The sequence below is a fragment of the Lactuca saligna genome, chromosome 2 (assembly GCF_052625555.1).
Source record: "Lactuca saligna cultivar CGN05327 chromosome 2, ASM5262555v1, whole genome shotgun sequence".
NCBI lineage: Eukaryota > Viridiplantae > Streptophyta > Magnoliopsida > Asterales > Asteraceae > Lactuca > Lactuca saligna.
This window is the reverse complement of record NC_136418.1, coordinates 139,421,603-139,493,691: the sequence shown is the minus strand read 5'-3', so window position 1 is coordinate 139,493,691 and position 72,089 is coordinate 139,421,603. Positions and strand designations below refer to the sequence as shown.

General features: G+C 37.1%; 6 protein-coding genes across 7 annotated transcripts in view; 1 reads left to right on the top strand and 5 right to left on the bottom strand.

Moving 5' to 3' along the window:
* The window catches only part of LOC145029134 (cation/H(+) antiporter 1-like), a 3,287-nt gene extending 2,124 nt beyond the window's left edge, over nucleotides 1–1,163 (bottom strand). Inside the window, exons 1-2 of the mRNA XM_078977748.1 lie at nucleotides 843–1,163; nucleotides 1–680 (exon numbers count right to left, since the gene is read on the bottom strand). The exon at nucleotides 1–680 is cut by the window's left edge and continues 319 nt beyond it. Of these exons, the coding sequence (XP_078833874.1) occupies nucleotides 1–680; nucleotides 843–1,127 (965 nt within the window). The 5' untranslated portion in view covers nucleotides 1,128–1,163. The remainder of the gene's footprint in view (nucleotides 681–842) is intronic.
* Nucleotides 1,164–30,754: 29,591 nt separating this feature from the next.
* On the top strand, nucleotides 30,755–33,501 carry LOC145031803 (protein S-acyltransferase 10-like). Of its 2 annotated transcripts, none has more exons than XM_078980434.1 (11): nucleotides 30,755–30,995; nucleotides 31,111–31,225; nucleotides 31,509–31,583; nucleotides 31,700–31,768; nucleotides 31,871–32,014; nucleotides 32,148–32,181; nucleotides 32,278–32,387; nucleotides 32,585–32,671; nucleotides 32,757–32,840; nucleotides 32,921–32,986; nucleotides 33,214–33,501. In XM_078980434.1, the coding sequence occupies exons 1-11, from the start codon at nucleotides 30,911–30,913 to the stop codon at nucleotides 33,353–33,355; spliced, it is 1,011 nt and encodes a 336-aa protein (XP_078836560.1). In that variant the 5' UTR covers nucleotides 30,755–30,910; the 3' UTR covers nucleotides 33,356–33,501. The 2 variants fall into 2 exon arrangements, with proteins under 2 accessions (XP_078836560.1, XP_078836561.1); XM_078980435.1 differs by having other exon boundaries at nucleotides 33,168–33,461.
* Nucleotides 33,502–33,772: 271 nt separating this feature from the next.
* LOC145031802 (Regulator of Vps4 activity in the MVB pathway protein) lies at nucleotides 33,773–36,019 on the bottom strand. The gene is made up of 7 exons (XM_078980433.1): nucleotides 35,843–36,019; nucleotides 35,628–35,760; nucleotides 35,233–35,336; nucleotides 34,969–35,140; nucleotides 34,743–34,883; nucleotides 34,569–34,660; nucleotides 33,773–34,464 (listed from the first exon to the last, which is right to left on the bottom strand). The coding sequence occupies exons 1-7, from the start codon at nucleotides 35,932–35,934 to the stop codon at nucleotides 33,864–33,866; spliced, it is 1,335 nt and encodes a 444-aa protein (XP_078836559.1). The 5' UTR covers nucleotides 35,935–36,019; the 3' UTR covers nucleotides 33,773–33,863.
* Nucleotides 36,020–46,403: 10,384 nt separating this feature from the next.
* LOC145031801 (uncharacterized) lies at nucleotides 46,404–54,772 on the bottom strand. Its single transcript, XM_078980432.1, has 12 exons — nucleotides 54,709–54,772; nucleotides 54,489–54,618; nucleotides 54,332–54,394; nucleotides 54,178–54,240; nucleotides 54,006–54,083; nucleotides 53,850–53,897; nucleotides 53,275–53,349; nucleotides 53,055–53,165; nucleotides 48,842–49,342; nucleotides 48,252–48,383; nucleotides 47,475–47,959; nucleotides 46,404–47,155 (listed from the first exon to the last, which is right to left on the bottom strand). Exons 2-12 carry the CDS (start codon nucleotides 54,616–54,618, stop codon nucleotides 46,505–46,507), a joined length of 2,337 nt encoding a protein of 778 aa, XP_078836558.1. The 5' UTR covers nucleotides 54,709–54,772; the 3' UTR covers nucleotides 46,404–46,504.
* Nucleotides 54,773–56,058: 1,286 nt separating this feature from the next.
* On the bottom strand, nucleotides 56,059–59,043 carry LOC145031799 (uncharacterized). Its single transcript, XM_078980431.1, has 5 exons — nucleotides 58,760–59,043; nucleotides 58,087–58,584; nucleotides 57,847–57,975; nucleotides 56,904–57,520; nucleotides 56,059–56,806 (listed from the first exon to the last, which is right to left on the bottom strand). Exons 1-4 carry the CDS (start codon nucleotides 58,890–58,892, stop codon nucleotides 56,922–56,924), a joined length of 1,359 nt encoding a protein of 452 aa, XP_078836557.1. The 5' UTR covers nucleotides 58,893–59,043; the 3' UTR covers nucleotides 56,059–56,806; nucleotides 56,904–56,921.
* LOC145030160 (ankyrin repeat-containing protein ITN1-like) lies at nucleotides 56,105–56,794 on the bottom strand. The gene has a single exon (XM_078978570.1). The coding sequence runs from the start codon at nucleotides 56,792–56,794 to the stop codon at nucleotides 56,105–56,107; it is 690 nt and encodes a 229-aa protein (XP_078834696.1).
* Nucleotides 59,044–72,089: the final 13,046 nt, after the last annotated feature.

Below are 72,089 nucleotides of genomic sequence, written 5' to 3'. Positions count from 1 at the left end.
ATGAGGAAACAAGCAATTAAGCTGCTAAATCCCATAGTTTCAAAAGTCATGGCTGCAACAAGAACGACTGAACAAATCAACATTACTTCAACAGCTTGAAGGTTTTTATGGTTCCTGTTTCTACGATTCAACCAGTTAACTAAATGTGTGGTGAAAATGATAATACCCACAAGAAGTAACAGTGAACAAAACGCCATTAATGCCCATCCGTTAACTGTTCGTTTATGTTTCTCACCGGAGATTATAACCAAAATAAACACAGCGTACATGTCACCGATTAAGGAAGAAGATATAGCGAGTCTGCCAATATCAGATGTTGCAAACTTCAAATCAGCTGCTAATCGGAAAACAATGGGGGACGCTGTGTTGGCTAAGATCACAGTGATGACTAGAGCTAAAGTGAAACGTGATCCACGGGATCCTGTTTCTTCATACACGAAGAAGGAGATGGCTGCTGCAAATATTGAACACATTAAGCAACCACCACAGGCGATGATGCTTGCTGGACGTATGTTTCGCATTAGATAAGGAATATCCATTTCGAGGCCCATGAGAAACATGATGCTAATTCTACAGTATAATGCCATGCTTTCGTAGAAATCAACAGCGAAATTCTGGAAGAAGAAGACATGGATTGTTGGTGATCTCGATAAACCTGATGGACCTAGCACGAATCCCGCCTGTGGTACCAACAAAAAATTTGTAAATACAATCAGCATACATGAATTCATGCTTTCCCTTTTGCAATTGGAAATGGAACAAATTAATGATAAAAAAAATTAGAAACAAAAGATGCAATTTGACAGACGAAGGATGTGAGATGGAGGATGTGACATACTTACGAGGATCTGAGCAAGTGGGGCAGGTTGGCCCAAGGGTTTGAGGAAAATCTGAAAAACATGAGAGAGAACAAGAATAGCGGAGACCTGTGTGGTCATCGTCAAGGCTGGGTTCATCGTATCGTTTTCAGGGCATAATATCTCCGTTGTATCTTCCATGATTGCTAGATTGAAGCTTCTATTTACCTTTTTTTTTCTTACGGAAAATATGAAGAAGCGAAGGGGAAATGATTTGCAGATGTTGTTGAAGAAAATTTTGGAAGGGAAGCGAAGGGGGAGATAGATCATCCTACAAATTTGCCAAATTTCCGTTCTTGGTGTGGTGTCATTGAAAGAGAGAACGTTATTAATATAAAATGAAAAACATAGACAAAATGGTTCTAAGTTTGCATTTATTTTATTTTTTTATTTGTTTTGGAAAATCAATTAGAAAAAAACATTATAAATGGTCCTTGTGGTTTCCCCATATCTGAAGTTTAGTTCTTGTGGTTTAAAACCATCATAGATGATCCCTGTGTTTTCAAAACTTATGATGATTGGTCCTTACTGCTAACTCCGTTAAGTTTCGTATGTTAACTGAAGGGCATTTTCTTTATTTCATTACCATAGTGACCATTTTTTATGTTTTCTCTTATTTAAAGAAAATGAAAAAATAATAATAATATGCAAAGGAGGCCTCTCTCTCTCTCTCTCTCTCTCTCTCTCTCTCTCTCTCTCTCTCTCTCTCTCTCTCTCTCTCTCCCCACCAATCATTTCATCTTTTTTGGTGAACTCACCCACATCTACACCCAAATCTAGATTTATAAATAAAAAAAATGATCTGGTGTAAATCAGTAGAGCCTATACTTACAAAAAAAAAAAGATTGCATATATGTTCCATCTTCAAAATCGTGTTAATCCACATCCAATATCCAAACAAACCTTCATCCCCACCAAAAAACCATCCCACGAGAGAGACATGAGGTTTTAAAAGGGTAGTTGCCCCTCTCTTTCCAATACGCAATCCAATATCAGATCATGTAGAGCTCATAATTTTATCCCTTATTATTCGCTAATAATCATAGTCCTTGAGGAATGAACTTAGAAAAAGAAGATTAACTGTCATTCCTTTATTAAATTGTAGATGGGTGTCTGGATAATGATGTCCGTGTTGCTTTTTGGTACTTGTTTCTTGAGGCGGTGATGATACTGTTCTGGATCCAACTTTTTTGAGCTTGAGCTTCGGCGTTGGGTGAAACTCGGTTCGTAACTTGGCGGGGCAACACCAATAATAATGTAGCCATGGGGGTGTTTGATCCCATTTCTCCGATTCCAAATTTACAGATATGAGCCTCTCATTCAAAATGAAACCATGTTCTCGAACTATAAAATGCAAAACAAAGGTAAGATCTGTATTTCATAACTTATAAAAATTCCACTCGGAAAAGATGAGGCAATGAAACATCCCAAAAATACGAGCCAAAAATTTTGTTTTTAAAATCGTTTATCAAACATAAATATCATTGCCATAAAATAAAACCGTAAAACAAGTATCTTAAAACTCAAAAAATCTGATAACAAATAACAATTTCATAATGAAAATCAGAGTAAACTCCCAGGCTGATCATCAGTGGTGTATGTAATGCCATCAGCTCGAGCCCTTCCCTTTATTCGCTGAAGTACCTGAAACCAAAACTGAAACTGTAAGCACAAAGCTTAGTGAGCTCCCCCAAACTACCACATACCATAAAAATACATATAACAAACAACATAACTCTGGGACTACTCCCACTGCAACGGGACGAATCCCGGCATCGGCTTACCCAGCATCGGACTCCTGTCCGACATCGGGCTCACCTCGGCATCCGACCGCATCGTGCATTGGGCTCACCCCGGTATCGGGCTTACCCCAACACATACACAACAAAACATATATCATAACACATAACATAATCACATAATCTGCATCGGGCTTGCCCCGACATCGGGCCAAAGTCCGGAACACATACACATAACAGAAAAATATGCATGAATCACAAAGACATCAAGCATACACAACTACTTCTCGGGACCGCCCTGGCATCGGACCAACGTCCTGAAACATATAAACTATATCGGGGTAACCTCGACATACTCTACTACTTAAATGGACCGGCATTAGTGCCTTAGACCCGTTCCTACTGGAGGTAAACTCACCTCTCAATTTGGCTGCTGAAAACTCGAGTGAGGTAATCTCCGCTTGATGCTCCCACGTCTCCCGGGCCGACTCTATATAACAATACATAGTGAGAACACTAAGGATACTACTAAGGGTAAATTGACCAAATTACCATTGCTCTAACTTTGGACTCTCTCTTCCAAGGTCCAAATCCAACTAATCCTCCTAAGTCCACCAATGACCCACTAAAGGCCCACTAATGTCCTAATTTTCTAAATTGGGCCTAACTCCTCATATGGGCCCTACCTAGGCCTAAACATGCCCTTGGTCCATATTCTGACTTCCGATGGACTTACTGAGGCCTAATCGCTAACAAGTCTAATGATTGGCCCAAACCGAGGCCCAAAATGCAAAAGCCAAAATTTGATGAGTACGCGGGGCGTACTCATCTGTACGCAGTGCATACTTGCCGCACAGCTTGTACGCTGCGCGTACTGGCTGGTATGCCCAGCGTAGTACCCTGTTAAGCTCATTTCCACATTAAGCACTTAATACTTAGTCTCAGAAGCTACAACTGCAGATCCAAGTCCCTTTCATCATTATAATCCATAAATTCAATCACTTGGTGGTTTGCAACCCACTAAATGAGCCCAATCATGAAATACTGACAACTAACTCTGTAGAAATGGTTTGATCTAATGCATGGCCTCATAATAGCCTCAAAGCTTGCAACTTTACAGCTAAAGGAACTCATTGAGCCTCAAGGGTGGCAACCTTAGGATCAAATTCGAAGTTGCATGATCAAGATCCACACTTTGGACCTAAAGAGGTCCAAAACTTCCAAAACCTTAGATCTAGGCTTTGAGAAAGAAAGTTAAGAGCTTTATACCTCTTTTAGATGCCAAAGGATGAGTTTAATCCAGATCTTTGAGCTCAAGTCACTCAAAGGCTTCTCCTCCAACCTCTTCTTTTATTCTTCAAAGCTTTCCTTCACCAAAATGAGCTCACAAGGGTCAAACACACACAACAATGGAGTATGGGTCGCAATAAGGGTTTTCTGAGGATGAGGGGACTGGTAAGAAGCCAGGGGGAGGTTATAATGGGGTATTTATACGACTTAAAACCTAAAAATTAGGGTTTGCTATCTGCTCACGTACGCTACACGTACTCCTGGTATGCTGTGCGTACGTGTGTGTGTCGCCTGCATCCAATGCCTACCACTACGCCCCACGTACACCCAGGCTACACCCAACGTATGTCTTATGGGCAACCCAAATCTTTGGCCCAAAATCTTAAGTCTAAACAAAAAGTCCTTCTTATCTATCCTAGGCCCAACCGTAAATTAAGAAAAATTAATTAATTAATACCTCGAGAGTTGATTGTTACAGACAATTTCAGATGGGACGATGAATATTAGTTCTAAGGATGGTTTCCCTTTCCCCTCTTCGTTTAAATCGAAGTCTAGTTTTGACTTTTTCTGTTAAAGATTGTTTTTCTAGGCCGGTGATTCTCTTCATAAACCAGAAACCCTTCAGATACTTTGAAACATCCAAAAAATACAAGTTAAAATTTTCGTTTTCATACTCATATTAACCACAAATATCATTTCCATAATGTAAAACCATAAAACATGTATCTTGAAAACTCATAAAATATGATAAACATATAACAGTCTCATAACAAATATCATAGAAACTCCCAAGATAATCAACGATGTTGTGTGTCATGCCATCAGCTCGAGCCCTTCCCTTTACAAGCTGAAGTACCTGAAACAAAAACTGAAACTGTAAGCATAAAGCTTAGTGAGCTCCCCCAAACTACAACATACCATACAAAGCACATATAACAAATAACATAATTCTAGGACTCTTCCCAACTGCATCGGGACATATCCCGGCATCGACTTACCTAACATCGGACTCCTGTCCGACATCGGGCTCACCCCGACATCCAATCGCATTGAGCATCGGGCTCACCCCGGCACATACTCAACATAACACATATTATAAAAACGTAACATAATTACGTAAACTGCATCGAGCTTGCCCCAACATCAGATCGAAGTCCAGAAAATATAACACATAAACTAGCATACATCGGGCTCGCCCTAAATAAATAATACATGGCATAATGACTAGCATACATCGGGCTTGCCCCGGCATCAGGCTTACCCCAGAGCACATGACATATAACATAAACACATATATTGCATCGGGCTTGCCCGGCATCATACTGGAGTCCGAAACATATAACACATAAAACATAAACATGCATGAATAAAAAAGACATCAAGCATACATAACTACTTCTCGGGACCGCCCCGGCATCAGACCGAAGTCCAAAAACATATAAACTGCATAGGGATGACCCCGACATCGGGGACATACTCTACTACTTAAACGGGCCGGCCTTGGTGCCGTAGACCCATTCCTACTGGAGGAAAACTCACCTCGCAAGACTGACTGCAGAATCCTACAAATAACCCCTTGCTGCTAGATGGAAGATCCCGAACTGCTGAACCTTCGACTCCACGAACTACCAATTCCTAAAATAATACTTAGACTACAATACCCTCCAAAGTCAAACCGGTTCAAACTTGATCAAAGGTCAAAGTCAACACTCCAAGTTGATATAACTTGCCGAGTGACTCGTTCAACTCGTCGAGTACAAACACCCGTAACACTGAAGTCCTAAACCCACTCGTCGAGTCAGCCCCTGTCTCTCTGAGTTCCCTGGCTAAGAGACTTGCGGTTCATCAAATCAACTCATCGAGTCAACTCGTAGACTTATCGAGTTCTAGCTTGAACAGAAACGGGACAATACACTTCGACTCGTCTATTCCCTCTGTGGACTCGTCGAGTCCCTCAGTCTGATTGGGCCATCTTAACAGATTAAGTCCCCACACTTTAGATCCAAACCCGAAACTTCGTCTACATGCTGGAAGTGATCTCATGAGGGTAAAGTTTGCAACTTTACCCACTCCTAACCCTTCTTAATGGGTTTAGACAAAACCCTAGCTCATAAGACATAACTCTATTGTCCAAAAACCCTTATTACTCCAATCCAAAGCAAGAGGACTGAGATCAAGATCTTAAATACCAAAAGAATATGTAAAGTCTCATACTTTTCTTCCTTACATGGATTTTAAGGCTCCAAAAGGCCATAATAACTCTTGAAGCTTGCATGGGGCTTTCTAAGGGCATAAAGCTTGCACCTTTTTGACTTAATCACTCTTAGGGACTCCAGATATGAAAGGATCCTTGCTTGGGACATCCTTGTCCCATAAATCAAGCTCCATGGACCAAAACTCTCATCAAGTGGACACAATGAGATCTAAAAAGCTATAAGTCAAAATAAGGACTAGATTACCAGAAAATGATGGAAATATGGTGTATCTTCTGGATCTACTTCTTCCTTCTTGAACCTCCAACCTCCTTCTTGTTCTTTTAAGCTTCAAGAATACTCAAGATCTTCCAAAAATGGCTTACAAACTGATGGGAGGCACTAGGGTTTCGAGGTGTATGCTTTCGATAGTGGAGGCTGATAATGAGGCTGGTGGAATAGGAATGAGATGCTTAAATAGGGTACCAAGTCTGAATTTAGGGTTTCCCAAACCCATACCAACTCGTCGAGTCAGCCCTTTGACTCGTCAAGTAGATCACTTAACCTGCTACCCAATTCACGCTTTTACTCGTCGAGTCAACCCACCTACTCGACGATTTGTCTTCTAGTTTTTGGGTCTTTCCTTTCCTTTTTTAGGTCTTCTAAATCTGGGGTGTTACAACTCTTCCCCACTTAAACTAGACTTCGTCCTCGAAGTTCTCCACTTCTACTACTCTGTAACCTCTCACCGCATACCTATATGATACGTACTTCGCCTGCGCGTCCAATCCTCAGAGGGCTGCTTCCTTTGGCCTTCTGTATGGTCATTCGGCCAAACTAATCATCGAAGACAATAATCTCGAGTGCACTCTAATCACTAATAATCCTGAGCACACGAATATTACTTGACTGACAATCCTTTTGGTACTCCCCGAGTACTTATGTCGAACATCCTAGGGGTTCACACCTTTCCCTACGCGTTCGTTAGCCTTCCCAAGGCGGCTCTTCCAAAAACAACAACCTTTCCTTTCTCTGTGAAGGATCTACCCTTTGTTGAATCTACATTTCCAGTCACTCCTAATGCTGGCCAATTTGCTGATACCCACTGAATAATCTTGCCTTCTGAATCCCGACACTGAAAACCCCTGCCAACGAATGGATCAGATAATCTTTCAAGTAAAAGACTCATCCCTGCAACGGTTAGACTCCAACGAGAGTTGCGCAATAGAGTCCAACCTTTCACTCTGAGATTATTTAACCCTGCTGAGAGTGGCGTAGCACTTCTAGGTTAACTAAATGCTCCTCGTGCAAAAAATTTCTTATCACTGCATCTGTATGAAGATCCTGCTACCTCTCATCCGCCTTCCGGATGATCCGGGGCCACCCTGGTCTCAACTAAACTACCATCCTCTTGGTTACCGGACTCCCACCGGTTATTAAACCCAACTCGAACTCTCAGTCACTCCCAGCGACTTCCAAAGACACTTCATCTATCTAAAACTGCTCTATCTATCTTCCATAGGGACGGAACCTCCCATGTCCTAACTTATCTGTCCACTATCTGAAATACTGGATTTCACTCGATTATTAAACCACTGATCACTCTCTTAGTCGCTCCCAGAGACTCTCGTAGTAGACTTCAGCTACTAAAACTACTTTATCCACATTGCTACTCATGGCTCTATAGATCCTAGAATCCTCGATCTTGTATCTTGACCCTAAGGTCTCTACCAGGTCCCACCTGCGCTGCTATAATCACATGGACCTCGTCCATGGGTATCACCCAAACTATATCTTGGAGTGGCCTCCCCCACATGTCTCACCTTTCTAGGGCTATGAAGGACCAACTCCATCCAGAAACTCAACAAACTATCCTTCCTCAATCTCTATCCAGCTAACTAGGAGATACGGGCCCTCACCCCCACTCCTCTAGCTAAACTGCTAATGAATGCTACGGATATCCTATAGTCTTACAACACCTTCCCATACTGTCTAACTACTGGCTATTAGCCTAAAAACATCCAATAATAAGCACGCCACAGTCTAACATCCTGATTAACTTGCGTGCTATCGAGAAAAACATCAAGCTGGTTTCCCAAACTAGTCCTCTACTACTGTGAATACATGAAATCCATGTTGGAATGTTTCTCAAACTCCCGACTTCCCCGCTGCTCTACCCCAAACGGCTACCTCGTCTGCTTCCCTTCTCAGCAAGTATGCGAATGCATCCAAGTTGCGATCCTTCCTCAGCTCCTGACTACCGGGATCGCACTCCCTCACTTCGATTCAACTAGATCCCCACAGCTCATAGCTTAAAAGGGATTCCAAATCCTTTTCTCCATATAATGATCGATCTGCCAACAACCAAGGCTCACCAATGCTAGTGCTCCAATACTAACCAATACCGAATCTGAACCATTCTTGAAGACCAACAGAACACTTCCCGAGCCCCTCTCACACTTGCTACAATGACTGCATCCTGAGATCCTACTCTAAAGGGAAACATCTTCGAACTAATATTCTAACATCATGGCATGCAGATAGCATATAACTTAATCATGAGAATGAAACATAATATTCTGAAATACACCTACTAACATTGATGCAGTACCATAACAATAAAATCATAAACAAAAGTTGAATTGAAATACATACCAGCGATCTATTTTGGCTCGATCTTGACTTCCTGCGGGACCATGGGCGTTGGAACTTGAACTCCCTCTTTCAGCTAAAGTATCTGTGATGAAGCCTAAACTGCCTTAAACACTACGTGGGGGCAACTTGCCCTGATATGTCCAGGCAGATGACAACGAAGGCACAAATCTACCTCCAATGTGCATTCCTGACGATTGTGACCCTTCCACCGTCACATGCCGCACTAAGATCTGATGCGAACATTCTCATGTGTCCCTTCATCCCTTACACACCCTCCATGACCACTCTGGTCTCTTATGTCAGCTATGGCAGTGTCCGACTGCTCCGCTAGTTGAGCCTGACTAGAAGTCTGCTTCCTCTTTCCTAACTGCACATCTAACCCAATCTCTTGCTCCTGAGTTACTCCGACTACCCCATCAACCGTTTGAATAGTAGCTATCTGACCTTGAAACCTGGTAGTTACCCTATAAGTAACACGCTCAATAATGTCGGGTAACTCCTCGCGTACAGCTTGCGAAACCTCCATAGCGATCCAATCATGTAGTGAACCCTCTTGGAGACAAGGTGTGTAACCCACCTTCGATTCCTGATGACAAGAGTTAATAACGAGACCCTCCCTACCGAGGGATCCTAGATGTCTATAAACACTGGGCCCTAGAGGATCCCCTAACTTCCCCGCAGCAATCTCGGCTCGGAAGGCCTCGAGGCGGCTATCCAAAAGCTCCAAAATCCCTTCCTTGACTGAACTGAAGATAAGAGGAGTCGGATCGAATATACTGCATGTAATCTTTGCTGAAATAAATTCTCTCATCTGCTCCCTGAGCTACGCGGCTCCTGATCCCTCATTGTCACCTGAACTGCCCATTGGCCTACCCCGTAGCATCACCATACTGCATGAGTCATAACATAACTATCATCAAAATACTCATCACTACTGAGGGATCACACACTCACTACAAGTTCCCCGGTTTTATCTTATCCCTTCTCGACTCAAGTACAGATCATCTGCTTTCAATAGTACGGGCCCATACTACCTTCCACATATATCTGTACTTTCCTCGAGAATTGCCCCGACTCCACCAAGTCCCTTTCACTACTACTATTGCTCCCAGCACTACTCTCATCCTAGGTTTTCCCTAGGGTAACCTCCAACTCACTCTCCACCATCAGTTGCATATGAAGTCCCTGACTTCTTCCCCTAACCAGCTCGTGAATACTATTACATATTACTCAGACTAGATAATTCTTCAAATGAGAGATCCTACTCTACAACAGCTAGACTCAAACGAGAACTGTGAAATAGAGCTAGACCTAACCTTATGAAACTATTTAGTCCTTGTAATATTTAACTTAACATATTCGTTTACTAGTTAGTGAAAGACAACTAGAACTCCTAAAAGCACAAAGCAAGCAACATTCGGGCACTGAGTACACATAATCAAGCATATACTACTCAGGCTATCATCATAACTACTCTATACTAGCATGCAGTTCTCACAAATCTGAATCACATATGACAGGTGCATAAGGCATCCTTCCTAAATCCTTAGTCCTAATCTAGCATGTTCATCTAATAAAGCTGATAATCATAACATTGCATAAACTTGTATGGGTAATTTCGGAGTACTTACTTGAGCTCGGCTGATTGCATGGACCACACCCTTTTCTCTTGTCAAAATTCTTTTCTTTCTAATAATTCTTTTTGCTTTTCTAAAACTCTTATCTTTTTCTCAAAACTCTTTTTATAAAATTTGATTTTTTTTTTGAAAATTTTCATACCAATTCCTTAGTTTGAGTTCAGACACACCAAAAGTGTGCCCGAATCCCTCGAACCAAGGCTCTGATACCAACTTGAAAAATCCAAAAAATACAAGTTATAAATTTCGTTTTCAAACTCATTTATCAAATATAAATGTCATTGCCATAGTGTAAAACCATAAAACATGTATCTCGAAAACTCATAAAATCTAATAAGCATATAACAGTCTCATAACAAATATTAGACAAACTCCAAGGCTAATCAACGGTGGTGTGTGTCATGCCATCAGCTCGAGTCCTTCCCTTTACTAGCTGAAGTACCTGAAACCAAAACTGAAAACTGGAAGCACGAAGCTTAGTGAGCTCCCCCAAACTACCACATCCCATATGTAACTCCCGTAGACCCAGACTCGTCAAAATAGAGGCAATAAGTGTCGAAAACGACTTTTTGACAAAAGACTATTTAAAATAAACAATCTTAACCAAGTTTTATTATATGTTACAGGGTTTCCATACATATAAAGACCGCCAAAATCCGAGTTATAACGAAGAAGTTGTGACCCGTCGAAGTTTCGCGACGGAACCGGCACGATGCTGGAAAGTGTAAATAGTGAATTTACGATAGAGCGAGATTTAGCCTTAACGATCTAAATGGAAGTCGTAGAATACGTAAAACCGAGAGCTTCCATAAAAAGAACACCCAAATTTGACTTCGTATGAGGAAGTTATGATTTTTCGAAGTTTCGGATTAGTAATGTACAGCCCGAAAAATCGAATATTAGATCGAGCGGTTTTTAGCCGATACGACCTAAACGAGAATCGAATATCTCGTTAAGAATAGCATAACGACAAAAAGATGGGCAAAATCGGATGAAGAAGTTATGAATTTTTAACGGATCAATCCTGTCCCGGCTTGTTAATAATATAACTTTTAAAATAAAGTCAAAATTAGCCAACGGAGTCTAAATGAAAGTTGTAGAGTACGTTCCCACCTTCACGTGGATATAAATAACGTCAAAACGGAGGTCATATGCGAGAGTTATGATTTTTAGAAGTCGGAGTAGACAATCACAAATCTGGTGTGAAGTTGATGACGTGGCAGCATCTGGACCGTCGCTTGCTGATCACGCCTCACTTCGGATTTGCGACACGTCGCCCTTCGCTACACCCTGCATCCGAGGCCAAGTACGCCCTGCGTACGTTCGCTTCTTATCGCCTCTTTTAAATCTGGTGTGAGATTTAAAAGAGATGTAGATCACTAGTGTAAATGAATGTAAGTTCTGTTTATGCTTATGTTTCTGTATTGACGATGACATCCCAAATGTTTTAAAAGTGAATAAAAATATATTTCTTTAGAAATTCTTTGATAACGCTATTATCATGTTTTTCTAGGAACAAATTCCGTAACATTTTTTATTAAAAGAGATACTCTGATTTTTTTATAAAGCATAAACAAAATCGGTCTTTTCTAGCCGTAAAAATGGGGATGTCACACCATAAAAAGCACATATAATAAATAACATAATTCTTCGACTCTTCCCATTTGCATCGGGACATATCTCGGCATCGGCTTACCCGACATCGGACTCCTGTCCAACATCGGGCTCACCCTGGCATCTGACCGCATCGGGCATCGGGCTCACCCCGACATCAGGCTTACCCTGGAACATACTCAACATAATACATATATTATAAACCCGTAACATAATCAAGTAAACGTTATCGGGCTTTCCCCGAAATCAGACCGAAGTCCAGAACATATAACACATAAACTAGCATACATCAGGCTCGCACTGAATACATAATACATGGCATAATGACTAGCATACATCGGGCTTGCCTCGACATCAGGCTTACCCCGGAACACATAACATATAACATAAACACATATATTGCATCAGGCTTGCCCGGGATCATACTGGAGTCCGGAACATATAACACATAACACATAAACATGCATGAATCACAAAGACGTCAAGCATACATAACTACTTCTCGGGACCGCCCCGACATCGAACCAAATTCCGAAAACATATAAACTGCATCGGGCTGACCCCGGCATTGGGCTTGCCCCAACATACACTATTACTTAAACGGGACGGCCTTGGTGGCTTAGACCCATTCCTACTGGAGGAAAACTCACCTCACAAACCTGACTACAGAATCCTACAAATAACCCCTTGATGCTAGCTAGAAGATCCCGAACTGCTGAACCTTCGACTCCACGAACTACCAATACCTAAAATAATACTTAGACCACAATACCCTCAAAAGTCAAACCAGGTCAAACTTCGTCAAAGGTCAAAGTCAACACTCCAAGTTGACTTAACTCGCCGAGGGACTCATTCAACTCGTCGAGTACAAACACCCATAACACTGAAATCTCGAACCCACTCGCCGAGTCAGCCCCTGACTCTCTGAGTTCCCTGGCTAAGAGACTTGCGGTTCATCAAATCATCTCATCGAGTCAACTCGCAGATTCATCGAGTTCTAGCTTGAACAGAAACGGGACAATACACTTCGACTCGTCTATTCCCTCTGTGGACCCACCGAGTCCCTCAGTCTGATTGGGCCATCTTAACAGATTAAGCCCCTACACTTCAGATCCAAACCCCAAACTTCGTCTACATGCTGGAAGTGATCTCATGAGGGTAAAGTTTCCAACTTTACCCACTTTTAATCCTTCTTAATGGGTTTAGACAAATCCCTAACTCATAAGACATAGCTCTATGGTCCAAAAACCCTTATTACTCCAATCCAAAGCAGGAGGACTGAGATCAAGATCTTAAATACCAAAAGAATATGTAAAGTCTCATACTTTTCTTCCTTACATGGATTTTAAGGCTTCAAAAGGCCATAATAACTCTTGAAGCTTGCATGGGGATTTCTAAGGGCATAAAGTTTGCACCTTTATGCCTTAACCACTCTTAGGGACTCCAAATCTGAAAGGATCCTTACTTGGGATATCCTTGTCTTATAGATCAACCTCCATGGACCAAAACTTTCATAAAGTGGACATAAAGAGATCTAAGAATCTATAAGTCAAGATGAAGACATGATTACCCAAAAATTATGGAAATAGGGTGTATCTTCTCGATCTATTTCTTCCTTCTTGAACCTCCAATATCCTTCTGGTTCTTCTAAGCTTCAATAATACTCAAGATCTTACAAAAATAGCTTACAAACTCATGGGAGGCACTAGGGTTTCGAGGTGTATACTCTGGATAGTGGAGGCTGATAATGAGTCTGGTGGAATAGGAATGAGATGCTTAAATAGGGCACCAAGTTTGAATTTAGGGTTTCCCAAACCCATACCAACTCACTGAGTCATTCCTCTGGTTCGTCAAGTAGGTTACTTAACCCGCGACCCAATTGATGCCTTTACTCATCGATTCAACCCACCTACTCGACGAGTCGTCTTCTGGTTTTGAGGTATTTCATTTCCTTTTCTAGGTCTTCTGAATCTGGGTTGTTACATACTTCGCTTGATCTTGTTATTATAAGTATTATTATTATAAATACCAAGTAACTAAAGGTTTTATAAATTCTCAATCTTAGTTACTCAGAAAAAATGTGAATTTGATGCTAATCCATGAAATTGCACATTGCACCTTATTGGTCAGTTAGTGGAGCGTGTGTGGTTAACTGACACACTAATGTGGACTAATAAAGGATAACAATGGGTATCTCGTAGTTTTTCAAAGATCAATGGAGCATGTGTGGTTAACCGACACATTGATTAGCTGATAAATGACTTCGAGAGTACCAAGCTTATTTGCATGGTTATTCACACATTGTTTGTGATCCTCGGTATCCCAATCACTAACTTGATGGGCATAATCGAGATTAAACATGTCATTGAAAAGTTCAATGGATCTCAAAAGATCTAGGAGTTTCATTTAAAACCTAATTTGTTTATAATTTTGTTTTCGTGGTGGAATTGGTAAATCGTTATTTACCTACCAATAAATAGTTTGTAATTGGATTACGACATCCCTTTTCCTAATTGTAGAATATTGTGTTGGCCACCCTTAATATTTCACAAGGTTCTAAAAATCGTTCGGCGGTCAACTGATAATAAGCGATTAATCAGACTCGGCGTGGATTAATCGGCAATTAATCAGAGACCCTAATTTATTAATAAAATTATTTGAAATATCAATATTTCCTAAAAAATTAAGTATTTGGAAATTTTAAATTTAAAAATTTTGAAAATTTAAAAATTTTATTATAATATTTTAAAATTTAAAAGCTTAAAAATTTAAAATTTTAAAATTTTGTTGTAATATTTGAAAATTATTATTTTTTTAATTTTTTAAATATTTCCCGCCGATAACCGCTAAGGACCGCCAAGGCTGCTAAGGACCGTCAAGCCCGAGTTTGACCGATTTTGATCAATTTCCGCCAATCACCCTTATCGTAATCGGTTCGAGACCGCCAAGCGATGAATCCCTGATTAATCAGCCGCCAAGGCCGATTTCTGCAACACTGATATTCTATTTTGGGTGTTATATTAAGGATTAAATCAACTAACTTGAATTTTTCCCTTATAGATGTCTAGTTCTGTCAACTATGGTCTTCCCGAATCTTTTGGAAAATGCTTTCCTCGTGAAGACGATGTTCCACGTTTTGATCAATGAACTAAAAATCATACTTCAGTTCCTCCAATTGCTCCAATTATTCTCCCTAACCCACATGTTCGTCGACTTGAAAAGTTCAAGGCCACTCAAGTCCTATTGGCAAGCAAACACGAAGATGGAAAGTATGTATTTGATCACGTCTTAGAGATGAAGTTGCATATTGACAGGCTAGGAATGTTGGGTGTCAATGTCTTGAGGAAGTTAGTTGTTGAATTGGTATTTCACTTTTTTCCTAAGTCATATAGCGGGTTCATTAAGGACTACTATATGGGAGAACATGACATGACCCTTATCGATCTTACTTATTTGCTAATTGCTGTTGAATCAGAAATGATTTGGCGCACTGGTAAAGAAAATTTGATTGAAATATCTACTTCCCAAACTTCCATGGACATTGATAATGGCAACATTGGAAGCCCAAAAAAGCTTTCTTTTCTCAATGGAAAGGGATTGGCCAAGGTCAAACTGTTTCACCAAATGGTAAAGAGAAAGGATAATCCCGAGATTGTCCCGTGTACCATTCCCAAAGAGTCCATATGTTTCTATTGCCAAGAGAAGGGGCATTGGATGCGAAGTTTCCCTAACTACCTGAGAAGTCTAAGAGATGGTAAAGTCAAAATGTGTGACTGTACTTCAGGTAAGTCCACTATCTAACTATATTAAGTTCCTATTTGTAGATTCTTAATACATGATGTGAAAAGATTTCATTTTGATTTTTTGTAGGATCGAAGAAAAAAAAAGAAGCTTAAAAGAATAAGTAAAGGCTAATTCTGATATGAAGAAATGGATTTCGATCGAATGGTTCAAAGATCAGAATTTCGAAGCTGCTACTTAGAGTCATGATAGATTGCTTAGGAATATATTTAGAAACATAGTTCTCATTTGTATTTGCATTGTAAGGATAAGTTTTTTCCACAAATTTTATAAAAAAAGAAAATTATAATTTTATCTTCTTTTATGTATCCTTGCAATGGAATTTGTGAAGATTGTTGTTTCTATGTGTTTCCATTAATAGTAATGTTGAAAATGGTTTGATGCTTAGATATATCAATTGTGGTAGTGTCTTAATTTTCTAAGTAAGGAAAGATTCACATTGCCCAAGTTTCAATTAGATAGAAACTTGGAATCATATGGTTTGAATTATGTGATGTATGAAAATCTTAGTACTTGGGAAAATTAGGACTAATTCCTTGTTTACATAAGTATGTAAGTCAAGTGAAAGAAGAAAGGATCTAGTACACATTGATGTGAACTGATCAGATCCACCACAATGGACGATAAATTCTATTCGTCATGATTTACTGAAAGCTCAGTAAATATGATTATGCTTACAATATTAAATATAGTTATGAATCATTAGAAAAGTTTAAATGTATAGCAGAATGAATAAGAAGAATCAATTAGGTAGAAAGATAAAAGTTTCCCAAATTTGAAAGAAAAAGAGAATACTTTAATATCGTGTTTATGATCATCTTAATGATTATGACAACCATATCACAATTGATCATCTAAGGACACCTTAGTGTACTTTTATGGCTACGAAGAGGAATAAGGAATTGTTGAAATAGTTAAATAAAAAAGGTGAATCATACTTCATTCCAAAATCTAGTCTTAGAGTCATTCTCCAAGATTGTGCCTTGAGGGACATATCTTAAGTAGGTTTAGAACACATCATGAAATGTGGGGTAAGAAAAAGTTCTTGCTTATGCACATTTGAAATTTGTAGTTTTGATGTTTTGGATAAAACAAAGACCAATTAAGACCAATTATATGAAGTGTTATTCTTGATAAGAATCTACACTCTTGTATATTTATTTGTCAAGGAATATTTATGGGCAGAGAATCTTATATGTCAAAAGGTTAGTGGGAGTGTTACAGATCTTGAAAAGCTTCAAGAACTAATCAAGAATAAACCTATTGTTTATCACTAGCACACAACTTGAGGTTTGTAACCTATCATGTTGACACATTCTTGTTTCTTTGCTCATTCCAATTAAAGTTGACTATGCATGTGAGTTCTATGAGTTCTCAATTGATTGCATAAGGCAAAGCACCTGGATCAGTGAAAGTTCATTGATCAATAAGGGTGATCTGCTGAACAACTTGGAAGATATGGTAGGCCATTATGTTGCCAAGTGGCAAGAAATTAAGATTGAGTAAGTTCAGTCCATATGAGTTTGATTTTGTGATAGACCTTGTCTTATGATAGTGGTTGGAAATGACAAATTCACATGGCTAGGAACACATACACCATAAAATCTAAGTGGCAAAGGTTTCTCTCCATTTCATGAAAATGATTATGAGGAAATGCTTTCACTAAATAGATTTTAAAGGATTAGAGTTAGTAGTTGTGATAATTGCATTCCCGAATTTGAATATGATTACGACATCCCTATTTATAGTTCGAATTGTGAGAAATGACAATTAGTTTGAAAATTTGAGACTTATTGACTATAAGTATCTGCAAGGTTCAAACACACACTTCTGTTATTTAATCTGAAAGGTGTATGAGCTTGAGAAGTCTGGAAAAAAATTATCAAAGCACCAAGTATCAGAAATCTGAACTTTGGTAAGGAAATCAATAAGTATTAATTTCCAAAAGTCCAGCTAATTTCTGGGTTCATGTCAAGGCTAGTGGGAGCATAATTATTGTGCTAAAGTAAGCAAAATTGTTATGCTAGAAAAAGTATAATTGTTAAGCTAGTGGGAGCGCAACTATTATACTAAGTATTGCAAGGTTGTAATACTATCTATACGAAACAAAGGTTACAAATTTGCAAATGTACAAGTTTGGATATTGTTTCGCTATAGTAAGTCATTGGGAGAAAATACTCGTACTTCATTTCAAATAAAAAAACTTAGATTGAAAATTTTAATTTAGTCAAGGATATATGTGAATGTTATGCTGAAATGATTCAACATAAAGAAATTCTATATGTGGAAATATTATAGCGAGCGACTCGTAAAGTATCATGCCTTTATGTAAGACAATATGAATCGTGTCTTATATGCTTTGGTTATAGGATCGATTACATATGTTATAATATTAATCTGTTTTAATTTTCTGCCTATGGCATTAAGAGGGAAAAAGGAAATAGAAGGAAATATGACTAGAATGGTTAAGCAATTGTCAAGGACAATCTGAGGCTTGCTAAGGATTGGTTGCTTATGAACAGTTGGAAGTATAGTATTGGAAAGACCATATTGACATGTTCTGAGAAGAGGTAAATGTTGTTCAGAAGTGTGAGTCCCAAATCTACTTGTGTATCAATTAGATCCACTTGATGGTGCGGAATCCCAATCAAACGGATGATGCCAGATCAAAATACAAGAGAAGAAGAAGAAGAAGAAGAAGAAGAATATGAATCTTGTTTGAATTGATTAGAATGAAGTAACCTTACACAAGATTCACGCACTTACACACACTTAAGCTCCTTTCTCTCTCTCTCTCTCTTGGTCGTGAACTCTCTTCTGTTCATCAACCACTCCTCATCCCCCCCCCCCCACACACACACATATATATATATATATATATATACACACACACATGGGGAACATGTGCCATAAATGGGTTCACGGTCGTGAACCAGTTCACGATCGTAAACGCTCATTGGGTCGTAACCATTTTTCAGTCCTAGACGAAAAATTACAATTACCTAGAAAAGCAAAGTATAAACCATACTTTAGACCCAACAATCTCCCCCTTGGTTTATAGCTTTCTTTTCTAATTCACCCAACAAATTCCCCCTAAAAAGGTAGCATGTTTTTCTTGTCAATCTTCATTTGGAGTTTGGCTTCAGCTTTAATCTTTGATATATTCACGACTTCAAGATGAACATATGAATCTTCAATAAATGACTTCATCTCAAGCAGTTGGGCTTTTCTTCAGAATTTTACATTGAACGCACATTGAGTGAGGAGGCTTCTTGTACTGATTCTTGAAAGATAGCGCAATCAGCTTGAGAATCTTCAGAGAGAATATCAGAGAGAATGAATCTTTTGGATCACTTCAGCAGGTACAAAGATAGTGGCGAATTGATTGAGGAGGCTTCAATGCAATTTGTCACATAATCTTCAAGTGCAACTTCACCTTGCTTCTGGGGTGGTTGAAAAATTGAATGTTGAAAGAATAATCTTCATTTCTTGCTCCTTCGAATGAGAATTCTTCGATGATTATGGATGAAGCATTGGCTTAGAAAATCTCGATACAGTCTCCATGAGTCTCATCTACACTTCAATTCACTTCTCAAGACAAAACAAAACTAAAAGAAAACTTAGAACACAATATTTTTTGGATTTTTTTCTTTTTTGAAAGAGATAAAACAAAAACAAAAATATTTTTGGATTTTTGATTTTTTTGAACAAGAAATAAAACATAAATAACACTATTTTTGGATTTTTTATTTTTCTGATTTTTTTGTTTGATTTTTAAAATTTTAATTCTCCTCCAAAATTTATGCATAAAGGAAAACTATAACAGATTTAATAAAAACAAAAATATTTGGGATCAAAGTTGTGAGATAGTCTTAACTTTGTTTATCGGTATCCTCACCTTCATGAATAGATCTGCTCAATTTTCGGTATTGTGGTCCACTTAAACACGAAGGATATCGACAAACTTTTCTAAATAAACCATTTAGCTGACGACGACCACGGGTATCGTTGTCCACTTAAATTAAGCAGCAAGATCTACAAACAACCTCTAAATGGTTTAATTTTAGTTGCACTAGAATGTGTTCCCCACTTCCTGATATACCCTGGTTATCAAGAACTTCCAAAGAACTCATTACATTAGGTGAGTAAACAACTATTAAGGAGGAAGTCAGATTTAGAAATAGGTGCATATGTTGTGTCCCAGGTCGGATCTCTTTCAATCACGCAGAGGGGACAACATATGACTAACATAGATAGAGAGATTGAGAGGTAGAATGTTGCATATGATGTGTCCCAGGTCAGATCTTCTGATCATGCAGAGGGGACAGCATATGGCTAATAGATAGAAAGAATTCCATAGATAAGGAGGTACGTAGAATTAGAGTTGTGTATGTTGCAATCCAGGTCAGATCTCTTCCAATCATGCAGAGGAAGCAACATATGACTGATAGATAGAAAGCAAGAAAATAATTTCTACAAACCTACTTTATCAGAACCCCCTAGTCACCCTATCAGAACCAGAATTAAGGACATAAGTCCGTACATCAAGGAAAAGTTAAGTCACAGTTCTAGATGCGTATTAATTTAGTGTATCCCATGGGTTCCCATGTTTATCTCACTATTCAATCTACCCGAGCATCGTATGGTCAGTCCAAACAATCCTATCTAAATCCATACTATCAAATCCTTCGAACCTACCAGTACATTGAACATAGAGTCTAGACAATTCAGATTTAGTTCCTTACACATGTTTTAGACTGCTCGTTATCACTTTCTTCATATCACTTCCCAATAACGCCTTATAAAGAAAGACATATAAAAAAAAAATTGTTTTCAAAATGAATCAGTTTAAGATAAACTCAGGAGTATAGAGAAGAAAACTCAAACCGTAAGTCACCGATTGAATTTACATCCAGAAGGTATGAGAACACTATGCATAGTCTCGGAATAGATCCAAAATTTTTTCACATTGTTAAGCTCAAAACCCCATGTGTGATCCATTCCTTTCTTCCTTTCCCGCAAAGGACACATACTCTTAAAAAAAGTTATGATTGTTGCACTATTGAGAGATGCCTCCTATCATGTGCCTGGAACAACCACTATCAACAAACCGAAGTCTGGTGATATGCCTCCATAGTTGCTCCGACAAAGAGCAGGATCAGTTGGTCTTTAGAACCCAATACATTTTGAAACTGGGTTGACCTTTTTCATATATGCAAGGAACTCTCTCCTATGACATGTCCTGTTTATCACAAATAGAAGATGAAGAAATATTAGAATCTTTAAGACATTTATGAGATTGAACCTTTGGTACTCATATGTAGTTAGGTTTAACACATTTCTTGTTCGATCTGATGGGTGCCTCAATACTTTATTTTGAATAGGAAGTCAATCGTTGAGATGAATTTGATCTGATTGATCTTGATTTCGTTGGAGCATCTCTTGGAATGGACTTCTTAGCTGACATTCCCTTCTTGCCCTTAGGAGTTGATTTCTTGGCCTTGGGAGTTGAACTCTTGCCCTTCGTGGCATTCTAGTCACCATTGTTTGAACGTGGCCTCGAAGGGTTTCTTTTGGAATTTCTCCCTCTTGGCGCGTTCTACCACCCTTGTGCATAGTAGGGAATGTATGTGCGATTTGGACAGTTTCAGGCAATGTGTCCAAGTGTTCCACAGTGAAAACATGTCTTTTTCTTCACTGGGAAGTTATTACTTCCTGCCCCTGGTGGCATGCCCTTGCCACGTTTCTGGTTGTTCACACAAGCACACTTGCAAGTCAAAGTCAAAATTCAAGGTTAAAAGTCAAAAATTAAAAACTAAAATTTTGGGTTGAAAATGGAATTTTAAAATAAAAGGAATTGATTGTTGGGCTGAAAGTGTAAAAAATGCGAAAATAAGATCGAAGATATGATATTTGAGATAAATCATGAAGGCTTGTAATGTGTGTTAAGCTAGATCATCTGGAAGTCGTGTTGGTTATTGAGGCGAGGCACCCGGGTTCGATCCTTGCAACCCTCAAAATCCTTTTGATTATTTTATGCTACTGCGAAGACTATATCATTAAAAAGAGGGAAATGTTAAACATATTTCAAGGTAGATGAGTTGGTAAGGCGGTGAAGGGATGGGGCAAGAGACCCGGCTTCGATCCCCGGCACCCCCAACTTTCCTTTCCCTTTTTTTTTGAGTGAGCACTGATGCTTGCGAGATGCTGAGCTGGGTTGTGAACTGTCTGATGGCCGCAAACTCTTGTGGGCCGTAAATGTATGTGGTCTGTAAATGACCTTCTGTCCGTAAACTCTGAGAAACCCTAGCCGTAAATGCCGCCGCCGAGAAACCCTAGCCGCAAACGCGATTTCGGCCGTAAATGGGTTTACGGTCGTAAACCCTTCAATGGTCGTAAAATCTTAAAAAAACAACGTTTTTCATCCTCTTTTGCTCCAAAACTCGATCAAAAACTCGTTTTTATCAAAAATGCAAAGAACAAACCCCCTATTTTGCCAAGATCTATCCAAAAACGCAAAAATATTTCAAAAATAAGATCAAATACGCTCCAGATCTGGAAAAATTAATGAAACAATCCAAGCTCTGATACCACTTGTAAGTCCCAAATCTGCTTGTGTGTCAATCAGATCCATTTGATGGTGCGAAATACCAATCAAACAAATGATGCCAGATCAAAATAAAAGAGAAGAAGAAGAAGAAGAATATGAATCTTGTTTGAATTGATTAGAATGAAGTCCCCTTACACAATATTCACACACTTACACACACTTAAGCTCCTTTCTCTCTCTCTCTCTCTCTCTCTCTTGGCCGTGAACTCTCTTCTGTTCATCAACCACACCTCACCCTTAACACCTATATATATATATATGTGTGTGTGTGTGGGGGGGGGGGGAATATGGACCGTAAATGGGTTCACGGCCGTAAACAGTTTTCGGTCCTAGATGGAAAATTACAATTGCCTAGAAAAGCAAAGTATAAACCATAATTTAGACTCAACAAGAAGTGATAGTCAAAATGGGAATATGGAAATGTTTCCATAAGTGGAAGTTAATCATAAAATTTGTGTAAGATTAAAACCTTAATGCAAGAAGGATGTTCAAAGGAATATATTTTGCATATGAGACATCGTTTCCATGGAATTGTTCTCCATTGGAATACTTTGTAATATCTTTTGCCAAAGTCTTTGTGACTTTTGTGCATAGTCATTACAAAAGGATAATTTCATATAAGTTTATAATCTAACAAATTTTAGTAAATTGCAAGAATTTAATATTCTTACATTTACAATAAGGATTTGGAATTATGAAATGAGCTTCATTGGAAATGATTACAATTGATCTATTTCACAAAGTAAGGACCATAGATAAACATAGTGTGAATGCTTAAGCATGGGACAACTTTTGTTTTAATTTATGTATTAAGTTGATTAGTCGAGACATTATACAATGAATAATGTGTAATCAATATGGTGATTAAATAATAAGTGTTTTATTTATATTCAAAAGTTTTGAAACCATATAAGATTTGATTATTCTTGTGTTTCACCTTACATGTTTTACTTCCTGAATAACTAGGTTATTCAAACATCCACAATCAATCATACTTTGGAAGTAAGTAATGAGGTAAGACTATCATCAATTTGATTGTAGGATTGTTTAAGGTGTTAGACATAACACAAGTTTGCTATAGTGTTCATGAGTGCTCCTGTAATAAGATTTAAGTATTGGATTAAACCCACGCTCACGTGAATCACTTCATGGATTTTATCACGAGTGATTATGAGACGATAATATCTTATGTTCTTGAAACAGAGACATATAGTTGTAGTTTACAAGTCGGTTGCACATTGATGATATGTAAATGCACCAGTAACTTAGTGTTATAAAACATATTGTTGTGTATAATTTTATGAGTAAATAGAGCAAGCATATGATTCGAATTTTATCTGTTCCTTTTACCCAATATAGGATAAAAACGGTATTTATTGGCCTCTCGATGATTTAGTGATGACAACTCTAAGCGCTTGGCCAAGCCTGGACTGATTTGATTTGTTCAATTAGTTAGTCATCATAAATCAGAAATCAGGAAACAACACATGGACAGAGAGAATGATTATAATCCATGTCTCAGTCCATACGATATCTTGTAGAATGGAGGAATATATGATCCGTTGTCTAATGGACACGTCATAGTTCGACAACGGCTTTTTGAGATCTACGATTATTAGTCAGTTTTTGAATTCATACCTGCAATTATAGTTATTAGACTTATCCAAGTGGGAGACTGTTGTATTAGGTGTCTAAGCCCATAACTATAATTGGTATGTACTTGACCCGAGAGTACCTATCATTCTCCCTCTTTTTATAATAAAAAATGATTATAAAACCCATTAAGGGTGAGAAGCGCCCGAGGAAAGAACTTGACAATACTCCCTTTTGATGTGTACCAAAAATGAAACTCCCGAAAAACTTGCACGGAAAAACAATCACGAAAAATCCATGGAAAAATTTCCAATTTGTGAAAATTTTCGACTTCTGGGTGAGAGTTACAATATTTTCCTAAAACAAAAACCGTCAATAACAGAATTCTGCATGGAACCGTTACGCCAAAAATAGCTAAAGATATGAAACACTCCCCTAATTGCGAAAACTGGGCAAAAGGTGTAAGTTCACACCAACTGCAGGGACTAGAAATGAATATTCTTCAAATTTTCAGCTTTGTAACTCCATTTTTGAAGTTGGGTATAAACTGCCAAACTTTCGGAACTTCAGGGACTCTCTTCGAAAATTCTGTTTCTTTTCTTCCAAGCCTTCGAAAATTAGTCCATCTTTCGAATATGGGTTTAAAGTGTCAAAACATCAAAAGTTGAGTGACTAATTTCGAAATTTTTGTATCTTCTTCTTCACTTCGTTAACCAAGTAACGAAGTCTTAACACCATTGATAACGAAGATTTTTCTCAATCAAAGAACTATCGAAAACGAATCATGTCGAATGCTTAACCATGAACAATAACATCTTAATCATTCAGCTTCGCTTTTCATTACAGTAACCCAAAACCATTGACATCAACAACAATGCTTCGACTGTCGAATTCATCTTCAAGCAAGGAACTAACAATTAATTCTAACTTGTGACCATCGACCCTAATAATTGAAAGTATGTATCGATTTCAGTTTCACTTTGTCTTCATTCAAATCACCGACCAACGAAATTAAAATCAACTAGGGCTTCGATTTTTTACTCCAATCGAATTTCAATCACAAAACAGTAATCGTCAATTTCAAAGACGTTGACTTTCATCCAAGTCTAAAATCAAACCATATTTTCATCATGTTCAATTAACAGTCGAGTGTTTATTGAAAACCAAGGCTCGTTAACAAATCCATTGTTGTTAATCAAAAACCATCGATTTGAAAATTGAAATCATCAAACCAACTAACAAATCCAAGTTTTCCTTCCTTGCTGTCAATACAGGAACCATCGATCCGAGTCACACTTACACCCATTCATGATTCATCATTCCAATTCTTCGTTCCTTGACATCGATCACAAAAGCAGATTTCCAACCATCGATAATCGATTTCACATCACTAATGCTTCAAGAGTCAAAGAATATCAATATCTTTCAATTCTGATATCGTTTTGTTTTTACAACCATATACATCAAATGTCGAATTGTTTGATCATTAACTAGAAATTTCATTTGTCTTCTTCCAGGCAAACACCAAACAACCCCAAGCACGTATCAAACTTCAATCCCTTTGACTCGAAAATCATTCTAAGTCAAGAATCTTGTTTCAAATGTATCGAATTCCACTTTTAGCGTTTTTGACTTTTCAAATCAAATAAGAGCAAACAGTCGAAATCGAATCCAAAGAAATTTAATTCATTCTATTTGAACTCAACACCTATCATTGATTGCAATTTTAATCATTCGATTTCAATATCACAGACGAACTAAACGTTGAAAATTGACTACCGAATTCATATGAACACCTCCAAACTTGATCCAAATCAATTCAGATGGTGAAATCAACCAAGAATAAGAAAAATAAAACGATTTGATTTTTTTTGGCTCAATTTAGATGTTGACTATGAGAATAAGATATCTTTTATCAAAGAAGATACATCTGATAAATTGAATAAGAACTAGTCGACAAACAGTACTAGACTCAAATGATGTGGGCTAAACAAAAATTAAAAGAAATCTAACTGGACTTTGATGAACAATATCAATTTCAAAATATCGACTCAAGGTACCAAAGTGTAATAAATGGATCCATAACACAATTGTTGGGCTTCGAATTTGATTCAATGAATAGTGAATTTTGAGAAAAAGATTTTGATTTTTGGAATTTTGATCTAAACAAAAATAATTGGATCAATCAAAGTGGTTGAAACGGATTAGATCTAATGAGGCAAATCGATCAAAAATGAAAAACGAAAAATACAAATCGAAATCATGGATGTTTTGGAATCCATTTGAAAATTCGTGATACCTTTTTGACGAATCAAGTTCCATTTCCAACGAACGGATCAATTTTAGAAGATCTTGGTTCTTTTGTTGGAACGAGAAAATCTCCAATTTGAACATTGTACCACCCACTATGCGTGATGTATAACTCGTTCTTCGTGTTCTTCATCAATCAACGAACATCTTCATAAGAACCACCAATGTGCCATCCCCATTTTTAGGGCTAGAAAAGACCGATTTTGTTTATACTTTATAAAAATCAGGGTACCCTTTTAATAAGAATGTTGCGGAATTTGTTCTCAGAAAAACATGATAATTACATTATCAAAGCATTTCTGAAGAAATGTAATTTTTTTTTTTTTACTTTTAAAACATTGGGATGTCATCGTCAATATAGAAACATAACTGACCTAATGAAGGGGTGGTCGCCGCCGTGAGCTTCCGTTGACTACCACCACCTGAGGTGGTAGTGGGTGGTGCCTGATTTATTTAACCCTAATCGACCTAATGAATCCCTAATTGACCTAAAAACCTAGCCATTTGACTAATTGTCACACGATTAGGTTGGAAACCCTAATTAGGGTTTAGAAAACCCTAATTAGGGTTTAGAAAACCCTAATTTTAGATTTGTTAGTTTGGAATTATCGGGACCCGCGTTTGGGGCCATTGGAATTGAATTATTAATTACACCCGACCACACCATATGATTTACCTAGTAACATGATGGACTTAATGGATTAAGTACTTAATTGGTAAAGTAGGAACACTTAACCCTAATCGTCATTTTATGTGAAAAACCCTAACTAGGTTTGGGTTCTTGTTGGGCCATTTCTTGGACTGGGTTGCTGTGGGCCTTCGTTAGCCAAATAGGAACAAGTTTATGGACTAAGGAAATTATTGGGCTTAGGATAAGGCCCATTGGAAAGGTTCCAATTTGTAAAATTAGGCCTTGATGATTATGATATATTGGATTATCGTAATGCGAAATGTTTGGACTAGGATAAATAGTTGGGCCATAAGATAAGACCGTGTAGAGGCTTGGGCCCAATTTGGAAAATTGGGCCATATGTTTGGCCTTGATTTACTATTTGGTTTTTGGGCCTCCAAAGTTTGAGTTTGGGCCTTGGCCTTGGATCAAGCTAGGTTGGGGGTAAAGTAGCCTTTTACCCCAAGCATGGTCTTATGGTTATATATTAGAACCTAATTTTTGACTAAGTGTCGTTTTGATGTTGACAGTTCGGAAATCTATCAACTAACAGATAGAGTTGTACCCGCGGGACTTCGGCAATATGACCGAGTCTCCTCACCATACCAATGGGTCAAAGGCGCCAAAGTCGGCCCATTTACCTAGTTGTGATGATTATTACTGATATGCTATCGATACATTATGTATTTATGTAAAGACTATGCGGGGGTTTCCATGGCAATTAATTATGTGTAGTATGTCAGTTGTCTTCGTAACTCTTGCATGTAGTGGATATTTGCGAATGTGTTGTCAATATGTTATGTATTTATGCAAAGACCATGTGGGGGTTCCAATGACCTATTTTATTATATGTGGATTGTTGTTGATTATGTTATATATGATATGCTAGCAGTCTCTCTAATACTTGTGTAGAAGACCCATGGGTTCCGAAGGTAGTTGGATGTTACACCATTGGGGATTCCCTATGGAATTCCAGTCTAAGACCATGTGGGGGGTTCCCATGGCATTGGTTGAGACTACGTGGGGGTTCTAGTGGCACTCGGTGTAAGACCTAAGATGGTTTCCATAGCATCCTAGTATGCTTGTATGTTTAGTTTGCATGATATTTCCTTGGTTAGCTAAGACCATGTGTGGATTTCCATGGACGATAATAAAGACCATGTGTGTGTGTGTGTGTGGGGGGGGGGGGGGGGGTTCCATGGTAGTTGGTGAAAACCATGTGGGGTTTCCCATGGCAGGTAGTTAAGACCACATGGGGGTTTCCAGTGGCACTTGGTGTAAGACCTTGGAGGGTTTTCATGGCATCCCTATATGTTTATATGCATGACTTATGTAGTTGATATGATATATGTGATTATGTGTATAAGACCTTGGATGGTTTCCATGACATCCTTATATGTGTATACGCATGGTTATGCAATTGATATGATATATGTGATTATGTGTATAAGACCTTAGATGGTTTCCATGACATCCTTATATGTGTATATGAATGGCTAATGCAACTCATATGATATATTTGATTATGTGTATAAGACCTTGGATGGTTTCCATGACATCCTTATATGTGTATATGCATGGTTTATGCAATTGATATGGTTTATGTGATTATGTGGGGTATGCTCTGGGGAACTCACTAAGCTTTGTTCTTACAGTTTTATTTATGGTTTCAGGTATCATCGGTTTGGAAAGGAAGGTCCGACTTGATCGCAGTGCATACACCATTGTTTTCTGCAATATGTGATTTTGGGACGAACTCTGATAAATGTTTTTAATTAGCAACGTTTTTGGAATGTTTGGATTAAATGATATCTATGTTTTGACACTATTAAAAATGATATTTTTACCCTTGATTTTTGGGTCGTTACAAATGATTTCACTATACATCAACCCTGATTAAGATTTGTCTACTAGTCACAGAAACCGATTGTTCAACACCAACATTTGTATCGATAATTTTAACAGAATATATGTAAAAATTAAAATAATATTATTTTTATGCATATCAGACAATGTATCAAAGTTGTCAAGATCGGGATCGTTTTTGGGTTTGCAAGATCGGGATCAGGATCCTAAGATCCCACAAAATAAAATATAATTTTAATTTATAATTTTTTATCTTGAAAAATATTTCAAACATTCAAATTTTCGTTCAAAAGTTATAAAAACTTCAAAATATTAGTTATAACATAATACAAAATGGTAAATTGGTAAATTGGTAAAGGGTAAAAGACATAAAATAATAATAAAAAAATCATTTGCAAAATAATAATAATAATAATAATAATAATAATAATAATAAAATCAAGGGAAGGTACGATCGGATCGGATCTCGATCCTACCCAAAATACGATCCGAATCATTTTTCATACCTAGGATCGTAGGATCGTATAATCCTACAATCCGGATTGCGATTTTGACAACCATGCAATGTACAATTAAAATATAAAATAGCTTTAAAATATGTTACGATTATAAATATTTAATATAGAATAAAACCATGACAAAATCAAAATCACATAAAATATTATTAAGTTTTAATGAAATAGTTTTCAAATGATGTTTGGATGTCTTTCATATTAAGTATAATGGTAGTTTTAAGTGTTTGATTAAAGTAAAAATCTTTGATTATAGTAAAAATGTTGTCGGTGGATAAAATAATCAACTTTGGAATAGGGGTTACCGAATGAGTATTTGGACTTTCAAATTGGACCGGACACAGGTAAGCCTCAACAGTCGTCTAAGATCCAACAATTTCTCTAAAACCGGTTTAATTCAAATAGTCACCATTATTTTGAACTATATATACAAAAAGTAGGGGTATGAATGAGCCGGGTTAGGATGGTTTTGGGTTAAAACCGAGCCTAACCCGCTAATTTCAGTTTTCAATAATTCAAACCAAAACCCAAACCGAAACCAATGGGTTCGGTTTTTCGAGTTCTTGTTTGTATATTGGGACGATGTGGGATGTAAACTAACATTCAGAATAAAAATCAAAATATAAGAGAAGAGATGGGGATGAGATTCGAGCTGAAGACGTGTTGTACTGAACAAGTTTATATGTCGAAACACTTAATCACTGAACCAATGATTCATACACGTTTTTAAATCACAGAAAGAAAATATATAGATATGAGGTTGGATCAACAATTCATACAAGTTTTTAAATCACTGAAAGAAAATATATAGATATGAGGCTGAAAAATATTTGGTTCAGTTCGGTTTCTCTTGGTTTTAGCAAACCCCAAAACCGAACCCAATCCAAAATTTTTGGTTTTTGAAAAATCTAAACCCAACCCATTGGTTTATGCTTTGGTTTCGGTTTTATTGGTTTTTCGGTTTTCGGGTTCGATTTTGTTCATCCCTAACAAAAAGATTGGTTATTATAAATTTGTCAAATTAATTTCGTATTTAAATTCGACACTATCACAATAAAATTATATACGGATCAAGATAAACATAACGATAAGTACACAAAATTTATATAGAGAAAAATAAAGGTAAGTATATAAAGATAATAATAAAGAAGATACGTGACCGGTTTTAGAAAAAAATTACGAAATTACAAATTCAATACTTCATAAAATAAAAGTTACAATATATGTTTATATTAATATTGCTAATGGGCATTGCCAAGTGATTAATAACTTAATATCTTGTTATCATTATAAAGACAAAAGTTTAAGCACTAGAAAGCAAAAAGTCTCATACTGTAAGGACCAAAACAACCTCACTGATTAAAATAAAGGACTAAAAGTACAACTAATCCATAATACTTCCCTCTCGAGTCGCGACTTCTGTTCACCGAGCATTCATCCTCTCCGTTTAACACGTTTATGTTCTGAGCTCTCGTGAACAGTTGGAGTGTTCCAGATATGCAAGATTTATAGGTCCAGCAATTTCTTTTAGGGTTCGGATCCAGTATCGAGTTGAACGAAAGCGATGAGTTTTTTAGGTAGCTCCGGAGACCCATCGGATACTTATTCTGATCGATGTTCCAAGTGGATCCCCTGTCTCTCTGATCCCCGTAATAATTACAAGCTTCTATTTTGTGATTATGTGTTTAACTCCTATGTGATTTTATACCTAAGTAATGATTTTGCATTGGGAATGTGTTTTTGGGTGTGTGATTTTCGTTACAGCTAAAAGATCTGCGTTATGTATGCAACTGATGTTGGTGGTGCTTCATCTTGTTTTCGTCGGTTTTCTTTTCATCTTCGACAGTGAATTCATGGAGAAATTGAAAGCACTGTCTTGGTAATCACTCACACATTTCGTTATACATTATTAGCGAAGTAGGGTTCGTTGATAATTGATTGTTAATTTCACCTGTCTTACGACTTGTGAAACTGGTTGTTGCTCTAAAGAGTAATTATGATTACGCGTTGTAGTTAGCCAATCAATTCGGTTTCTTTATTCAGTTTCTATATTCAATTGAAAGCTAAAAAAGCTGTTAACTTTGGAAGCTTCTCTATCTATTCTCAATGGAATAATTCCGTTGTCTCATACTGTTCTAAATGGAATTGTTTCTTTTCTTCAGGTCCACAATATGCTATTTATTGTTATTTGTGGCTACCATAGTTCAGTATCTTTATACATCTGGTTCTTCTCCTGGGTAAGTCATAACAATCATAAAGCATAGTAGAAATATGAAGTTATAAGTCAAATTTATCATGGATTTGCATTAGATTAAATTGAGGATTATGTATAACAGTCATGTATATGCTTTAGGTATGTGCTTGATGAAATGAGAGAATTTGCTAGGGCAGAAGCCTCATTAAGGGCATCAGAGACTTCAAAGTAAGCACCCTTTTTTTTACTTTTATTGGTACTTTTAGTGATGAAGGTAACACATTATCTAATAGTGGTTCCATTTTTCTTGTATTTATGTAAATGATCAAGCAAAGACAACCTGCTTCAAGCAACAAATGACAGTGTAGTTGTGACATTTGATGGAAATCAGAGGGGGGAAAACATTTTAGGGAATAATAGAATGAACTGGACAAAGATGGTGATGGATTTGTATCCAAGTGGGACAGCTGTCAGGTAGACTTGATTGGTTTTATTCGCTTATCATGTTTTAGTTATGTTTAAAGATCCTATTATGTTGTATCTTCTCGACTTAATGGGTTAAGCCAAAAATCATGGCTTAATGTTTTAATTGGTTTTTATTTTTCAGGACTTGCACATGCACTTTCTGTAATGTTGTGCAGGTATTTCTCTTGTTTGAACTTTTTTTTTACATTATTTTATTCTGTTGCTGATGTGTCAACAACAAAAAATATGGTCTGAGTGTAAATTTATTGCAGCCTCCAAGAGCAAAGCATTGTCATGATTGTGGAAAATGTGTTCTTCAGTTTGATCATCATTGTGTTTGGCTGGGAACATGTGTAGGACAAGGCAACCATTGCCGATTTTGGTGTGTATGCTAAATTTTACCTTGGATTCAGATAAAATCTCACTTTCCCATTTGTCTAAAAAAACTCTTGTTGACTTTCTGCTTCAAGAAAAAAGTTCATTATGTAACTATAACAAGTTAACCACATTATATATGAACACATGCAATTATGGGAGAACTAATTTAAGAATATGTTCTATTTGGGTAATGATTGACAGGTGGTATATATTTGAGGAATTCGCTTTATGCATCTGGACTGGAATATGGTACATTAATTACCTCAATGATCATGTGAAAGACTCATGGTTTGTTCTTCCTTTGAGATGTTTTTTTATCTTATTTTTTAATTGACTTTTGAGCTGGATCACGAGACATTTTCATTTCTTTCAGGGTGAAGGATATATTCGTAATTATAATGCTGTCTATACTGGCAATTTCACTGATATTTCTCTTTCTCCTTCTCGTATTCCATACGTAAGTACTTAGTTTTCTAACACTAATAAAATATCCATATGTTCTGCTTTTGTAACTTCAATTTGTATTTGCTTTTTTAGTTATTTAATCATGACAAATCAAACTACATATGAGCTGGTGAGACGAAGACGTATACACTACATGAGGTTAGTTTGAACCTGTAAAATTTCTCATCTTTTGGTCCTAAAATGAAAGTTTTTTCTATAATTTGGAAAATTGTGAAATGTTGTTGTTATGATGCATAAAAGACGCAACACATTTAGACCGATTTTTTGATGATGATCTAAAATTTAAGTTTTCTTGTCTTCTTTTATGCAATTATTTCAGAAATTATAGCAAAAAGGATGAAACAAGTGTCTGAATAAATGTGCAGATCGATTCCTGAAAGGGTTCATCCATTCAGTAAAGGCGTGTGTAGAAACTTGTACGATTTTTGTTGTGCAAGAACAAGCAATTACAGAATGGAAGCATTACCTCTTTCACAGGGAGTAGTAGATCAAATGTCAATACCATAGACATGTTTCTGGATATTTTATTTTGTAAATGTTGCTCTGATTATATTTATATGCTGGATTAGTTTGCTGTGATATATTGTACTATAGACACTTTTTTGTGACTGCATTTTTTTTTTCTTTCTGGTTTCTTGATTTGTTTGCTGTGATATACTATAGACACTTTCTTCTGTTAAGCAGACTCATGCACTTGATCATTCTTTACATGTCATAATACCTATGTAATTAAATTTCCTTCATAATCGTTCTTGTTAATTGGTTCGTTACAAACATAAACAAAAATAACGCAACTGATATTAATTAATATATTATGTGTTTTAAAGTACCGACATTTTTATCTATTTTGCCAAATACTTGCTGCATACATACATATATATTGAATAAATGAATGACGAAAACTTAAAAGAAGCAACCAACCTATAATAAAAGGAAAGTTGATATTCTACCAACAAAGTATACTGTAATTTCTTCATATAACTTACCAAAATGCTCAATAAACAATCTTTTAAGCCTATGGTTTATGATGCCTGAGAGCTTCAAAACGAGCCGCCAGTGTATCATAATCCGGGAGCTTCGGATGCACCCGCTGACCTTTCATGTAACCAGAAGGCGGTGCGGGTGCACCTGGTGCAGGCCGGTCTGGTGGACCACCAGACCGGTGGTCATGGTCATGATCCATCTCAATTTCTTCATCATAATCAGACTCAGATTCATCAAACTTCACAGATGATGATACTTTATGAGGTGCAGCAGTATTAATTGTATGCCTTCTGAACAGCTTGCTATCATCTATCTCACAATCTGATTCATCAAATCTCACACCAGATGCGTTGTAACTGTATCTCCTTTGACCCCCTTTGGTATTTGTATCTACTGCTGATGATATGTGAGACCTTTCAGAGCTCTGTCTTGATGTTTTCGCATAATCAATGGAGTCAAAATTGTCCGAGTTTTTTGAGCCATGTGGTTGACTTGTTGACTGATGTGCGTCTTTGTTTGCTAAGTATGCAGCTGCTTCTGCAGCTGCAATCGCCATCTTTGCTGACTCAGCAGCAGCTTCAGCAGCTGATTTTGTGTCATTGAATTGCATGTTTTGGCCATTACCCGAGTATCTGGAATAACAAAAGAGAAAATGGTTTACATTACATACAATAATAGTATTTACTTTTTAATAAACAAATCAAACGAAAGTATGTTGCTATTTCTTGCATTTTACCTGCGTGATGGTGGGTTGTTTGGCTGCACAAACTGATCCGATGTACGATTCACAGGCATGCTAGAAGCACTCACAAAGGTCTGTGGTCCATCCTGCAGAAATATAAGAAAATATTAATAAAAAAAATGAAATGGAGAATTATAAACTACAAAGCACACTATATCATACACTCACAATAAGCTTTTCAGGTGGCTTGAGAAGTTCTGTTTCAGATTCTGTTGTGTCCCATTCAACCTGGTATTCTTTGGCTATTTCCTTCAGGATTTTCAACTTTACTTCACCAGGAGGGGTTTTAACAGAGAGCTTCTCAATAAGCTGTAATGATCACAAAATAACATAAATTATTCAACATCTTCAAGTAGAAAGGGATTAATAAATATAGAATTATAAAAATAATCACCATTCGATTTACACCACAATCAGGTCTTAGATCAGTAGCTGCTCCAACAAAATCTTTCCCATATTTCTTCTCAAAAATGTCCCGAAGTGCAACCAATTCTGGAATTTCAGAACATCGGGGTGCTGCAAATATTAAACTTGATATCCCTTCTTTTAGATCCACTGGACACTCTCTGAACATATGAGCACAAAACAGTGAGTGATTTTGCTGATATGGTATACAAATGAAATGATAAATTGTTTTGTTTTTTTCCTGTAAATGTACCTTTGCTTTGCGATGATTGTAAGTCTTTGCACGATTAGTTCACAGAAGAGCTCAATAAACTCGTTAGCAGCTAGAATATTCTGTTCTCTCATCACATGTTCAACCTTGATGTGCCAAAAAAATCATGTCAGCTATTTCGTTTGGTGTATTAATCAAAAATGATTCTACAATCAAGAAAATATTTGGTGTAGTTATCCATAGTAATCTTAAAGATTACAATTTGACAATCAAAAGTCAGACTAATGCATTCTGTTTCAAGATTAGAAGCCAACAAACCCTAAAATCCTAGCATCAAATTCCGCATCACATTGTTCAAAATATCAATTTGAGAAAAAGAAAGCTAGGCAAGGAGTTTTCTGGTTTCAAAAGTAAAATATGAAAAGAAACTAACATACCCTAATACGAGCAGTGGCGTCTTGACCAGACTGAAGTAGCATAGCAATATCACGTCTCATCTGCCTCACAACCACCTGTCTCTTGTTCCTCAGAAGCTTTATCCGAGCCACCGCCAATTTCGCCGCCGTCTTGCTGTAATTTCTCAAAAAAACGCTTATTTAGGGTGACAACTTGTTAAATAAACTTTAAAAGATAGAGAAAACGAAGATCTGACCATTTGGAGGTGTTGAAGCCTGTGAAAAAGAGAGCAAGAGTGACTTTCGCAGCCTTCTTCCAATTGCGTTTGGCTCCGGTAGTGATGCTCATCTTGCAATGGTGGTGAGTTGAGAGGGGGAGAGAGAGAGAGAGAGAAAGAGGGATTTGTATGGGATTTTGTGTGCAAGTGCAACGGTCGGGAGGAATTAATTAAAAAAACGGAAAGAAAAGAGGAACGTGGCCTGATGCGTGGAGCCCACTGTTGATGGCGACAGGAATTAGAAACGGATCTTTTCCGTTTACGAAGTTCAGGGTTCGGATTCCTACTCCTTCTTAAGTAAGCGCTTTAGTATAAAATTTTATTAAATTAATAAGACATAATTTTTGTTTATAATTTTGAATATTGATTATTTAAAATTATATATAATTATTTAATTTAAAGTAAATGCTCAAAACCTATTTGGATTACTTCTCAATCAACAATTTTGTTTTTTAATTTTTAAATCTCGTAAATAAGTAGTATGTTAAATAATATTACAAAATTATATTATTATCATAGTAATATAGTTTTTTTTAAAGCTAAAATACTTTAATCCATAAACATAAATATACTTTAGTGACATTATTTTAGTGGTGATAAACTTTTTCTATTAGATAAGTTATTGAACATTAAAATCAACGATAAATTCTATATAAAAAAAAATTCACTCAGTCTATCTATTTATGGACTTTAAATCCACCACCACATGCCTTCGTATCGAACGAATGTCTGTTACAGAAATTAGCATATTTTAATTATTTTTATCCTTATTTCTTTAATTCTAGTGAATAGCATATTCTAAGGAAAAATATCAGAAAATTAGAGATCTATGAGAAAATCGGTAGTGATTCCATACTCTCAAGTTCAAAACATAAAAAAGAAAAACATAGAGACGTAGAGTTCTTATTGTTGTGAACCACCACCTCCTCCTATTCCATTGTTGTGAACCACCATTGAAGTACAATGTTTTAAAAATAAGAAAAAAAAAATTAAAAGTAAATAAGAACTCTACGTCTCTACGTCATAAAAATAACATAAAAAAATTAAAAGTAAACACCGTCTCCTCCTATTCCATTGTTGTGAACCACCTTTGATGGAACCCTAGAATCACTTGGCTGATTGATTTCATTTGTTCCAATCACAATTTTTCCATTTTCAAATAGTGAAAATGATTGCAATTTGGTCAAGAATTTTTTTTTGAAGAAGTAAGACACATGTAGGGCGGTGGTAGTAGTGGCTTTAGGGCGACGATAATCGTGGGTTCAAGGCAGTGACGGTCCTGTGGTGGTGGATTGAGGTCCTGTGTTTTACGTTTTTGACATTTTGTTTCAGAGAGAGAGAGAGAGAGATCGTGTTTTCTAAGTTTTTTTTTTTCTTGATTAAAGTTGTTGATTTTGGATCTTCCATTAAATTGAAAATTTTTTGGATCCTATCCAAAAATTTTCGCAAACCATAAGGATCAATTTTACAGTTTTGTCTAATATAAATCACTTTTTATCATAAAATATGGTTTTTTGTCGCATCCAAAAAGTGGTGCGTATTTTTTTTAAAATTTAATTTAAAAATAAAATTTCATTTTTAATAAGAAAAAGATTAAACTGTTAAATTTGGTACTTATGGTTAGTCAAAAAAATATGGATGAAGTCCAAAAAGTTTCTGATTTATACCATTGGTCCAAAATTGAATCTTTTTTTGTGGTTTTGATCCCTAATAAAATTAAAATAACTTGAAAAGACTATTATGCCCTTCTTATTTTCTTTTTACATTTTTTAAATATATTTTAATATTTTTAAAAAAAATCACCCCTACATTCGGTTTGGAAGGATCACTTTCCCTCGTAACTTTCCTTCCGATTTGGAAGGATTTGACAAGAAAGAACAAAATGTTTAACTTTCCTTTCATTTCTCTCCAACTCGGGAGACAAAAGATAAATTTATTTTCCTTTATTTATTCTCCTTATTTTCTTTTCTTTTCTCTTCTTTTCTTCGCTACAATTCGAGAGCGGGGTGTTTATGTTAGACAGTGATCATAACAACAAAAGAAATTCAATATTAGATCAGTGGTACAAGCTGAAAAGATTTTGAACTCCATCCATAGTTTTCTGCTAACCATAGGGACCAAATTTGTATTTTAGTCTAAAAAAACATAAATTTTAATTACTTCAAAATAACAAAAAACATTACATTGCATTACTTAAAATTAAAAAAAAAAATAACATGACATTAAAAAAAATCTTACAAACTTAAATAACACATCAAACGATTAAAATAACTTTAAAAATAGAAATAAAATAACTAAAACAAACCACATAAAATTGTTCCCCGAGAACTCGTCTTCGAAATCATTCGAGGGATCTAAATTAAGGTTAATATGTTAAATCATGTAAATGTGTTCCACGGAGTCCATATGAAGATATAAAAATTTGGTTTTGGTTATGATTTAATTTATTGGTAAAAAAATTTAAACGTAAATGTTTTGATAGTTCAACTGTCAATAATACCATCCACCAATCACCAAATGTAACCAAAAGAGGGAGAGGTGTGGCCAAACCAAACCCAATACCACATAGGAGGACGGTGTTTCCCTGCCTATGTGGCAAAAGGTGTGGTCTCTACCGCACCACTCCTGCAAGTCTTATATGGTTGGGTGATGTCAAATTTGCCACAACCTGTATAGACGTCACATCAGATTTGTCACACTACAATAAAAACTTGTTATTTACATAGTATGAGTTGTCACACTTGTCATGCTATTTTAGGGATGTCAAAAAGTTCCGTGGGGGCCTCGTCTCGTATGGGGGCATTTGTTGAAAAAAACCAGGGGCGGGGGCGGGGGTGGGGGCAAGGTTAACCCTTGTTTTGATTTCGAGAGCGGGGGCGGGGGTCGGTAGTCCCGTCCCGAAACCCCCATGGGGGCCCTGTTAATAAATTATATAAATTAATATATATCAATTATATAAATATAATAAACAATAAAATGATTTTTACGTACAAAAATATCTATTTGTTATCCAAAAAATTATCTTATAAATATCTATTTGTTATCCAAAAAATTGTTTCTTTTAGCCCAAACAATAATTTTTTTAGCCCAAATAAGGTAGCCCAAAATCAATCGGGGGTGGGGGCGGGGGTCAGAAGGGGAATTCGGGGGTAGGGGCAGGGGAACGAGAAAATTTTGGGGGCGGAGGCGGGGGATGCAATTCCCGTCCCGTTTGCCCCCGTTGACATCCTTATGCTATTTTTCTTTATATATATATATATATATATATATATATATATATATATATATATATATCACTGTTGTAAAAATCTCGACTAGGTCCCGATTAATCTCCGATTAATCCCTAGGCGCTACTCAACCGATTAGAGGGTGCTTGGCGATTAATCCTTGTATTCATAATGATTGAAACATTATAAAACAATGAAATTTTAACATTTTGAAGAAGTTTTATCTCAATGGAAATTAGTTGAGGCATGATTAGTGTTGTATTAATCATATTAACCTATTTTGTTATCATATTAGTGGTATTTACGAACTTTGATATGATATTAGTCATATTTATTTTTTTAAAATTCAACAAATTATCAATTAATAGTACCCGATTAATCCCCCGATTAATCTCCGCCTAGCCGATTAATCCCTTGACCCCGGTCCACCGACTAGCTAACGTCGAACGTTTTTTGCAACCTTGATATATATATATATATATATATATATATATATATATATATATATATATATATATATATATATATATATATATATATATATATATAGTTCAAATGAGAACCATAAAAGATTAAGAACCCTAAGAACCATTTATTCTTAACTTATAATTAAGATCATTTTTGTATTTTCTAATATTTTGATTTTTTTAAAGTTTTTTATAAATGAAAAAATAACTGTATGGGCATAATGGTCTTTGTGTAAAATTCATTCCATAACTTTTGATCAGATAACATTCTTTCATAATTACCCATGAACAAAAAACCCTCTCATCTCCTTCAACCACCTTTGATGAACACCACCATAACCACCACCGCCGGCGGTGACCTCACCACTACCACCATCGTCGGCATCGGATTTAAGATCTGGAAACCGTTGTTACCTCCTCTCCGTTGCATCTCCGGTGTACCGTCTCCATCTCTTACCACTAGTAAATTACCATCATTAGATGTATAAGCTCCGATCGATTTCGGATCTGTGATTTCTGACTCAAATCTACAATATTTGCCTCTAGATCTACCATTTTCAACTGCATATCTATGAAGTTTAGGTGAGGATCCACCACAACCATCTCCTTTCTGATCTACTTCTTCTTCACCTTCTTTCAGATATGTGGTTCATACTTCGTCGTTTGTTTTGTGATCAGATCCGAAGAGAAAATATGAAAACTTGTCTTATATTGGTCGCTGGTGGTGGTTCCACCATCGTCTTATCTGTGGACAACATCACCTCTACTTACTCCTCTGGCGATTTCATATCATTCATCGACATAAATCATCACCACCTTCTCTGATCTCTAGTGAACAAATATGTATCATATCTAACTAGATCTACATCAAATATCACGAAATCTACATATGATATGGATCTTAAAACCACCACCACAAATCAGCCATCAATCTAGAAATCACTACTAAAAACAACTATTGATGTTGTCGGGGAAATGAATCGACCAAAGTTACATGCTTTACCATCACTAGATGTGGATTTGAAGCTGACTACCAACAAAAACCCGATATGTTTTGAACTTGTTATAGATGAAAGTCCTGAATTCTTTTATTAAATTATAAATGAAAGTGTCTATTAAAACTGTGAATTTGTATGATGCATAGTGGATTTTTGATGAAATGTTTCAACAATACTGTGAATGAGAGTCTAAAACTATCTTATTAAACTGAAAATAAGAGTCCTAAATTTTTTTATTAAGCTGTGAATTTTTTGGTGTATACATCTGTGACCAGGCAATTTCAAATAGATCCCCATTTATGTTTTCGGTATGTTTTTCTAAAAAAAGAATGTCTTATCTAGAACAAGCATCTATCAATTCTTAGTACTTCTCTTTGAAGTCCAAATCATTGAGTATGTATCTCTGTATATATTAGTTTTGTCTTTTAATTTCTATATATTTTTTTAAAAGACAATTATTGTAGTTAATGTTTGTTCATGTTTGTTTTGTTTTATGCATGAGAATTTGAATTCCTTGAAGTAATTTAGATTTTTTTATTGAAAGAAAGATTGAGAAGATTGTGTATCTATATGCTTACCGTTTAATGAAAATTTCTGAAAAAAGGGTCTGCAATTAAGATTCCATACTTAAAGGGATGGTTCATAAGCTTTTACAATGTTTGTTTTATTTTTTTGGAAAATGATGAGTATGCTATGTACAAGTCAAGTTAGGTCACAACCTTATAGTGGTAGTTAGTTTGTTGTTTCTTTTCTAATTTGATTCTTAAATATCATTGACTTGGATCTTTTATTCCATTTTTAATACATATAGAAAAAAAATGTTTTTATTTTTGGTTCTTTTTGGTTTTATTAATTGTTGGTGTGGATTATGTGCTAATAATTTATAGATTTCTATAGGAGTTTTCGTTTGTGATTAAAGACATACATTTATGTCTTTTTAGCTTTATCATAGTCAAAATGTCATTATGGTAAAGTTTTTTCAGTTAGAATTTTGAGTTGTAGAAAATGTCATGATATTGTAATTCAACTTTTTTTATTTGAACTTTTCCCCCACTTAATATGCTATAGTGGGATATCTATGCAATCAACTCAAGGAGGCCTAATTCAAATACTATTTAATAATATATACAAGCAACCCAATTATACCTCAAATGAATTTGAGATTATTGTTTTTCCATGACAATGAATATTGACTTAGCTATATACTACAATAAATAACATACTTATATTACTGCTACTTGTTACATGTGACTCGAGAATTTGGATCGTGTTCATGGAGAATTTGGAGCACTTAGAACTCAATGGAGCACTTGGGGTTCATGAAGCATGTTACAAAGGAATGGATCATCTGAGAAAGGAATGGATAGTCTGACAAAGGAACGGATCAAGTGCGAAAGGAACAAATCGTATAGAAGGGGGTTTGGAACGACTGGAAGAGGTTTGGAGCACTTAGGAGAGACATGGAGCAACAAGGGAACCTTGTTGCGCCATATGATAAAGGGATGGGCCAAGAATGATACTCTTCCACCTTGGTACTCCTCTTGCGCCATGGGGTACCTCTCTTGCGCCATGACGTACTCCTCTTGCACCATGCATGGCCTTGTTGCGCCATGCATGTTATTGTTGCGCCATGGTAATGTTATTGCTAAAATCCTTATGTTCTTGTGCCACACATTAAGTATCTTGTGCCATCTATATTCCTTCTTGTGCCATGGAGTTGTTGTTGCGCCATCTGGTTATGTTGTTGCGCCATTGAAGCTGCTGTTGCACCATGATGGTGCATGTTGGACCATCTTGGTCCTTGATGATCCAAGTATGCTATGAAATCATATATGACGCTCAAGATCATTCAACGATGCTCATAAGTTAGTATTGCTCAAGGATTACACCATGTTGTGCCACTTTGATGCGCCACTTGTACATAATCATGCCCCACTATGGCACAAGGTGCTCCATCATGTGTGTTGCTGATGCTCATGAGTGTATGAAATGGAAGAATGTTCCAGAAGATGTTGCATGACGGATTATGATTGGTTAACACCTTTCATGGGCTTATGGGCTAATGGTCTTGGCCCATTAGGGTTTTAGGTTTGATCCTTCAAGTATAAATAGGGATGCATGCAGAGTTATTTGTCTTGTATCTTGTATCCTTAGTGAGTAGGATGAATATCTGGTTAATTGTACTTGTAACCTCTGTTTGAGAACTCTGAAATAAAAAAAATACTCCCCTCCTTCCCATGGACATAGGCCACCTTGACCGAACCACGTAAATATTGTGCCTTTGTGTGCTTATAGTTTTTCTTGTTATTCGCATTACTGTTGGGTTTTGAGCATTCTAACACTCCTATGGTGTACATGCAACCCTAAATACCTTGGATCTATGTTTTCTTTAATATACATTCAAATACTAATATTCCAAGGTATTACCCTATCTAGCATACAATCATAGATACTTGGGTAATAATATAGATAAAATACATACCTCTTGTAGTGTAGCTTGACTCCATGGGGCTTGAGTGCCTAGTGCCTCAAATGTGACACCTCAAATGACTCACACAACATCAAATGCTCTTGGAATAACTTAGAGAGAAATCCACACTTCCTAAAATCGGGTAGCCCTTCTTTTTCACACACTAGTGGCTGATTTTGGTGAATAATATGATGCTTATATAATGTGCTACAATTAGGGTTACACCATGTAAACCCTAATTATCATGACCTTTCATTTCCATGACCCATGGATTATGTAACCTCTATGGAGCATCCTATGGGTTTAACCCAACTTGATTATAAATGGAGCTTTGGCCCACTATATAAGTTATGGATGATTTACACAATCAATCCATATATTTAATTAGTGTTCTTTTGATCACATAATTAATTCTAAATTAATTCTTGATCAATACTAATTAAATATTATTATTCTTATTATTAATATATTAGAACTTATAATATATTAATAACCATAAGTGTCTTATTTCTCTCATTTAGTCTATCCAAGTGCATGATGCCATGCAACCCAAGTGGACCATGCTGGGTCGGGTCAAGTACATACCAAATATAGTTATGGACTTAGACATTATGTTGTTGCGCTATCTGGTGATGTTGTTGCACCATGATGGCGCATGTTGGACCATCTTGGTCCTTGATGATCCAAGTATGCTATGAAGTCCTCTATGATGCTCAAGATCTTTCAAGGATGCTCATAAGTTGGTATTGCTCAAGGATCACACCAAGTTGTGCCACCATGATGGTTGTTGGGCCATTAGTGTTCTTGATGCGCCACTTGTATATTATGATGCTCTACTATGGTAGAAGGTGCTCCATCATGTGTGTTGCTGGTGCTCATGAGTGTATGACATGGAAGAATGTTCCAGAAGATGTTGCATAGCGGATTATGATTGGTTGACACCTTTCATGGGCTTATGGGCTAATGAGCTTGGCGCATTAGGGTTTTAGGTCTGATCACTCAAGTATAAATAGGGATGCATGCAGAGTCATTTGTCTTGTATCTTGTATCCTTAGTGAATATGACGAATCTCTGGTTAATTGTACTTGTAACCTCTGTTTGAGAACTCTGAAATAAAGAATACTCCCTTCCTTCCCATGGATGTAGGCCACCTTGACCGAACCACGTAAATATTGTACCTTTGTGTGCTTACAGTTTTGCTTGTTATCCGCATTACTTCCTAACAAGGGTCATCAAAACTTGGCAAGTGGCATCAAACTTGTTCTGAGTCTTGACAAGTATCGTCTGTTTACCCTAACACTATTTATTTACACAAAAATCACATGTTAAAAACTATATGATACAAGTGGGTTTCTTGACTAAATGAAATTTTACATTTTTAATCATTGATCTTCTTTCTTTGCTTAATAATCTACCCCAAAAATCTATTTTATGTATTGTTTTTTTTGGAATTTCCATAATCCCCATCGAGTTTTGTGATTGGTGATTTGGTTCATTGAAATAAATTATAAATATTTTCCCACTTTTTGTCCACATTTTAATTATTTTTATTAATTTTGTCCAAATTGCTAAAACATCTTTCCAACTACATTTTTAAATAAAACAATAATGTATTTTTAATTTTAATCAGAAACAATGTATTTTTTTAGTTTTTTTTTTCTCAGAAACATTAATATAATTATATTTTTAAAGCAAAAGAAAACACATTTTCCATTTTAACTTAAAAGAATAACCTATTTTAATTTATATATCAAAATATTACCAAATACCTTTTATAAACGATCATTTGTTTTTTTTTTTTTTTTTTTTAAAACTTGAAATATTTTTGGATCATAGGTGTACTTGCTTCTAGTTTTACTTTGGCTAATAACTTTAGTTTTTAGCTTTATGATTAAGAAAACCTTTGGCTCCACCTTAAATAAAAAGAACTATATATTTCAAAGTATTATGTGAAATCAATGAAGAAACAACCATATGATTTTATTATTCTAGATTTATCTGTTTTGATGTGAATAGTAAGGAAACACCACAAGATCTTGTCGTTCTCACTGGAGGTGAAGTGGGTTCTTGATGTTTCATAATTGATGACTTGGTATTTTAAATAGAGATGACAAAATTGGCAGGAATTATTAACAAATACATGAAATAACAATATGCTTTTATTTATTTGTTTATCATAGCACCCTTCTTTTATTTTCTTGATTTTTCATCATTGTACTTCGAAAATGTACCAATTTATAGGTTTATAGCAATGTCAATCAAATACCAAACAGTTTTCCCTGTTAAAATTAGATATATTTTTGGAAATACAATGTCTAATAAAAAAATAAATGAAAATACAATGCCATAACTTAGTAATGTTTTTAAAGTACAACATCTTAAATGCCTATTTGAGAAGTTTTGATTTTTTTACAGAAGTTGCAACCTTACTATAGGTTTTAGAAAAGAGTTCAAGAATTCTAATATTTTGGCTACATGTGATGGCCAATCACTTCTCTTTAAAGTTTTATCATACTTGAAAAGAATTTGAATAGCTTTGCAATGGTTTTGGAGTTTTTGAAGGTTAAGGGTATTTTGGTCATAAATAAAACTACATGAAAAATGAATTCAAAATATTTATAAAATTTCTCAAAATTTGGATTTATGTGAATAAAATGATATTAGAACTGGAATTTTTTTTAAAGGCCCAAAAGATAGAAGAATTCGGTTTGAAATTATAACGTTATAATAGCAATGTACTTTATTATTATGATTTTTAGAAATGGAACTTTTTTAAGTGGGATAATCTGGTATGCAAGTCGATTTGTTCTTTTGGAACTTTTAAGATTAAAGAGACATTTGGGTCACCTCGCACAACATTTTTAGTGTTGTTATCTTTTCATGAGCATGCAAGTTGATTTGTTCATTGTTTTTTAAAGACGTTTTGTCTCTTGGAAACTGTTCTATGGTTTTACTTTTGAATGGTTTACTCAAGAGTATTTTCAAGTATTAGAAGTAGTTAATGCTTTTGCAGTCAAAGCTTTGTTTCATGCTCTAAAGGTTTGTGTCTGCATTATGTTCTATCAGATTCTTAGCTTGAAATTGTTACATCTGCTTGAGCATACTAAGTATCATATTTTGGTGAGTTTTTTGTGTCCATAAAAGTTGTAATAAAATCATCAAGGATCATGATAAGTTGTTTGTATTCAATCGTTTACTATAATTGATTAATAATTATGACTTTTTTACTATAAAAATTTATTTATTTTTATAACCGTGATTTCTACGGGCTATAACCTACTAATAATATATGTACTAATACTAAGAGTTCAATTTCCCCAACCATCCTTTAGATTCACAACATTATTTAATATTGACTATATATAAATAATACAATGTAACAATATTTATATACATGTTTCGTCTTATGGAATCAAACAAAATAATTATAACACTTACATAATTATATTACAAATAAAATTATTACACTTACGAAAATTTCAAAAAGGCATTGGAATTGCAAAACGTTGATGATTTTCATAAAGAACACGTTTCTTGGGCCGAAAGAGGTACTTGGAACCGTATGTCGCAAGTATTATGTCTTTTAAGAGAGGATATTGCAGCGTAGCGAATAGGAAGACTGGCATGGTAGCAAACATGGCGACAAGAATCGGTATCCATTTCAGATCTTTATGGTATAACACAAACAAGCTGAGACTGAACGCAACCATCATGGTTGTTATCGACAAGAAAAGTGTTGCTAAACCCAACGTCAACTTTTTAGGCAATGATTCATAGAAATCACGTTCACCATAACGAGATGTAAGGATAGATAAGAACATGATTATAGAAGCTGATGATGAGAATAAAGATATGGCATCCGCCACTACAAAAAGCTTTAAGCTTACTTCTCGATAAAATATAGGGATACCATCATTCTGATTGTATCCCCCAGGAACCGTAAAAGCTGCAGCAAAAACTATGGTGGCAATAAGAGCAGCAACCACCATACATTGACTAGCTGTTCCTTTCATCCACTCCTCACCTTTTACAACTAGATCTTTGTGTTCCACAGTGAATAACTCGTGTGGTGTTAGGCCATCTTTGTTTCTCTCTTCCCTATAAGAAAAAGGGACCATCCCCTCTACTTCCTACAACATTTATACATTGAGTAGATCAATTTTATTGAGGTGTCAACTATGCATTCCAACCGCGTTAGTAACACATAAATTAGATTTATATAAGAAAGTTTACTCGCAGACTATATATTAACATGTCACACGAAGGTTGTGAACAACAAATTGCATACAAACATTATTTGGTCGGTTGTGTCTAAAATGGTTTTTTACAAGGGTCTCTTAACAATTTATTTTTCAATATTAGATATTCATGGATGAAAATGAAGTAATGTAATGAAAAAAGAAAGACAATTTGCATGAGAACCCTAGAAGGACGACGAGGAATATGTACCTTAAACCATAATAGTTCTCGTTGCATCTCAAAAGCAGCTCCAGAGACATCCTCATGTCGCTTTTTCTTGGCACTCTTCCCAACTAAATGGAGCATATTGTTTTCATTTGCATCTTTGAGAAGAGTTATCTGATTCCTTTTTGAGCCTATTTCGTACAATAGATTGTAGATATCCATATGACGATGTTCGGCAGCAGTGTGAAATATACTTTGATTGGTATCGTTTACTTTCCATATTAGATCAGGATATAGACGGATGAGCTCAATTACAAATCTAGTATTGCCCCTTTCCGCAGCAACAAATGGTATTTGTGAAGAGTACTTTTTCTTTGCATTTCCCGGCAACGTCACAGGCGTCCCTCTAAGTATGACATCAATTTCTTTCTTAGACTTCATCGCAATATTTTGCCACATGATTGTTAGTAATTCCAGTGCTGTACTTCCCTTTTCATAAACTCCCACCTTTGGAAAAATAACCGTAAAAACTGAAATTAACAAGTAAATTAAGAAGTCAGATGAATGATACCAGACATTTACAAGTAAAACATGATGGATAAAGTTGGGCTCTATTCCCTAGACCTAAAGGAATAGTGTAATGACTGGCAAGTTTCTGGCATCACATGGATCTTACATATGAAAAAATGTTAATGCTTGAACATCATGAAAAACATTAGAATGGAAGTGTCTTTGTTCGAACCTTCACATCACATATTGGCTACACTGGTAAACAGATGGATGCATAGCATCGCATATCAACAAAGGAGTAAAGATGCTTACCCCATTTGACGGTGTTCATGATGATATTAGATTTTCTTTTAGAAAATGCATCAGGCTTTTGAGCTAAAACTCCAAGTACATCCGAACTGTTAACAAGTTCTGGGTGATCTTTCACAATCCATAGTGCGACATCTATAAGGGATTTGACAATCACTTTGTGAGGGAACATGCTATGACAGTTAGCGAAATTCAACAATGGAAACAAACACAACAAAGCATAAAGATATTACTTGTAGTGTAAGGATTACTTGTGTATTGGTAGTGAGGTTAAAGCCATATTGCATGGATGGTTATAGTTTAATAGTTTTATATTGATGTAGGTATAGACATGGATTTCACTTTATTCACGATTTGCATCTATAAGAATAAACTAAAAGATACTAACTCTTCTAGGAGCTTATATTTGACTTCATAAAGTTGGCTAACCCGAATATTATACACAAATTAAGTAAAATAAGTAGTTGCAATTGCCCATGTATCACCTAGGTTAGCTAATGTAAGAGCATCCACTACTTATAAAAAACAAGGAGCTAATGATATACAACAAAATAGAATGTGTGTAATTAATAAGTACATTCTAAAATGCTTACCAAACATATCATTCTCGACGCATGTCAAAAGAAGCCAACCACGAGTCTTTGGTGTCCAATAACTTTCATCACGCAGATTATTCGATTCTTGATATAGATACTTCACCACCTCATGATGTCCAAATAAGGCAGCCATATAAAGTGGCATCATATTTTGCCAACCACGGATTGACATCAAGTCCCTGTTCTTTTGCACCATAATCTTAACCATGTTAATTTTTCCGGATGCAGCAACTACACAAAGGGCAGTGTTGGAGCTTTTATCTTGAAGTTCCAGGTCCTTCTTTTGCATGTAATTCACCAAATGTTCCACGAACTCTTCCACCTCATTGGTTCTTTCTGCGGATGCAGCAACATGAAGTGCTGTTTCACCATTTTCAGTGATACTATACCTTACCAACGCTGGCGTTTCATCAAAAATTTCTTTAGCAGCTTTCCAATCACCTTTGATCGATGCTTCATATAGGGGGACACCAAAATGGATGTAATCAATTCTAGGTCCTGCAAAGTAGTTCCAATGCAAAGTTAGACCACATTCAAGCAGGGACAATTGCAGTAAACTTTAAATTGTTACCATAATCAAACATCAATACTAGTGCATACGGCCAATTTGAATCCTTTAATTTTGTTTAACACATTGAAATCAAGCACACTAAGGTTATAGTTTTACGTGTTGGTCTCTCTGAATAAGATCTAACATACTAAAAATGAGACCTTAAAATTGGTTCCATCTTAAAGTAGGCTTTCTATGAAAGAACGATGTATTTCATGAGAAATTTCTAAACGAATGTAGACACGAAGCACCTTCCAAACAACGTAATATGAATTATTATTGTAAGGTCTCTTCTAAAGTTGCTGTATCTATATATTGATAACCAATGCAATGCAAACGACAAAACTGCAAAAATGATCCACGTGGTTGTAAAAATTATATGGTTTTTGTCCAAAATTTTTTGGTAGTGCATTAATGGTCCAATTTTGGATACCTTGTGGTTTTGGTCCTTATAATTGACATTTTTGTATGATTTTGGTCCCTATAAATTGTCATTTTTGTGTGTTTTTGGTCTAAACCCAACCTTAACACCCCGTTCTAGAGTTTAACTTAACAAAAGAAAAGAAAGGAAATTGGTGGAAATAAGAAGCAAATAAAAGAAAATAGTGTTCTCAAATTTCATTAAAGGAAGGAAGTGGGGGGAAATGGAATGATCACTTTCCCTCCTAACTTTTCTTTCGATTTGGCAGGATTTAAAAAGAAAAAAAATGATTAATTTTCCCTCCACTTCTCTTCAACCCGGGACATGAAATGATCACTTTCCCTCCTAACTTTTTTTTTATTTTCTTATCTTACAATTAAAAAAACCCAAAAAAAAAAAAAATCAAACCCATCCCACCTCTATCGTACCCTATCCTCGTCCTCTCCACCTCATTTCTCTCTCTCTCTCTCTCTCTATATATATATATATATATATATATATATATATATATATATATATATATATATATATATATATATATACACACACTCACATCACACCACTACCATCGAAACAATCAATCATCACCACTATCCCTAGCATCTGTCGCCACCCTACCATCTCCTCCATCATCACCTTTTTTCCATCTGAAACCCTACTTTCTGTACCATTGCAACTAATACGGTTTAGAGAAAAAGTTGATTGAAAAAAATTAAAGAGAACGAATCAGAAGACATCGAGGATTTGTTGATAGGCAGTGGTGCTGCTCCACCCAGTTTCTATCTCCCCATTACCACCTTCGTCATCATTAATAGTGATATATAATGACTACGTCTCTCTCTCTCTCTCTCTCTCTCTATATATATATATATATATATATATATATATATATATATCCTATGTATTTATATCTGGTATCTTTACATACAACCGATCTCCCACAAGGAGCCTTAGGTTTTGACCCAGTTTGTTATCCTCTTGTACAAACGATTTCCCACCACCGAAGGCTCCATGTCCGGTAGGTGATTTGATTTAGGTTTAAATTCCCCGTCAACTCTGATGACTCAGTTCGTTTAGCACGTCACGCACTAGGAAATGATTTATGGTTGGTGATTCGATTTGGGTTTGAGCACCCCTTGATTCAATGTGAACACATTTTTATGATGATGGTGATGTGTGGGTGAAATTGGGGTCTCTGGCAGGCGAAGAGAGATGTGAGGGGGGAAATGTGGCTTTTCAAATCTGAGAAGGAGAGGTTTCATCGACTACTCCGTCACCACCACTATCACTTCCTTCCACCTGATGTACAAACTGATCTCTAGTGGCGTTGGCGGATGGCGGTGGCAATTGGGGGTGTTCTTGAACTTGTTTTTATGATTGAGAAAAAAAGAGGTAATAGGGGTGTAGGAGATGAAAAGAACCACCGATGTGTGTGTGTGAGAGAGAGAGAGATAGAGAGAAAAGGCCATTCTTCAATTTTTAATTACTTAAAATCATTAAAAATATATAAAAAAATAAAAAAACAAATATAAAAGGGGGTATAGTTTTCTTTTTAAGTGGACCAAAACCAATAAAAAAATCAAAATTTTGACCACTAATGTACCACCAAAACTATCAAATTTTGCAAACCACAGAGACTATTTTTGCAATTTTGTTAATGCAAACCCTAACAGTTTTTTCATATATCAAACAAGGTATAAGAATTCCGACAAAACCCTCATCATCGCAAAACAATCCTCCGTTGCCCGACGGTTGTCACCAGGGCTAGTCGAAACATATATGAGGTTCGGGGCAAAAAGAAAAAAAGGGCCCGTCAAAAACAAATATAATAAAAATTAAAAAAAATTTACTCTTCAATATAGACGTGTTTAGTTTGTACTAACTCGCAAACTACATATCCCATAAATTTTGGACCCTCTGGAGTCGTGGGCCCTAGGTGGTCGCCCGGGTTGCCCACCGTCTGGACCGCCCTGGTCGTCACACCTCTAACGAGCTACCTTTGCTTCACCGTTTGCTGCTCCTTTTGTTTGATGCTTACGTAGTCTTCTGCCGATGTGCTCTCGAGGCTGGTCAATCTTCTCTAACCGGCGTGCCTCTCATTTGAAATCTCACGACAGTCTCTTCCATGCTCCTCATGCACAAGGGTTTTAATGCAAAGCAAATGCATAATTAAAAGTGAATGGGTTTATATACTAGTATTCGAGACAACATGGTTTGATGCACGGCTCAAAGCTTATGGGTTTAGCTAAAAGAAAGGAGTCAAACTACGATGAGATAGCTCCCACATAGTGCAATATACATCCATTTGTGTGTTGTTATCATTGGTTACTTGTTGTGACAAGAAATTTGTTGTATTGGTGTAAGTTTGGAATTTATTCTTTGTAATCTTGTTGAAGGAAACTCTAATGCTTTAAGCGATCGAGTGGGAGTGAGAAACTTACGTATGAATCATAAAACAAATTAAAAAGGATATAAAAGTCTTTTTAGATGGATAAGGAACCAACCATGATATAAATTGAAACAAGGACCATCCGAGATTTCGGGAAACCACAGAGACCATTTATGAGGTTTTGTCTAAATTTAATGTTGGGACCAATCACCAATTAACCTCTTTTGTTAACTCCATAAGACCATCACACCTATGCTAAAGAAATTCATGACTTGTTCTTAATTAGTTATATTTTGCTAAGCAATAAAGAATCTTGTGGTTATTGTGGCCCACTAATTAATCTTTCTCCGACACTTTTCTACATGGTGGATAATTTAGAAATCCGGACAATTTAATTAAGCCTAGGGGTAAAACTGGAAAGTTTCTATTTTATTGAGTTTTTGTATTGTAGTATGTAGGATTCCAATCCGTTTAGTATAAATAGGGTAGATGTTTTATGTTTTCAGCTCAAGTTTTGTAAGTTTTTAAGCTTTGATTAGTAAGGTACTTGCAACCTAAGTAAATTCTTAGAAAGTTTTTCTTCCATGTTTCTTTTCCTGCAAAGTTAAGATTTGTCTCATTCCACAAGAATCACGAAAACTGATTCCTGTTAAGCCTTGTTCTTCTTTCACGAATTCTGTTCCTCTTTAGTTTCCTTCCTTGTTTGAGCTACATTCTCATAGAATCAAGTGACTTGATTATGCATAAAGAATCTTGAAGAATCAAGCGATTTGATTCCAACACTTTTTGTTTTATTTTTCAGATCACAACAAAAGCAACAGTTCAGAGGAAAATGGTTAACAAAAGTTACCGTTAAACAGATCTGGTATTGCTTTCTCTTGTGGAGCAAACGAAACTCCAACTACATGTTGTTGTTGTTGGCTTGGTGGATTCTTCACATCGAAGTTGGGTAATGGGAAACCTGTTGTTTTTGTTGTGATTGGAAAAGTAAAAACATCAGACATTGTAATGAAGAGAATTGTGTATGTAGAAATGTATGGGAGAAAGATTAATTAGTAGACAGAAGTTACCTGTAAATGGATGTGGTGTTGATGGATATTGGGGTGGATATTGGGGTACCGGGACATCTCCTGCTCTGTTGTGATCTTTAACAGTAAAAAACAACAAACAATTGTAACGGAAGCGAATTGCGTATGTAGAAAAGTATAGGAGAAATATTAAGGGTTTAGGTCATTTTTGGTCACTTAACTTTTAGTTTTGTGCTCATTTTTAAGTTTTAAATGGTCATCAAACTATTGATTTTGTGCTCATTTAATCACTTAACTTTTTATTTGGTCACTTAACTTTTAGATTTGTGCTCATTTAGTCACCTAACTTTTAAAATTGTGCTTATTTAATCACTAAACTTTTAACACTAAACTTTTGAAAAAATTTAAAAGTTTAGTGACTAAATGAGCACAATTTTAAAAGTTAGGTGACTAAATCTAACCAAACCAAAAGTTAAGTGACTAAATGAGCAGAAAACCAAAAGTTTAATGACCTTTTAAAACTTAAAAAGAGTTAAGTGACCAGATGAACACAAAACCAAAAATTAAGTGATCAAAAATGACCTAAAACCAAATATTAATTAGTGGACAGAAGTTACCCATAAATGGATGTGGTATTGATGGATATTGGGGTACCGGGACATCTACTTTTTTTGTTGTGATTGGGAAAGTAAAAACATTAGGAGATTGTAATGGAAGCAAATTGTGTATGTAGAAAAGTGTGGGAGAATGATTAATTAGTAGACAAAAGTTACCTGTAAATGGATGTGGTATTGATGGATATTGGGGTACTGGATATTGTGGTACCGGAACATCTGCTGCTTTGTTGTGATCTTTAACAGTAAAAAACAACAAGAGATTGTAAGGGAAGCGAATTGCATATATAGAAAAGTATAGGAGAAAGATTAATTAGTGGGTAGAAGTTACCCATAAATGGATGTGGTATTGATGGATATTGAGGTACTGGGACATCTGTTGCTTTGTTGTGATCTTCAAAAGTAAAAAACATGAGATTGTAACGGAAGCGAATTGTGTATGTAGAAAAGTATAGGAGAAAGATTAATTAGTGGACAAAAGTTACCCGTAAATGGATGTGGTATTGATGGATATTGGGGTACTGGGACATCTGCTGCTTTTTTGTGATCTTTAACAGTAGAAAACAACAGGAGATTATAACGGAAGCGAATTTTGTATGTAAAAAAGTGCTGGAGAAAGATTAACTAGTGGATAGAAGTTACCCGTATTAACTGGATATGCAGGTATTGGTAGATCTTGTGGAGCAAACGAAACTCCGGTTGCATGTTGCTGCTGTTGGCTTGTTGGATTCTGCACATTGGAGTTGGGTAATGGGAGACCTTTTTGCGACATCTGCAGAAAAACATCATTAATTAAATATTGATGAATAATGATTAAAAGTTATAACCCTCATACGATTTGGTGAAATTAATCTGACAATACCTCTGCGTCAGCGAGCAATAACAACCTGATAAAAAATTTAAAAAGGCCTTGGGATATGAGATGAGATTATGTGATCAACATGCATGCAGCATGCTATGATTTATATACAATTTCCCTTTGCTTAAGTCAATGTCAACGGTTTCTGTGGTCTAAAAATGAGTTATTTTCCCACTTAATGTCAACATTTAGTTGCCAAAACGGAAGAAGATATACATATAATATTATCACTGGCAAGTTACAATATTCGATTTAATTGCTGACTTTTTTCATATATTATTTATGTCTATCATATATGCTTACTCGGATGAATTTTTAACCTCTTTTGGATGTGGAAAGCATTTTTGTCACGCTTCTAGTCCGTGGACCATTTCACTTATTGCTGTTAAATTCATTGAAATGACCATTCTGCCTCTCTCGCTTCTGCTTCTCATCTCCATCTCCATCTCCATAATTAAGAAAACCATTAATTCAATCCTAGAATTATATATAATATTTTTAAAGTAGTCTTGAGCCTTTGGATCATCTCAACTTTTAATCGTGTCCGTTTAAATTGCCCTATTTTTAACGGAAGGTAACTCCCTGCTATAATTTTGAGATCCAGGTACTTAGTTGGGTAATCAACCACAGAGCAGAGATATAGCGACACAAAAAAGAGAGAGGATGAATTTTGTTTGATCTTGAATTGAAGGAATTAGGGCTTAAGATTTGGTTACGACAACCCATTGTTTTTTCTTTATACAATCAAACAAAAATTCTATATTTGTAATGAGTCGAGATCTACGTAAATAGAGTTGTGAGAAGGGCTGTAATGGCAGTAGACTCAGTGGAGAAAGCCGTATTGGAGCAGACTGATGGTGCATTGTGGCGACCTAGAGGACGGATGGTAGTGATGGAGGAAAATGGAATGAAATGAAATGGAAATCAAGAACACATTTCCCCTGTATTCTACTTTCATTCCCTTTCATTTCACTCAGTCGAGAACAGAGTGAATAGAAGTGTGTTTTGAACGCGAAAAAAGCCATTACAAAAAGAAACATCAAAGTGATGAAAGCAATTTAAGATCTGGGGATAACCCTTGAAGATTTCACGGATAGGATCAAGCAAGCTATTAGCCAAAATTTAAAGAAATCAGAGGTATGGTTGACATTATGAGCCCTAGTTGTGGTTTTCTTGGAATTTAGCTCAAATGGGTATTGAATCTTGGATTCTTGTTGAAATTATTCGATGGCTTATATAATAAATACAGTTAATTTAGTCATTCTTTTAGGCAGCGTTGGAATATAACAACCCATGATAAAAAAACATATTGTCACATTTATATGTGGTATCTTATGAATCTAAACAAAGCCATTGCAACAAACACGAGTGAATCATATTACAATAACTTTTTTAAAACTTACAACGGTTTGGATATTTTTGTAGTACATCTTGAAATGAAAGGAATTGTGAATGGGAATCTACGACGATTAGGCTTACAGTTTTCATCGTAAAGAATATGTTTCTTGGGCCGGAAGAGGTACCTAGAAGTATAAGTCGAGAAAAAGACATCTTTTAACAGAGAAAATTGCAGCATAGCATATAGGATGACTGGCAAGGCAGAAAAAAATGTAATAAGGATCGGTATCCATTTCAGTTTGTTGTGGTATAGCACGAAGAAGCTAACACTAAAAGCAATCATCATGGTTGTTATCGAGAGGAACAGTGTTGCTAGACCTACCATCAGCTTTTTGGGCAATGACTCCTGGAAATCACGTTCGGCATAACGTGATGTGAGTATGGATAAGAACATGAGGATCGAAGCTGATGAAGAGAACAAAGAAATGGCATCTGCCACTACGAAAATAATAAAGGCTTCGTTTTCAAAAAAAATCGGGATGCCATCATTCTGATCGTAGCCACCTGGAACTGTGAAAGCTGCAGCAAATACAATGGTGGCAATAAGTGCGGCAACCACCATACATTGACTAGCTGTATCTTTCATCCAATCTTCACCTTGTTTGACTAGATCTTTGTGTTCCTTGGTGAATAACTCGTGTGGTGTTAATCCATCTTTGTTCCTCCGTTCCCGATAAGAAGGAGGGATCATCTCCTCCACTTCCTGTGACAACGTGTTTTATGTCAATGTTAGATGAAATATGAAGTGATGTAAGTGGAAAAAAAAAAAAAAGATAGTGTGGGGAAGAAAACATATATACCTTGAACCATAATAGTTCTCATTGCATTTGGAATGCAACTCCGGACACATCCTCAAGTCGCCTTTTCTTAGCACTCTTCCCAACTAAATGCAACATAATATTGTCATTTTTATCTTTGAGAGGAGTTATGAGATCCTTCATTGAGCCTATCTCGTATAATAAGTTGTAGATACCCTCATGACGATGTTTGACAGCAGTGTGGAATATGCTTTGATTGTCATCGTTTACTTTCCATATTATATCAGGATACAGACGGATGAGCTCAATAATAAATCTAGTATTTCCCATTTCAGCAGCAACAAACAGTATTCGGGAAGAGTACTTTGGTCTTGCATTTTCCTGCAAGGCTGCATTCATATTGTTTGTAGCTGTCCCCCTTTCATCATGCTTTTTAGAAGTATTTTCTGAAATTTTTTGTAGTAGCTGTAGAGTTTGTTCTGTGTCAGAAGCTGGCTTGTCATCTTTCTTAATGGGATCAGGCTGCCCTCTGATTATGTTATCAATTTCCTTTGTAGGCTTCTCCGCAATTGCTCCCCAAATAATATTTAGTAGTTCCAATGCATTAGCTTTACTTTCCATTTTAGAAGGTCCCACCTTTGGATGAATGCAAGTCCAAACTGAAAGAAAGCAACAATGGGAAACAGAATCCAAAGGTGGGCTTAGCTAATTTCAGTTATCAGAGCCTAACAGATATTCACAAGTTAAAAACTGATGGATGAAGTTGGGTTATATATACAGTTCAGTTACTTGATAAATATAAAGGAATATTGTTATGACTAGCAAACTTCTGGCAATATCACATGGTTTAGAAAATGTTTATTTTATAAAAAGAAATTTGCGACTTGTTTAATAGCTCTTTCTCACATTTCATATCGATATTTTGTTTCTAGCTTTGTAGACTGAAGATGTATGTATAATCAACATCAAGGAGTTGAGATCTTACCCCAGTTGATAGTTCTCCTGATGATATTAGATTCTGTTGCAGCAAATACATCAGTCTTTTTAGCCAAAATTCCAAGTACAGTATTCCCACCAAGATCTGGGTACGCTTTCACTATCTCCAGTGCAATATCTAAAAAAGATTCGACAATCACTTTGTGAGGGAATACTACTATGACAAAAGAATGATGATAAACAACATAGAGAGTTTGTAGGTGTAATAACTAAATGCTAAAACGCGTACCAAACATATCAGTCTCCACACATTTCTGAAGAAGCCAAACACGGTTCTGAGGTGTCCAGCAATCATCACGCAAATTCTGGGAATATCCATACAAACACTTGGCTGTCTCATAATGTCCAAACAAGGCAGCCATATACAGTGGTGTCATTCCACCAGCACCAGTGATTGCCACCAAAGCCCTGTTGCTTTTAACCATAATCTCAACTATTTTAACATTGCCAGCTGCAGCAGCTAAACACAGGGCAGTGTTGGAACTGGTATTTTTAAGTTCCAGGTCTTCCTTTTTCATCTTAGTCATCAGATTTTTCACAAATTCTACAACATGTTCGGTGCTTTTTGCTGATGCAGCAACATGAAGTGATGTTTCATTATTTGCAGTGATACTATACCTAACCAACTCTGGCTTTTTATTAAGAATCTCTTCAGCAGCTGTCCAATCGCCTCTGATTGATGCTTCATATAGAGGGATAGCGATTTTGATATACTCTTTTCTAGTTCCTTTAAAATAAAATCCGATGCAAAGTTAGCACCAATTCATCCAGGGACAATATTTGTAATATTCTTAACTTTTCAACATGATATATTAAGCATCAGTTATAGTTGCGTACAGCCACTTTGAATCCTTCATACAGCAGTACACGAAGTAAAGAGTAAAATGGTTAGCAGAATTTACCGGTGAGTAGATCTGGAATAGGTTTTGTGTGATCATGTGAACCAACTGAAATTCTGATATCCTGCGGATCAGGGGTTAAGGTTGGGGCTAATTGCACGTCTGTTTGCGCCATCTGCACAGGGACAACATTCATGGTTATAACCCTACAAATTGCTTGACGCCATGACTAGAAAAACAGAGGATTTCGTGCAGCTGACAATACATCTGCGCCAGCGAGCAATTATTACGTATGAATGAATGAATAAATTTGAAAGAAGACTTGAGATTGATTATTTGAACATGCATACAGCAAACTATGATTTATATACACCCTCTATTGCATAAGTCAACGTTGTAAGTCTTTAAAAATTAATTTTTTGCCAATCAATAATTAGAGACAACTAGCTCTTCTAAAAAAGAAAATAATGACAGCTGTTAATAGCCAAAAAAAAAAAAAAAAAAAAAAATTCAAAATATTTCTATAATTTTATTTAAGGATAAATTACACGAATGGTCCTTATGATTTAGGTTAATCTCTATGTTTGTTTCATAACAATTTTTTTTAACACAGAGCGTCCCTATAATTTGTTTTTGTTTCAAATTTGATCCCTGATCGAATTAAATGGACCATTATACCCTTATATGCTTTTTTAATTTTTTATAGTTTATTATATAAATTAGATATAAAACAAATAATGTTTTTCTCTCCACATTGATATACAACCGACTTCACCTTCAGAACTCTACTCTATGGTTGCTATTAATGATTATCTCTATGGTTTCCGATCATTCCAAATACTCACCTCCGATGTCCACCTTTATTCCGCACCCTCGCTATGCTGCCTCCGCCTCTTGCTATCGACATCCTCCTCTCCTTTCTTACATTCTCTTTGATTCCTTCATCTTGAAACAATATCAATTTCTCACCAGAGGGTGGGGAGTCACCAAAAGGGTACCAATATGCTCTAATCAGCTGCATTTTGCATCTCCAACTCTCACCATGTTGAATATTCAAACACCATTTTGAGACTAAACGATCCAAGTTCCTTTTTGGAAGACCTAATCAACTATAGTTTTCATCTTCAACTCACATCTTGAATAAACTAGAAAAGAATTGAAGACCTATTGCGTCCTCTACAAGCCCTACGATGTTGCAACCCATGTTCTCTCGCTACTCGATATGTCTCCATTTATATCACTTGTTCTTATTCGGTTTGCACATGAATAACATTAGTCGAAATAAGAAAAAGAAATTGGGTATTTCTTTTTTTTAGATTTTTGTAGAAATTAGGGATATGTTTTCGGATCCCAAAATTGATTTCAGTTTCTCAAAAGTTCGTAATCTTCCATCTGAAAACGATGTTAATATACATTAGTGACTAAGCTTTCGCTAATCACTTGGTTAGATTGGAAGTCATGTGGAGGGATTGTGTAACATCTCAAAATACTAATAAAAATTTTCATTTTCAAACCACCGGAAATCATACAATCATTTGTTACAAGCTAACCGATGTTTAAATGTATTCCTAAATATTATAGTGAATCAAAACAAAGAATGCATCTCTACCCAATATATTTTTATCATCTTTCATCACTCATAATCTATATCATCTTTCATCTCCCATATATATATATATCATCTTTCATCTACCCATCTCTACCCAATATATTTATAGGTATAAAAAGACATAATATATTTTTATCATCTTTCATCACTCATAATCTATATCATCTTTCATCTCCCGTATATATATATATATCATCTTTCATCTACCCATCTCTACCCAATATATTTATAGATATAAAAAGACATATACAGTTTTGTAAGATGAAAATAACTATGCATCACCTGTCAAAGTGATGACTCAAAACTCGGGCAACGTTTCGCTTCTAGTAACTGACTTTTCCTTTGACATAACCTAGTATCATTATATATATGACTGGAAATATTCTAAACCTATCAATCATTCAATGAATACCGATAGTTCTATCAAATAAGGATTAACCAGGTAGGACAGTTGGGAGGCAGGACCATTTCGGTATATAGCTTTTCTTATATCCAAAAACCAAGCCAACTTAACCATTCTAAACACCTCTCTTGTAAGTAGATCAATCAGTATAATGACATGGATTTTCTGATAGTTCTTATTTATAAGTTCATAACAACGACTATGGCTACAAATATAAATTACACTGAAACAAGGATAAGTGTAACTTAACTTATATAGATTTTCAGGATAAAAGTTTGACATTTGCACTAGCGCAACTCCAAGCTGATAGCTATTAGATGTTAGGCTCCTAGGGACCTTAAAACTTGCCAAAATTCCGTAAACTCTAAGATAAATTTGAACTAGTTGTAAAGGGATTCGAGGGAGTGAATTTACAAGAGTGTGGGGAATGAATGAACATTGATAAGATATTTATAAGTTGAAACTCAAGCATGCGTGCCGCGCAAGGGCAAGTGTGCTCCACACACTTGTTTGGGTGATACTCTTTGATCAAGGGTGGAGCGACGTGGCGAATTCTAAAACGTGTAGCGCGTTGTGCACCTCATATGTAGTGATTTTCAGAATTTCAAAATTACGTAACTTCATTATATGAACTTTTTTTTTGATGGTCTTTATATCCACAAAAAGTTCATGAAAAGATCTACAACTTTCATTTAGACTATGTCGGCTAATTTTGACTTTATTTATTTTACACAAGCTTAGACTGTTAAACTCCGTATAAAATGCATAACTTTCTCATCCGATGTTCGTTTTCGAATGTCTTTATATCGTTAAACTCCTATTAACGAGATCTTCAATTCTCGTTTAGTTCATTTTAGCTAAAAATCAACTGATCTAAAATTCAATTTATGTGTCTGTAACATCCCAATGTTGAGGTATATTCAATTTCCACCCTTTTATGATTAAATATTGCATTTTGGTCCCTAAGTAAGAGAAAGAGTGAAAAAGAGCCCATAGTGACATTTTGGTAATTTTGGACTTTAGGGAGTACATTGAGCATACATGTGTATATGCCGAGCGTACTAGGGTGCACCTTAGTACACTGGGTGTACACCTCGAGGGCGTACATGAGGATCATGCAAACCTAATTTTTAGGTTTTTTTTTTCATATTTAAATCTCATTATAGCCTCACATCTCATTCTTATTCAGCCTTCGTTTGTGAAATCAACCCCCAAGCAAACCCTAAGTGAAAAAGAGAATTTTAGAGCCCATGGAATGATTAGAAGTGTCCTTGAAGAAGAAGAAAGTGGTGTGGAGATCATGAAGTTTGGGAAGTACTTTGGATATGAGATTTCCTTATTGTTAGCAAGATCCAGAAGGTAAAAAGTTTGCATCTTGATCACTCCATCTTGTAGATCTAGACTTTTGTTCTTTTAAGAGACTTTTTGGTCACAAAATGGTGATTCTTGAGCATGGCATGTTCTTGACCCAATAAGTCGTCTTTTCAGACCTTAGGTGGGGTTTTGAGTCATAAAAAATGTGGTATTGAGAGTTAGTTTCACTCCATGCAATCTATAGTAGATCTTAATGCATTAAGGTATTGAGTTTTTGTGTTTTAAGCTCTTTATGGACATGAAAAGCCATAAAGTTGGAAACTATATGGCTCTTAAGGACATTTTGGCCTTGGATCTGACTTTGGACGTGAAAAGGTGGAGTATTAAGCTCTTAATGGAAAAAGGACTGAACAGGGTGCATATGTTGGGCGTACCAGATGGTACATTACACGTACACAATCAACACCTCGTATGTTGGTCAAGCACTGAGTACGCTCCATGTACAGAAGAGTACATGCAACATGTAACATCCATAAAAATCATACAAATTTAAAACTTTTTAAAACATTTAGAAACCAACAGTTATTACACATTTGTTTTCAAAACAGTTCTATATCAAAGTATCCCAGAAACAAAGTCATAAAATGTGAGGAGCTGTACGATACGATCATGCCTTTGCCTTCCCTCGATCATCTGAGGTACCTGAAACCAAAATTGAAACTGTAAGCTAGAAGCTTAGTGAGTTCCCCCAAAAATACCGATACACAACAAATAGCACATACACAAATAACATAATGTAATGGGTCCACAATTTTATAGAATGGATTAACCTTGGGCCCACAATGTGAGTCTGGCTTGCCTTCCAGGCCCAGAGGTCACATATGGCTTGCCCCTGAGCCCATAGTACGAGCCTGGCATGCCCTGCCCGGCCCTCAGCTCATATCTGGAATGCTCCTGAGTCCTCAATATGAGTCTAGTATGCCTTGCCCGGCCGTCGACTCATATCTGGTATACTCCAGGGTTTGTTGGCCACCGTACGGAGCAATACAACCTCAACCCATCCCACATAACATGTCGACATATAACATAACTAATGTGCATACAGATAATCAGATAGTAATACAGGTAGTGCTACAGATCTACCAAACTGGCATAACAACTAGCATGCATAACTAGTTCATACTCAACATATCACCAACTACTAGGATATCAGATCCAATGGGACCAGCAATAGTGCCTTCGACCCCTTAGTATAGTGAGGATAAGTCACATCGCAAGTAGTGTTGAACTGGACTGAAAGTATCTGATCGCTGTCTCACCAAATATCCCAAACTATTCAAAATAATAAATATTAGGTCAACACATGGGATATCAATGTTGACTAAGGGTCCACATAGTTTATTTTGCCTTTTCTCTATTTTGGTCCAAGGCCTAATGCTAAATCCATGATCTTAAAAGTCTATATATCTAAAGCCCATTAATGGCCCAATTTTCCTAATTAGGCCTAACTCCCTAATTGGGCCTTATTCTAAGATCCATTATCAAAAATGGCCCAGAACTCAGTTGTTGAGAAAGTCCAGCAAGGCCCAAGTCCAATTAGTCCAAAGGCGGCCCAATCCCGAAGTCTAATTTGTCAAAATCCCAACAGAGGGCGTACGCTGGGCGTACTCCTCTGGTAGGTGGGGCATACACAGTCTCGCGTTGACTGAAAAACGGAACCATTGACTCAGTACGCAGGGCATACTGCTCTCTATGCAGGGACGTATGCGATTCTGTGCCAAAACTCTCATAAGTGCTTAATGGCTTAAGCACTTAAGCCCAAACTTTAGATCCATCGACCAAATGTGCATAAGACTCATAAAGTCTTGAACTTTAAGACTTTGGATGTCCAAAAATTTCTTCATACATGGTCTTAATCCATTATGAACTTCCTACTCCATGCATGAGACACATTTAGCTATTGGGACATCATTTTTAGTACTTAGGACCCTTTCTAGGGTCTGGAAGGACAAATTACCATGTCCAAAACGCATCATGCACAATATTTGGGTTTTTGAAACAAAAAAAGTGACAAGAAGCTAAACAAGACAAGATCTACTCAATATAATTGTCAAGGAAGAAGCTTGCCTTCCTTCTCCAACTATTTGGTGCAACACCTTCTCTTTCAAGTGCTCAAAACATACACAAACTCACACTCTCACACACAAGGCTAGGGTTTTGGGATGTCTCTAAGGTATGGAGACTGAAAGCAAGGGGAGAAATGAGCCATAAGGATGTTTATATAGCACCCAAACCCTAAATATTAGGGTTTGCATCTGACTCGAGTACGCTTAGCGCACACAAGTGTACGCCCAGTGTACTAGGGCGCGCCTAGTACGCTTAGCGTACCTTATTTACGATTGGCGTACTTGTCTTGTTCTCAAAATTGCAACTTTAGCCCTTAGGCTCCTTATGGGTCCACTCTTCTAATCCCAGGGACTACAAATGACAAAATAATAGCAAAAGAGATGATTCAGAAATACTTGCAAATATCGAGATGTTACAACTCTCCCCCATTTGACCTAGACTTCGTCCTCGAAGTTTGCTGTAGCAAATAGATCTGGATAATGCTCTCGCATTTCGGACTCTGGCTCCCAAGTCCACTCGGATCCTTTCTAATGCCACCACTGCACCTTTACCAGTGATATCTCCTTGTTACACAAAACTTTGATCTTCCTCTCCAATACAGCCACCGGCTGCTCCACATAATGCAGGCGCTCGTCAACCTGAATGTCATCTAATGAAACTACCTCATCCTCATCCAATGTGCACTTCCGCAACTGGGAAACATGGAAAGTGCTAATGCATCTGACGGAGCTCCTCTGGAAGATCCAATCAATATGCAACCTTGCCAATCCTAGGAATAACCCGAAATGGTCCAATGTATCGGGGACCCAACTTTCCCCTATTTATAAAGAGAATCACACCCTTCCAGGGTGAAACCTGTAGTAATACCATGTCACCTACCTGGAACTCCAACTCAGATCGGCATCTGTCGGTGTAACTCTTCTACCGACTCTAAGCGGTCTACAACCGCTGTCTAATCTGTTGAATTTTCTCGGTAGTCTGCAAGAGTACCTCCGTCCGTGCCATCACTCTGTGACCAAACTCACCCCAACAGACCAGGGTATGGCATCTTCTCCCGTACAACAACTCAAAATGTGGGGCGCCAACGCTGGAACGATAGCTGTTGTTGTAGGCGAACTCTTCCAGGGGTAGGTGGGAATCCTAACTCCCACTGAAACCATGATACATGCCCTCAACGTGTCCTTGAGGTTCTGTATGTTCCGCTCACTCTGGTCGTCGGTCTGCGGATGATAAGTCGTACTAAAATGCAACCGCGTTCCCAGCTCCTCGTGGACCTAACATGACAATAAAAAACAATAGAGACCGGAAATTTGTGGTGAGCAACGCTCTCGTGGACATACACGTCGATCATCTTCTCAACCGATGAGCTCTCCCGTATGGCTAGGAAATGGGAACTCTTGGTCTATCGATCCACGATGACCCATATAGCATCAAATCCCTTCGTCATCCTCGGCAACTTGGTAATGAAGTCCATCATGATCTATTCCTATTTCCACATTGGAATCTCCAAGGGCTGTAGCTTACCGTGAGCCCTCTGATGCTCGGCCTTGACCATCCGGCAAGTCAAGCACCTCTCGACATGTCATGCAATATCGCTCTTCATACCTGGCCACTAGTAACTCAATCGCAAATCCTAGTACATCTTGGTAGCCCCCGGGTGAATAGAGAAGCGATACTTATGAGCTTCCTCCAATATGGTCTGTCTGACCCCACCAAACATCGGAACCCAGTCTAAAAATTTCGTTTGTAATTAAGTAAAAGATATACTCGTTTACTAAAATATCATCAATATCATATCAACCAACAAACCATCATGGATAAGTCTAAAAATCACAACATCGAACAGTAGTATAAATTATAGTACAATCCTAGAAAACTCAATGCGGAAATCAAATGTGTGTGTGTGTGATGCACTGCTACGTCGTCGACTCCTTCCCTTTGGATGAAGAGGTACCTGAAACCAAAACTGAAACTGTAAGCACAAAGCTTAGTGCGTTCCCCCATCATACCACATACCATACAATCACATAACATACATATTGTCGGGCAATTCTGGGGTGCCCGACCTACCCACATCAAGCCATTATGGGGTGATGACCTACCCATGTTAATCCATTATGGGGTGCTGACCTACCCATATCAGGCCGTTCTGGGGTGCCGACTACCCTCTGGTTTATCTAAACTGGCAACGGGGACTATTTCACCCCTAACCTTACCATACAATAACAAATATAATCATACAGTTAGGCATATCTGGGGTACTAACCTACCCTTTGGCCCTAACGACCGAGTCAGGGAAAAGCTATTCCCTACTACTACCACTAACTCATATAGAATATCACATAAGCATACTACATAAGCATATCTCATAAGCATACCACATAAGCATACCAAGATAATTATCATAAAGACAATTATCTATCAATTACTCTTGTTGGTGGGCTGACATTATGGCCTTAGACCTATCCTTACTGGAAGGTAACTCACCTCGATGTCGTGTAGTGTCTGAATTATCCTCGGCGTGCAAATCGACTCTTCTCGACTCCTCAATCCCTATACGAGAAGCCTTCTAAGTTATCAATTTGAATATGCAACCCCAACCGGGGTCAACTTAATTCAGTCAAAGTCAACATCCAGTTAGACTTGACTCGCCGAGTTGGTCTACCAACTCATCAAGTCCATATCCCACTAACCCAGATCAATCCCCGACTCCACTCGTTGAGTTTAGCAAGAACTCGATAGGTTCTCCTTCAATCATACCATCGGGACCATCTTCATCCGACTTCCCGAGTTCATCTCCCTCATAAGAATGCATCCAGTCCATGACTCACCGACTCGTAAGAACAACTCGTCAAGTCCATCTTCAAAGATTGGGAGATTGCCTTGGACTCGCCAAGTCTGTTCATACACTCGATGAGTCCTATGATTTCCAGGTCTAAAATAAGTCCTTAGTAGGCTGAGTGTTCCTTCCACTCAACCAAAGCATTTCCAGATGACGATTTTTGGGGAAAAAGCGTCCCGACTTGCCGAGCCACCCAAGTGACTAGCCGAGTCCCTCCTTGTCCAAAACCATACAATCGATTGTAATGGGTCTTAACGCATCAAAACTACAGATCTGGCCTCCTAGGTCCCTATTTCACGTAAAGTTAAAAACTTGATGCATATGCATAAGATCTTTGGCTCAAAAAGCCATAAAAGGTGGTCTACAAGATGCATGAGGTGTTTATGGCAACAAAGTGGGCACCTTTATGCCATAAAGACACCCAATAGCCCTAGATCTGAAGCAGAACTCACTTCTTATACTCAATCCCAAATACATCCTCACTAGGTCTTAGAAAGATGTAGAAAAAGGTCCAAAATCAAGATCTAGACAATGAATAGACAAGTTTTTAGCTTTATACCTCTAATAAGCTGGAAATATGTTCAAAACTTTGGATCTTCTTGTTTCCCCTTGATCTCACAAGCCTCCTTCTTTTCTTCAAGCTTCTATCACACAAAGTAACACAACAAGGCTCAAGAATACACTAAAAACGACTAGGGTTGTGAGTTAGGATTTGCTTTGGACGATGGGGGCTGAGTGGAGGGGTTATAATTTGTTTAAATAGGGTGCAAACCCTCAATTTAGGGTTTCACTCAAATAGTGTCTACTCGCTGAGTCGGTCTCCCGACTCGTCGATTAGACTACTTCAACTTCCCACGGATCACAACTCTACTCGACGAGTTGGGCCTCCAACTCGTCGAGTCCTAGAGAAAAACATAATGAATACTTTAATTAAAGGCATGCTAGGAATCGGGTGTTACAAATCACCTCCACTTATCTTAGACTTCATCCTCGAAGTCTGCTGCTCGGTCCTGAAAAAGCTTGGGGTAATGCTCTCTCGTCTCGTCCTACGGCTCCCAGGTCCATTATGAGCCCTTGTGGTGCTGCCACTGCACCTTAACCAGCTCCACTCTCTTGTTCCTCAGATGCTTCGACTTTCGGTCAAGGATTGCCACTGGCCGATCGATGTAATTTAGGCTGTCATCCACCTGAATGTCCTCTAATGACACTACTATAGAGTTATCCACCAGACACTTCCGCAACTGGGAGACATGAAAAGTGCTATGAATTTGACTGAGTTCAACTAACAGATCCAACCTATATGCCACCTTGCCCACCCGGGCTACAACCCTAAATGGTCCAATATAATTGGGCCCCAGCTTGCCCCGCTTCCTGAATCGAATGATGCTGTAACGCCCTATTTATTTAAATAAATTAATAAATGTAAGTCCCAGACTAATTGGTGAAGAATTTTGATAGTTGGGGGTTGTTAGTAAGTTACAGAGTTATTTTGGGTTTAAATTAAAAAGAAATATAGTAGGGAGGGACCAATATTGGTAAAATAGTCCAAAGTTTAATGAAATCACGGGTGAACCCGTCACCCTTATGTGCAGCCTCCATATTTAACCCATGACATGTGAAACCCTAACCCTAAGGATTCATTCAGCCGTCACCACCTTGTGACCCCCCTAGCCGCCACCTCCTTTCTGCTCACGTCTCCGATGCGGACCAATTCGCCATCTGCTGCCGGCGACACCGTGAGCGACAAGGACCAAGCGAGATCGGACTTGGAGCTGTACATGGCGAAGTGTGGGATGCTAACGAATGGAATATCGCCGGAGAAACAAGCTGGGGAGGAGTCTCGAGCGTTGAAGAACGAAGCCGCTGCGCTTCACCATCTGTTAAGGCGTTAGTACCACTCTGAGTCCGATAGCCGTCCTTCCTTCTTCTTTTTCTAATCAGCCGCCACCTTAGAAGCCTTCATGTCGCGCCGTTACTGTTATTTTGTTGATGTCATTGCCGGATGGGTAACATAATTGTGAAGATGCCGCCGCCACCTCTGCCCTTTTCTCTCCGTGATGATGGCTGTTGAGGTTTCCATTAACTAAGACCGAACAGGGACCATCGTCGGTCGTTTCTGTTGCTGCAGTTTGCCAGCCGAGACCACTACCCCTAGCCGCCACCCTCATTGGCGGATTGTTGAAGAAGATAGGTTGTTGCTGCCGTCAACTTTTACATCAAGAATGATGATGGGCTACCGCTGGGTGTCTATTTTCGTGTGGATGTGTTGTGTGGGTAGTTTATTTGACCGGAAAAAGTAGTTGCCGCCTTGTGCCGCCGTCGGCCACCATGGTGTGGCTGTGTGTGTGTGTTAGTTAGTGTGTTAGTGTATGTGTGGTTATGTTTTGATCAAACATTGTAATTGTAATTAATTTGGATAATAATACAAATAATAGAAACCACCACCATAAGGTGGTGGCCGCCGCCGTGAGCTGCCATCGACCACCACTACCCGAGGTGGTAGTGGGTGGTGTCCCACAAGCAAAACCCTAATGGGCTTAGAGATTTATTTTGGGCCTATTGGGCCACATTTGGATGAGGAACCCTAATTGTGAGTGTTTGGGCCTTAGACTTATTGGACCCACTTTTAGGCCATTGAGATGGGACTATGTATTAAGCCCAATCACTCCATCTCATTTATATAGTAGAGTAAAGGACTTAATGGACTAAGTCCTTAATGGGCTAATTAAGAAATACTAATATTTAAGAGATTATCAACACGCACACGAGAATTATTTAATAAGTGAATATTAAATAATAATCATTGGCAGAAATTAATCTAAGCAATAATGGACTTAATGGATTAAGTCCCTAGTGTGTTAAGTCCTTAGTGGGTTAAGTAAGCAACACTTAACCCTAGTTATCATTTGATGTGAAATCCTAATTTCACTTGGGCTTTGTGTTGGGCCATCCGAGAATAATCAAATGGACTAGAGTAATTAGTTGGGCTTTAAGGTAAGGCCCATATGAAGGATTGGGCCCAATTTGGAAAATTGGGCCATAGATGGGCCACAGTTGGGGCCGAGAGGATTGTATGATATTGGGCCCTTAGAATGGGACATGTTGGACTAAACTGGACATTTGGGCCTTAAGGGAAGTCCATGTAGAGGTTTGGGCCGAATTTGGAAAATTGGGCCATATGTTGGGCTTTAATCCCTAGTTGACTTTGGGCCTATGGATTGGGCCTTGGGCTTGGGTAAGCCAAGCTAGGGGTAATGTAGTAATTATCCAAAGCATGTATTTTTAGTTGTGTGTTAGAACCCAATTATTAATTGGGTGTTATTTGGTGTTGACAGTTCGGGAATCTGTCAGCCAGCAGCTGGGGTGGAGTCTGCGGGACTTCAGCAGTGTGGGATTGTGTCAACGGGACTTCAGCAGTGTGGGATTGTGTCAACGGGACTTCAGCAGTGTGAGGTGAGTTTCCTTCCAGTAGGGACGGGTCTAAGGCCACAATGCCGGCCTGTTCAGTTAGCAGTAGTTTCCGGACTTCGGTCCGATGCAGTAGCTAGTATGTTTGATGCCTTCGTGGCTCAGACAGGATTTATGCACTATGTTTTATGTGTTATGTGTTATGTGTTTCGGGCTACGTCCCGATGTAGTATGCAGTATATGTGTTCATGCTAGTTGATATGTTATGCTATGCTATGTTCAGTCAGTTAGTTCCGGACTTCAGTCCGATGCAGGGGACAAGGTCCCAGTCGGTTCCGGACTTTGGTCCGATGCAGTTAGTTCCGGACTTCGGTCCGATGCAGTTAGTTCCGGACTTCGGTCCGATGCAGGGGACAAGGTCCCAGTCAGTTCCGGACTTCGGTCCGATGCAGTTTTCGGGCTTCGTCCCGATGCAGTGGGCAAGGCCCAATATGTGTTTATATGTTATTGTATGGTATGTGGTAGTTTGGGGGAGCTCACTAAGCTTCGTGCTTATAGTTTCAGTTTTGGTTTCAGGTACTCAGTTTTCAAAAGAGGAGCTCGGGAAGATTGCAGTGCACACACCATTTGTTCAGCCTGGGATGTTTATACTCTGATATATTTGACAGTTGTTATAATATTTTGAGATACATTGCTTATGATTTCTATACGAGGTTTATTGACTATGGTTTTATCATTAAATTAAACGAAATTTTCAGACTGTGCTTTTGGGATGTTTCAGATGCCCTTCCAAGGCGATACTTTCAGGAGCACCATATCCCCGAACTGGAACTCCAGGTCCGATCGACGCTTGTCGGCATAACTCTTCTGCCGACTTTAAGCAGCCTGAAGCCTGCTCCGAACCTGTTGGGTCCTCTCCATCGTCTTGAGTACCACCTTGATACTCCCCATGTCCCTTTGACCAACCTCACCCCAACATATCGGGGTCCTGAACTTCATTCCATACAACATTTCAAAAGAAGGACGGTCGATACTCTCGTGATAACTATTATTATAGGAAAATTATGCAAACGGAAGGTAAGTATCCTAACTACGTCCGAAGTCTAGAACGCATGCCCTCAACATATCCTCCAGAGTCTAGATGGTCCGCTCGCTTTGACCATCCGTCTACAGGTGAAAGGCAGTGCTAAAATGTAGGTGAGTACCCAACTCATCATGAAACTTCTTCCAAAACCTGGAAGTGAACCACACATCCCTATCGGAAATCACTAAAACTGGCACCCCGTGCCGCACCACTACCTCCCTGATATAGATGTCGGCAAAATTTTCGGCCGAAATGCTCTCCTGAATCAGAATAAAATGGGCACTCTTAGTCAACCGATCAACGATGACCAAAATCGAATTTACTCCACGCGCTGTCTTGGGAAGCTTTGTGATAAAATCCATAGTAATATCCTCCCACTTCCACAGCGGGATACCCAACGGTTCGACCTTGCCGTGAGGTCTCTGGTGCTCAGCCTTGACCTTCCTACATGCCAGGCACCTCTTCACAAACCAAGCTACGTCCCTCTTCATACAGGGCCACCAATAATCAAGACGAAGATCCATGTACATCTTCGTCGCCCCGGGATGGATAGAGAACCTGGGTTTTTGCACCGCCTCCATCAATACTTGGCGCACACCTCCATGA

Coding starts and splice junctions, on each gene's coding strand:
- LOC145031799 (XM_078980431.1), bottom strand. CDS start 58,892: ATGAATGTTGTCCCTGTGCAGATGGCGCAAACAGACGTGCAATTAGCC. Junction 58,585..58,759: donor TATTCCAGATCTACTCACCG/GTAAATTCTGCT, acceptor TTTATTTTAAAG/GAACTAGAAAAGAGTATATC. Junction 57,976..58,086: donor TGTGGAGACTGATATGTTTG/GTACGCGTTTTA, acceptor AATCTTTTTTAG/ATATTGCACTGGAGATAGTG.
- LOC145031801 (XM_078980432.1), bottom strand. CDS start 54,618: ATGTCGCAAAAAGGTCTCCCATTACCCAACTCCAATGTGCAGAATCCA. Junction 53,898..54,005: donor AATACCACATCCATTTACAG/GTAACTTTTGTC, acceptor CAACAAAAAAAG/TAGATGTCCCGGTACCCCAA. Junction 47,156..47,474: donor GAGAACTATTATGGTTTAAG/GTACATATTCCT, acceptor TAAATGTTGTAG/GAAGTAGAGGGGATGGTCCC.
- LOC145030160 (XM_078978570.1), bottom strand. CDS start 56,794: ATGATCCCTCCTTCTTATCGGGAACGGAGGAACAAAGATGGATTAACA.
- LOC145031802 (XM_078980433.1), bottom strand. CDS start 35,934: ATGAGCATCACTACCGGAGCCAAACGCAATTGGAAGAAGGCTGCGAAA. Junction 35,761..35,842: donor GGCTTCAACACCTCCAAATG/GTCAGATCTTCG, acceptor GAGAAATTACAG/CAAGACGGCGGCGAAATTGG. Junction 34,884..34,968: donor ATTGTGGTGTAAATCGAATG/GTGATTATTTTT, acceptor TGATCATTACAG/CTTATTGAGAAGCTCTCTGT.
- LOC145031803 (XM_078980434.1), top strand. CDS start 30,911: ATGAGTTTTTTAGGTAGCTCCGGAGACCCATCGGATACTTATTCTGAT. Junction 32,672..32,756: donor GATCATGTGAAAGACTCATG/GTTTGTTCTTCC, acceptor CATTTCTTTCAG/GGTGAAGGATATATTCGTAA. Junction 32,841..32,920: donor CTCCTTCTCGTATTCCATAC/GTAAGTACTTAG, acceptor TTGCTTTTTTAG/TTATTTAATCATGACAAATC.